Below are 58,883 nucleotides of genomic sequence, written 5' to 3'. Positions count from 1 at the left end.
CACAGCTGCATTACTGAGTACAGTTCTGGTCACCACATTACAGGAAGGATGTATTCATACAGCGAGGATGGAGATTGACGAGGATGTTGACACAAATGGAGAATTTTAACAATGAGGAAAGATTGGAGGGGCCGAGGTGGTTTTCTGTGGAACAGAGAACACTGAGGAGAGATTAACTGAGGTGTTTAACATTATGAGGGGCCTGGATAGAATGGATAAGAAGGATCTATTTCATGAATAGATCAATAACCAAGGGGTTTCGATTTAAAATAATTAGCAGAGGATTGGGAGTGGAAGGGGGTTAATGGATCTCTATGTCTATTCGGAACCCTGGATATGCGTTATCCCTTCTCAGTTCCCAAATAACAGATGTCAAGTCTGTGCTTTTTGGCAAAGTCCAGTTGAACTTTTATTTGTCAGCTGTGCCACTGGGAAACTTGTTTTTAATACAAAATTTAGAAAGAATCAACAACTAGCCCTGCAGCAAGTTAGTCAGATTAATTGTCTTTAGCGAATACAGAAGTTGAGTTTTCATTCAAATCATAATACACCAGATAAAATAACTGGGTAATTGCGATTAGCAAAGCGAGCAGCAAAGGTTTCAGAAATATAGATGGAGTGAGCAAGAAGAGAAACAGAACAGAGCAACAGAAGCACTTTTCCATTCCGGTAAGTGATTCTTAAGAGAATTGTTATCTCAAAGTCTGGCCTTCTTTTTACTGCTGATTGGCTTTAACTATTTCGAATTTTCTCAATTCAGCCAAAGTGTCTGTCCATCAATTTAAGAGATATAGGTTTTTGAATATGTTGGTGTAATTTTTCCATTCAATCACTTGCCAATTTTCCAAATTATCGACACCTGCATCTCAACATTACTTGGAAAAAACACAGCCTTCAGGGCATTATGACCTTTGACTGTCTATTACCATGGAAACGGGACTGCCTGTGCTGGAAAAGCAGCAGCATACAATGGGGTCTTTTAGCTATTTGGCGTCACTGACCTTGTTTGGCTCAACAATTTGCAAATGTTAAAATCTAGGTTGAATGAAAGAAAACTAAAGTGGATGTTCTGGATTAACCCTTAATGGGTTTCCAGCTTTGTTGCACTCAATTTATGCTTAATGTGTTCTCATTTAAACCTTTTACCTTTATCATCTATAGCTAACTAGAAAAGCCAATTTCTATCAGTCCTCCCTTTTGATTCTTCTAAAGATTAATAAGATGAATCAAAATAATGAATAGAAATTGAGGAAGAAATGTGACAAGATATAAGTAAGCGCGGGGAGGAACGCATTCACATTGTCTGTAATCGTTCACTTGTTTGTGAACAGCCTTCAACACTGGAGCGGGCAAAGCTTTGCAAGCGATACAAGCATTCTGGAAGCATTTTATTCAAAAAAATAATTATACAGTACAATTCAGTAATAATGGAAATTGATTATATGAATGGAGTAATATTTGGGTAATAATGCAATAATGCAGTCATAAAAGTTCAATAGTAGGAGCCTTGTTCAATGTCATGGGCTGGTAGTGCAGTTGGACCACTATGAACCACTTTGATTGTTGGGGCATTATGGGTAGCCATACATTGGCTAATGCATCTGATCGGCAAGATCACTACGTAAATGACAAGCACAAATATGAAAAATCAGAGAAATCCCTGAATGATGGAAATTCCTGTGCCACCCACCCATCCAGAGAACCATCCCCAAAGAGTGGTGTCAGAGGGTTGGTAAAGTTTCCTAACTTCTTCTTGCATATGTGCTGACAAGCTTTTGATTTCTTCTGAATTACTGGGATGTAGGCGCAACACTCTGCACCAATCAGGGCACAGGTTCCACCTTTTTCAGCTAGCAAATAGTCAAGTGCCATCCGATTCTGTAAAGCCACAGTTCGAATGGCGAGCACCTCGGCTGAAATGCTACTTCCAGCTCGGGCAGTGTCATTGGCTATTTTCTCTAAGTCTACGGCCAATTTAATGTATTCTCCGGTCAATACGACGACGCCATAGGCAGGGATGAGAGAAGAAAAGAATTTCTCAGTCCCTGTGATCTCGCATTTAGACCTCGTGATGATAGTGGTAGGTTGATATTTCTCAAACTGTGGGATGAGAGGTCCATGTTTTGAGTCTGCGTTTATAGCATCGGCTAGGGAAAGGGAATGATGGATGAGGGGGACAATGAATCATAAATAACACACTCCTCTCCAGCTCACCGGGAGCCAAGGGTATGCAGTATTACCGCAGATGGAACAGGTGCCATTATAGGTAGAATATTGGGCAACCGGTTGTGGGGACCAACGTTCTGTAAAGTTGTCCCATCGGTGTGATTAGGTAGCCCTTTAAAGTCGATGGGATTCCCTTCATGTCCATTGACCACTACCTTTCTTGTGTCATGACTGCGCTGTGTACTGGCACTCACATCCAAATAATATTCATTTACTGTATCCCGCATTCCATGCTCTATGATTATAGCCGATTAAACATATGGTCCCAGTGTGATTATGACCAGTTGGGAAGGTTACTTGGGCTGGTTTCTGTTACCGATCATAGACATGTTGATACCATCGCTTGAAAATGTTTAATGGGCGGCCTGCAGATCGCCATCTCTTAACCTCATCGTTTATCATTTCTTTGGTTCAGGTGTCTCCACATTGGGGAAGGGTATAGTCGCGATTTTGGAAAATGTACCATTCTGCCATTTGGGATAAAGTAAAAGGAACAGGCTGTCTTGGGATACCTGCTTGGGAATTGGTAGGGGTAGAAGAACACACCCAGCATTTAGAGATGTTAAAGTCTCTGGCATAGGTACAGGACATGTAAAGGAACGTGTTAACATTGAACTCCTGGGTAAGGTCTGCTGGGCCAAACATGTAACTGAAAATCAAAATTATGGCAAATATGTTTACAGATTCTGATTTTGGTACGCGCGCTTCACATGTGACACATGAAACCATGATTTATTTCCTTGGAGTTTCACGGCTGACTGGGTTGTGAGTAATATCTGGTCGGTGGCTTCCCTCCTTGGCTCCTAACTGTTCGCGCTGAATTTTTTTCACGTAAACGGATTCGCCGGGCACCAAGTCATGGCCCCCTCAGGAGGATTGCCCCACGCCGGCGACACCTGACAGCATTTGTTAAATTTTGACAATAACTAAGTAAAGCATCACTCATCAGATGAGAGTCTGCCTTTCTTAAGTCAATAGTTCCTGGCAGGGACATGGGTCTGCCAGTGATGATTAGGCCTGTGGTTCTGTTTGGGGTTGCTCTGATACTGCACAAAACGAGTGCCAAGGCTTGAATCCAACTCCTGCCTTCTTGGTTGTGTTTGGACAAACGTTCTTTTAAAGTCTGGTTCATGCGTTCCACTTGTCCTGATGATTCTGGATGATAAGGGCAGTGTAGATTCCAATCGATGTTCAGTAACCTGCACACCTCCTGGCAAACAGCACCTGTAAAGTGGGTTCCATTGTCTGAGTCAATCTAGCTGGTACTCCCCATCTGGGAATATAGCCTTTGCATAGGACTTTGGCTGTATGGGTGGCTGTAGCCCTCCTGGCTGGAGCAGCCTCTCCCCATCTAGAGAACTTATCCACTATTACAAGGACATTAGTGTATCTTTGACATGTAGGAAGGGTGATGTAATCGACCTGCATGTTCTGGAATGATCCTGCAGGGGCAGGAGCTTTTAGCTGAGGCATTGATGTTATAGGTCCCAAGTTCTTTTGACAGGTTACACAGCGGTTTGATACCAATTGTGCAGGTGTTTTGAATCCTTTGCCACACCAACTTTTCTGGAATTGAGCCACCATCTGTCCTTGGGCTAAATGTCCCCATGGATGGGTCTGTTGGGCCAGAAATGGCATCAGTGCCAGTGGTGCAAATGATTTATCAGTCTGAACTTGTCTCCAAATATCATCATCATACAACTGGATACCTGAGTCTAACCATGACTATTTCTCTTCTTGTGTAGAGTCATGTTGCATTTCACGTAGATCTTGTAATAAATTGGTCACTCCCAATTTGTAGATGTGTCTTGGTTCTGCTGAAGAATCCTACTGGGAGGCAGCTTCCTTTGCTACTCGGTCTGCAAGGGCGTTTCCTTGTGCTTCTATAGTGTTGTCTTGAATACGGACCTTACACTTTAGAATGGATACTTCTTTTGGCTATGACTTCTAGGAGGTCATCATTTCAGTGGTGGGGGTCTAGAACTCGCTGTCTGATAGGGTCATAGAAGCAGAAATCCCGATCACTTTAAAATAAATGTCTTGGATATCCAATTGAAGGACTGGGACATGCAGGACAATCGACTGAGATCTGTGAAATGGGATTAAGCTGAATAGCTCCCAGCCAGCACACACACAACGGGGCAAATGGCCTCCATCTGTACCAGAACTTTGAGGTTTTTACTCTGATAGTTGGAGTTTGTTTCTGATGATAATAACCTCGAAGTTTAACATTCCAGATAGTGGTGAAAAAAATCAGCTGTTTTAAACACGTTGTAGATTTTTGTCTTTCCCGCCTGAGTGTTTAACATCACCTGGCTGGAGCTCAGAAAGGACAATCTCACCTCCTAGAATCAGAGAATCTACAGTGCAGGAGGAGGCCATTCGGCCCATCAAGTCTGTGCCAGCCCTTGGAAAGCGCATCCTACTTAAGACCACACCTCCACCCTATCCCCAACTAACCTTTTTGGACACGAAGGGCAATTTATCCTGGCCAATCCACCTAACCTGCACATCTTTGGAGTGTGGGAGGAAAGCGGAGCACCCGGAAGAAACCCACGCAGACACGGGAGAACTTCCAGACTCCGCACAGACAGTGATCCAAGCCAGGAATCGAGCCCGGGTCCCTGGTGCTGTGAATCAGCAGTGCTAACCACTGTGCTACCGTGCCGTACTTGCATCCAAGCTCCCGGATTGTCTGTCTTCTCTCCGGGTAAGATTCTGTTTGTCTCTTGTATTTCACTGTGACAGGGCAGAGACCTGATTGAAGGGATTCCAACATGGAAGTTCTGGGAAAAATTGGCAAGGATTTGGGAGGTGGCAACATGTTCAAAGAGTTTGGAGAAGAGAGGGCGGTTGAAGATGGGGCAGTTATTTGTAAGGATGGCAGGGTCAAGGGTTTGTTTTATTGAGGAGGGGGTGATGATGGAAGATTTGAAGGACAGAGGGACAGTACCTGAAGGGAGAGAAATGTTGACAATATCCAGGGACACAGGGTAGTTTTCTTTATAAATGTTTTTTATTGGGGACACAGGGTAGTTGGCTATTCCCACTAGTTAGCTTCGTGGGAATAGGGTCGCTGGAGCAGGAGTTGGATCTCATGAACAAGATGAGCTCTGAGAGGGCATGAGGGGAGATGGGAGAGAAACTAGAGAAAGATGTGGGTTCAGGGCTCGGGAAAGAATGAAATTTAGTTTGGTCTGGTGGGTTCATGGAAGGGAGGGAAGCAGCTCAGGCAGCTGATCGGATTTACTCAATCTCAGTCACAAAGAAGCTCCACAAGCTCCTCACACTTCTTGTTGGAGGTGAGGATGGAAAAGACAGGGGAGAGCGAGATTACTTCAAAAGGAATTAACTTGTGTCAGAGATATGAAAAAGTTTCAGCACTCTGCGTATTTAACACAAATCGAATTTATTTGACTTTTAGCCAGAATATTACCCCTGTAAATGGGATGGAGTTTGTTATCGGCAGAAAGAGACCCAAATGAACATGGTTCAGTCCTGAATGTGAGTAACAGCAAAACCCAATCACTGTGGTTACTTGTGGCCCCGTTGGTGTCTCAGCAGGGCGGATGAAGTGGTGAATCCCTTCCCACACTCGGAGCAGGTGAATGGCCTCTCCCCAGTGTGAATTCGCTGGTGCTTCTGCAAGTCAGATGACTGAGTGAATCCCTTCCCACACATGGAGCAGGTGAATGGTCTCTCCCCAGTGTGAGTTCTCTGATGTACAGTGAGCTGAGATGATCGTCTGAACCCAGTCCCGCAGTGAGAGCACCTAAACGGTTTCTCGTCAGTGTGAACACGTTGATGGAACATCAGTTCCCCTGAACTTTTATAGCACTTCCCGCAGTCTGGACATTGGAACGGTCTCTCATCAGTGTGAACTCGCTGGTGACTCAGCAGGTGGGATGACTGAGTGAATCCCTTCCCACACTTGGTGCAGGTGAATAGACTCTTCCCAGTGTGAATTCGCTGATGTGCAGTGAGCTGAGATGATCGTCTAAACCCAGTCCCGCAGTGAGAGCACCTAAACGGTCTCTCGTCAGTGTGAACACGTTGATGGTACATCAGTTCCCCAGAACTTTTATAGCACTTCCCACAGTCTGGACATTGAAACGGTCTCTCATCAGTGTGAACTTGCTGGTGTTTCCGCAGGGCCGATGACTGAACGAATCCCTTCCCACACTTGGAGCAGGTGAATGGACTCTCCCCAGTGTGAATTCGCTGGTGACTCCGCAGGGCCGTGAACTGAATAAATCCCTTCCCACACTTGGAGCAGGTGAATGGCCTCTCTCCAGTGTGACTGCGTCGATGAATTTCCAGCTTGGATGGGGAAGTGAATCCTTTCCCACATTCCGCACATTTCCACGGTTTCTCCTCAGTGTGACTGCATATGTGGCTTGTGAGGCCTGAAGATTGACTGAATCCTTTTCCACACACACAACATGTGTACAGTTTCTCCCCACTGTGAACAATGCTTTTTCCTTCCATGTTCAAAATCCGCTAATATTCAGGATATGATAAATTGAGGACTGTGTCTGATCCTGATGTGATGCTTGGTTTGAGTTTCCGGACTTTGAATCCGCCCCTTTGAACACCCTGAGAAACTGATTTAAAACAGAAAATAGGGAGTGAGAGAGAACCCACAAAACACAAAGGCAGGTTGTGAAATTGAGCTGAATGAATCTGGTCATTTGTGGGGCCGACACTGGGAAAAAGTGACCATGAAAACTGCTGGATTGTCATAAAAACCCAACTGGCCTCTTTGGGAGGAGAGAGAAAGAGGTGAAGAGGGATTTTGTATATCTACAAAACATATTAAGAGAGTAGTTGGCAAAGCAAATTCGATTTTGAGCTTCATAAACAGTAATATTGATACTGAAGCTGTGCTTCTGGTGGCACAGTGATTGGCACTACTGCCTCACAGCGCCAGGGACCCGGGTTCAATTCCGACCTTGGTGACTGTGTGGAGTTTGCGCACTCCCAGTGTCTGCATCGGTTTCCACCAGGTGCTCAGGTTTCCTCCCACAGTCGAAAGAAAAGCAAATTAGTTGGATTGGCCTTGATAAATTGCCACTTAGTGTCCAGGGATATGCAGGTTCGGTGGGGCTATGGGGTTACAGGGACAGGGTAGGGGTCTGGGCCTCGGCAGGGTGCCCTTTCAGAGAATCAGTGCTGACTCGATGGACCGAATGGCCTCCTTCTGCACTGTAAGAATTCTAAGGGTCTAATTCTATTCTATGAATCTTTATGATGCTCTAGTCACCAGTCTTCAGGAAGAATGTGAAGGTTCTTGGAGAAGGTGCAGACGAGATTTACCAGAATGGTTCCAGCAAAGGAGGTTGAGGGGAGATTTGATTCAGGGACACAAGATTATGCCAGGTTTCGATCAGGTGGGCAAAGAAACGGTTTCCATTCACTGATCGTACAAGCAGTCGAGACACAGATTTAAATTTTGGGGTAAAACCTGAATTGAACAATATAAGATCCTGAGGTGTCTTGACAGGGTGGATGTGGAGTGGATGTTTCCTATTGAGGGAGAATCTGGAACAAGGGAGTCACTGTTGCAAAGTGAGGGGTCACCTATTTCAGATGGGGATAAGGATTGTTTTTTCTCTTGAGCGTTGCATGACAGGGGGCGGCATAGTGCTTAGCACTGCTGCCTCACAGCACCAGGGGCCCGGGTTCAATTCCCAGCCTGACTGTGTGGAGTTTGCACTTTCTCCCCGTGTCTGTGTGGGTTTCCTCTGGGTGCTCCGGTTTCCTCCCACAGTCCAAAGATGTGCAGGTTAGGTTGAATCGGTTAGGATTGTATTCGCTGGAGTTCAGAAGAATGAGAGGGGAATCTCATAGAAACCTATAAAAAGTGGGTGGCATGGTGTCGCAGTGGTTAGCACAGCTGCCTCATGTCACCGAGGTCCCGGGTTCTATCCCAGCACCAGGTCACTGTCTATGTCGAGTTTGTACAGTCTCCCTGTGTTTGCGTGGGTCTCACCCCCACAAATCCAAACATGTACAGGGTAGTTGGATTGGTCACGCTAAAATTGCCCTTAATTGCAAAAAAAAGAATTGGGCACTCTAAATTTATGTTAAAAAAACAGGACGAGACAGAGTAGATTCAGGAAGAATGTTCCCGATAGTGAGTGTGTCCAGAAATAGGGATCACGGGATAATTAGAGGATACGGGGTAGACCATTTAGGACAGAGATGAGAAATTTCTTCACCCAGAGAGTGGTGAGCCTATGGAATTCGTCGCCACAGGAACTAATTAAGGCCAAAACATTGCATGTTTTCAAGAAGTAGTTAGATACAGCACTTGGAGTGAAGGGGATCAAAGGATATGGGGGGGAAAGCGGGATTAGGCTATTGAGCCTAATCAGCTCTGACCAATGGATGGTGGAGCAGGCTCGAAGGGCCAAATGGTCTCCTCCTGCTCCTATTTTCTACGTTGCTCCGTATCTCTGCATGTAAATGGTCTAGGAGGTATGAGGAAGAATGTTTTTACACAGCCAGTGGCAATGACCTTAAACTTGCTGCCTATAACAGTGTTTGGAAATAGACACAATAAATGATTTTTTTAAAAATTGGATAAAAACCTGAGAGAAATAAACCTGTGAGGATACAGAGACAGAGCAGGAGAATGACTCTGACTGGATTGCTCCAGATAATAATAATATTTATTAGTGTCACAAGTAGGCTTACATTAACACTGCAATGAAATTACTGTGAAAATCCCCAGGTCGTCACACTCCGGTGCCTGTTCGGGTGCACTGAACGAGAATTCAGAATGTCCAATTCACCTAACAGCACGTCTTTCGGGACTTGTGGGAGGAAACCGCAGCACCTGGAGGAAACCCACGCAGACACGGGGAGAACGTGCAGATTCCGCAGACAGTGTCCCAAGCCGGGAATAGAACTGGGGTCCCTGGCGCTGTGAAGCAACTGTGCTAACCACCGTTCCGAACAGAGAGCTAGCATGGACTCAATGGACCGAATACCCTTCTCTGCCCTTTTTAAAATTTTAAATATTTTAAAATAAATTTAGAGTACTCAGTTCATTATTTCCAATTAAGGGACAATTTAGCGTGGTCAATCCACCTAACCTGCACATCTTTGGGTTGTGGGGGCGAAACCCCGCAAACACGGGGAGAATGTGCAAACTCCACATGGACAATGACCCAGAGCCGGGATCGAACCTGGGACCTCGGCGCTGTGAGGCAGCAGTGCTAACCACTGCACCACCGTGCTGCCAGCTGACTCTGACATTTCTGTCTAATCTCGCCTTGTAATCTAACCCTGGGGGGTTCAGATATCACTCAGGTAGATCTGTGCTACATTCGCTCCAAGGCCATCCTCTCCTTCCTCAGGTTTGTTGTCCAGAACTGAACACAGTTCTCCAGATTTGGTCTAACCAGGGTTTGTGAATCCCGGGGCTTTTCCAGTCACACGAGACCAGAAATCATCCCTCACAGACAGAACAGACAAACCTTTCACCTTCCACACCCAGATGCTACTGAAATTCAGGTTCTAATAAATCAAGTGACTCTGTCAGATTGCGATGTGATGTTTGGTTTGCGTTTCCCGTCTGTTACACCTCCACTTCCAGTATCCTGTAAATTTACAGAAACCTCACTGTCAATTCACAACATTCTCTCCTCGCCAACTTTGATTAAATGTATTCCTGGAGGTTTGATCACATGACCTGCCCACATCCTCCAGCCATTAATCGATCAACACATCCATCCTTGTGACACACTGCCTTCCTCGGCCAATTGGGAAGCAAAAGGGCTCATTACCTTACAGGACAGTGTTTGACTAGGGCAGCACGGTTCACAGTGGTTAGCACTGCTGTCTCACGGTGCCGAGGTCAGAGGTTCGATCCCGGTTCTGGGTCACTGTCCGTGTAGAGTTTGCACATTCTCCCCGTTTGTGTGGGTTTCGCCCCCACAACCCAAAGATGTGCAGGGTAGGTGGATTGGACACGCTAAATTGTCCTTTAATTGGAAAAAATGAATTGGGCACTCTAAATTTAATTTTAAAAAAGACAGTGATTTATCCCATTTTCAATATTTTCATATCCGCTTAAGAGAAATGTTCAAAAATATTTTTGATTTCCCAATGATTTTCCAGACACCCAGGTATGAATCTCACCAACGCAGGAGGTAAAATTTAAGTTCATTGAAAGTCTACTGAAGACCATGAAACAATTGTCGATTGTTGCAAAGACACATCTGGTTCACTCATGTCCTTCAGTGAAGGAAATCTTCGATCCTTACCTGGTTTGGCCAACATGTCTGATCCACAGTCAGCTGGTTGACCCTTAAAATGCCCTGAGATGCCCTCAGTTCAAGGGCAATTAGTGATGGGCAGTGAATGCTGGCCCAGCCAGTGACACCCACATCCCGTGAATGAATAGAAAAAAATAATGTCATCCTTACCTGGTCTGGCCAACACGATTCCAAACCACAGCAATGTGGTTGACTCTTTAAATGCCCTCCGAGATGGTCTAGAAAACCACTCAGTTCAAGGGAAATTAGGGATGGGCAATAAATGTTGGCCCAGCCAGTGATTCCCACAAATGATTAAAATAAAATCCCGGAGACTCCAGTCAGTCAATCCGGGAGAGTTGGTATCCGGTCCAGGCTCGCAGCGCATGCGCCCTGCGGCACCGTGTCCTCTGTAAAGATGGCGGCCGGTAACCCGGGCCTGTCACCGCTCAGCTCACTCTGTTCGGTGCTGTTTAAGACGGGACCGTTAACATTTTCCTCGGGAGTTGAAGCCTCCACGGGGTATTTATGAAGCCTCCCGGCTCACTCCGCAGCTTCTATCGCTCCCCGGCCACCCACCGGCTCCATTCCTGAAAGTCGCTCGATTGTTTCTTTCCCTCTCCTCGCACCGTCAGCGACAACCTGAACGGCGCATGCTCCAGGCACTGCTGGACTTTGCGCATGTGCGAGAAGCTTCTGTAATGTGGATGGAGCACATTCTCAGCTGCAACGCATGTTGGGTAATAAACTCGCCATTGAAATGGATATTTTTCATACAACTTATGCTTTGCGAACTGATTACCATTAGTAACATTGGGCCAAGGTAACAAATGTATGAAACCAATTAATACAGCACCTAAATAGTACGGGCCCTCCACCACAGTTCTGTCCTGGGTGTGATTGACAACAGTGACGACAGTGAGATGTGAACTCATTATATCCATATCATAAAGTGGATCTAGAAGGTCTGGGGAAGATACAGGAAAGTGTACCAGAATGATGCCTGAACGAGCAGGTTACACCCAGCAAGAAATGCAGAGGCTCGATGAGCCATATGGTCTCCACCCGCTCCCATTTCTTGTGTTATTCTGAACATCACTGTCAATCTTTCCATGCAGACACAACAGATGCAACAACCACCAGTTCATCGCCATCCTTCCCATATTCCAGGATTCCAAACACACTTTCCAGGTGACAGTGATTTACTTGTATTTCTTGCTATCCAGTATTGTGTATTCACTGCACACGATTTGGTCTCCCCCACACTGAGGAGATTAAATCTGGATTGGTGACTGTGGAACATCACCATTCAATCTACAAGCATAATCCTGAGCTCCTGATCATTTAATATTTTAATTCCCCGCCCCATTCCCACTCTGTCCTCGGCCTCCTGCACTGCTCCAATAAAGCTCAAAGGAAACTCGAGGAACAGAACCTCATCCCTGATCAGGCAATTTATGACTTTCCAGACACAACATTCATTTCAGTAATTTCAGATTATAATCATCACTCCGATATTTTTAGACAGTAGGTGCTGGTAACGGTTCTGCTGTTGCCATTTATACTCACCTGGACCTGTCTTTTATTTCTTCTCTTTTCCTGTTAGTTTATTTACTTATCTCATTGTCACCCTGACGAATGTAATATAAAGTAGTTAGTTCAAATATTAGTTAACAGTAATGTAGATGTGGGCCAGTCTAATAGTAGTAAGTTTGCAGACGACACAAAGGTTGGTGGAATTGCGGATAGCGATGAGGACTGTCTGAGGATACAGCAGGATTTAGATTGTCTGGAGACTTGGGCGGAGAGATGGCAGATGGAGTTTAATCCGGACAAATGTGAGGTAATGCATTTTGGAAGGGCTAATGCAGGTAGGGAATATACAGTGAATGGTAGAACCCTCAAGAGTATTGAAAGTCAAAGAGATCTAGGAGTACAGGTCCACAGGTCATTGAAAGGGGCAACACAGGTGGAGAAGGTAGTCAAGAAGGCATACGGCATGCTTGCCTTCATTGGCCGGGGCATTGAGTATAAGAATTGGCAAGTCATGTTGCAGCTGTATAGAACCTTAGTTAGGCCACACTTGGAGTATAGTGTTTAATTCTGGTCACCACACTACCAGAAGGATGTGGAGGCTTTAGAGAGGGTGCAGAAGAGATTTACCAGAATGTTGCCTGGTATGGAGGGCATAAGCTATGAGGAGCGATTGAATAAACTCGGTTTGTTCTCACTGGAACGAAGGAGGTTGAGGGGAGACCTGATAGAGGTATACAAAATTATGAGGGGCATAGACAGAGTGGATAGTCAGAGGCTTTTCCCCAGGGTGGAGGGGTCAATTACTAGGGGGCATAGGTTTAAGGTGAGAGGGGCAAGGTTTAGAGTAGATGTACGAGGCAAGTTTTTTACGCAGAGGGTAGTGGGTGCCTGGAACTCACTACCGGAGGAGGTAGTGGAAGCAGGGACGATAGGGACATTTAAGGGGCATCTTGACAAATATATGAAAAGGATGGGAATAGAAGGATACGGACCCAGGAAGTGTAGAAGATTGTAGTTTAGTCGGGCAGTATGGTCGGCACGGGCTTGGAGGGCCGAAGGGCCTGTTCCTGTGCTGTACATTTCTTTGTTCTTTGTTCTTTGTTCTAGTGAGTTCACAAAGGACAAAGGAATTCAGAAAGCATGGCAAGGAAGATGGGGAAAAGGATGCTGGGTAACAAGAGGCCCAGGGTTAAGGAATGCAAAGTGTGCCAATCAGGATGTATGGCCAGGTCAGGAGGGGTATAGGATGACCGATGGGAATCATGTATGTGAAACTTGATACCATTTGTATGTATTTGCAGAGATCTCTTCGTCTCCGACCTCAATCGTTTGAGGGGTCCAGGAGACAGCTTTTGTGTTCTGAGTCTCTGTGAAGCAAGTCAGCCTTGCAAGTTGGTTAAAATAAATAATACTATACCTACAAAATCCATCTAGAGTTTTATTGAGGCCAGACTGACGGGTAAAGAATTCAATATTGTCATTTGGTGCCGAAACCCGGAAATTGTCCAGACGGTCACCGACCAGCTGCGAAATCCGAATTAGACTGATGTTGAACAAGAAAAGTGGAACTGGGCCCACAATGTGTGTAGCTGTAAAATGACCACATTGAGTTTCCCCTCTTCTCATGGTCGGATTGGTCTGGTCACTTGCGGTTGGTACGGAAAGATCGTCTCGACGAAATCAAAGGTCAGTCTGGGGATTAGAAAATTAAACTGATGGGATATCATAATATTGATTCAGTTTTGGGTTAATTTTGGAATTGATGGGACATCGGATGATGGTTTAATTCGATGTGTGTGTGTTTTGAAATTGATGGGACATAGGATGATGGTTTAATTCCACGTGTGTGTGTTTTGGAATTGATTCAATTCCACGTGTGAGTGTTTTGGAAACTATAGTTGATTAAGCCAAAATTGTATCCTTGGACTGTAGTGGCGAGCAATGCAGTCTTGCGGATTAGTTCGAGATTATGGGGAATTGCTTGGATAACACAAGTGATCCAGGCAGTCCATTGCAAATATTATGTGATATTTATCCAGATAAAGCGAGAGATTTTAGGAAAATGTCAGCAACTTTAAGGAAGAAATTGGGTGAGGAATGGCCACCAGGGGGCGCTAAAGACCTGGCCGTCATTAAGAAAATTCAGGGTGAAATCTGGAAAAAGATCCAAAGTCTGAAAGCAAAAGAATTAATTGGATTATGGAGACAATATTGTCAAGAGGAGAGGGATAAGATCCTGTTATCAAGTTGGCAAGAACATGCCCTTAAAATGGGGATTCCAATTAGTGAAGGGGGGAACCAAAGAACTCTGGAGATTTTGAAAAAGGAGTGTGCATTCAAAAAACGTGCAAGTAAAGAGAGGGTGGACTCGAGTTTTAAAAAAATGGGCTACGTAGTTCAATGGCTGGCCTTGCATTGACAGACGCAGATGATGACCTAGAGAATTGGACCATGTCGAGTAGAGTCCCGACTGCACCAGTACCATTGTCTGCACTAATTCCAGAACCACCAGGGTATCATAATTTATATTCAGTCACTGCTCCCCAGATTCAAATCATGCCAGCCTCTCCAGCCCCTTCGGTTGATAGTTTGGGTCCTATTTCAGCACCTTCACCATCTGTTAGAGAAGGGGCGCTCTGTTCCACAAGCCCAGTTAGCTCTAGGACCCGATCTTGAACAATGAGAGAGGGGCCTGATCCTATCCAGAAACAATTACCCATACCACCTAGATCCCTTAAGACTGATATGGTAGGACAGAAAAGTATGAGAACAAAGAAAGAGGACGGGAATGGTTCTGAGGAGCCGGAGCTCCCCCTATCGGAAGGGAAGGACGTCAAAGTCTTTGAAGAGCCAGAGGAATCTGCTAAAGCACCCCCTAGTGAGACTCTGAGACAGTTGCCGATTAGGAAAATACCCAACCCTGATGCTGCAACAGCAGCAGCCCAACCCACGATAGACGTTTATTTCCCATGGAGACCCAGTGAGATGATGGCTATTCTGGCTGCAATCCCAGACAGGAAGAAATCTGCTGCTTTCGTGGACTATCTGAGAACTACCATCTCAGTTTATCAAGCTGATTCATGGGACCTCCGGGCCCTAGTCCAGCAGGTTTTAACCACAGCAGAGTACCGCAGTCATCTCAATCACTTGAATTATGCTAGCCACGCCGCACTTCAGCAAGCCCATGCTTTGGACGATGACAGATGGGCACAAATCCTGAATGCTTTGAATGTCACATTTCAAAAGCCCATAAACATTTCTGCTATCTTAGACCTCAAACCTAAAAAGACTGAAGAGCCAGAGGAATTTCTGGAATGTTTTAATGAAATCTACTGTGGGCAGTACAGACTTGCTGTACCAAAATGGTCAGAATTCCCCATAATATTGTGCTACGTTAATGCATTGCCTACCACCTTTCGTGGCTACTGCCGCGAAATGTAATAACATGAATTGGACAGAGAACGACCCTTCTCAAATGGCCAGGGCAGTCAGATTTTATTGGAAGGAGGGTGTAGGCCAGGAAGGAGGCTCAGTTACAAAGATTAAGACTGAGTATGTAATGAAAAAGGATGATCTGAGACCCCAACCAGCGGCAGGTACAGTGGCTTACCAGCTGAAACCCCAATATTGTGACCTTGGGTGGGTGGATCAACACGGGGGAGGATATCAAACCCACCCAAATGGACCCTCAGCTCCTCTTTATGGCCCACCGTATGCACCAACAGCTTTACAACTGCCCCTCACAGGGGCCATTGGTCTACTGGGAAAAGAGGACGGGGCAGATATAGAGGGAACAATACATGTTTTAATTGTGGCCGTGCAGGTCACTGGCACAGGAATGCCCTTTTAAAAAACGGGCAGCAGAAGGAGACTACCCGACCCAAAGGAAGGGGGTACCCACCAAGGGGAGGACAGATGAGGTACACCGACTTCTCCCAGGCAAACCCTTTCCCAACACAAGATTGATTAGCTAATTTAGTCATAAGGACTCTCCAATCGGAAAGGGAACCTATTATTTCTCTGCAGCTAGGAGATCAACACTACCCATTTGTAATCGACACTGGAGCAGCCATGCCTTCGGTGCAATCAGAACTTTGACTACCATTATCCGACCACACCCAGCATTTGTCGGTGTTCCAAGGACAGGTGTGTGAGTACCCTATTTTTGAACCTGTGACAGTCACTTATGAGAATAAGTCTACAGATTATCAGTTTGTGGTGACTACTGGATTGGACTGTAACTTTTTGGCCCGAGATTTACTGTGTACCTTCCAGCTACAGCTAGAGTGCGGAGACAAAGGGGTAACGGTTCAATCATGGAGGATGAGACAACAGTGCTATATTTCTATCACACCCCGGTGGTGGACGTTAGACATTGAACATTCACTGCACCACGTTATCCTGGCCTGTGACAGAACCGGACAAAACAGGGAGTTGGAGGACAAGTACCGGCCATTAATTGGGACCGAGTGGCCAGTCAAGATTACAGCCACAGTCACGGGAAAAGAAGGTACAGCCGATTTTGTTACAACACCACCACATTTATGGCCACAGTCAGCTTCTGTAAACCCTCATATTACACGCCAGGTCTACGACCAGTACCATGTCAAGGATCTGGGGCCTATGGTAAAGAGGGAAGTGGATCATTCCGATCCAACAGAGTACGCACTTCAAGTCATGCCAGATGGCACTTCCATAAAATATTTTGAGATCCCTGAAATGATTAACACTCGACTTCTGCATCACCTGGGATGTGACGTTTTGGAATATGTCAACCCACAGGTCTGGGCGGAATACCCATCACAAGTGGGACCGGCAAATGTTACACCCATTAAGGTAACGATTAAGGACCATGTAACACTGCCTTCCATTCGGCTGAAACCCCAAGCTGCCCCGTCTATAGACAAATTAATCCGAGAGCTGTTGCAACAGGGTATTCTGGTCCCTTGCCAATCATAATGTAACACCCCCATACTTGCAGTGCCCAAACCAGACCAGTACCGATTAGTACAGGATTAGTACAGGGCAGCACGGTAGCATAGGGGCAGCACGGTAGCATTGTGGATAGCTCAATTGCTTCACAGCTTCAGGGTCCCAGGTTCGATTCCGGCTTGGGTCACTGTCTGTGCTGAGTCTGCACATCCTCCCCTTGTGTGCGTGGGTTTCCTCCGGGTGCTCCGGTTTCCTCCCACAGTCCAAAGATGTGCAGGTTAGGTTGATTGGCCATGATAATTTGCCCTTAGTGTCCAAACTTGCCCTTACTGTTGGGTGGAGGTGTTGACCTTGGATAGGGTGCTCTTTCCAAGAGCTGGTGCAGACTCGATGGGCCGAATGGACTCCTTCTGCACTGTAAATTCTATGATAATCTATGATTAAGTTCAATCAATGCCATCGCACAGCAGTTACATGCGCTCGTCCCTAATCCTGCCCACATACTGGCTCAAATTCCAGCTCGAGCCCGGGTCTTCGCCATAGTTGACCTCCAGCACGCTTTCTTTGCTCTTCCACTCGCACCTGAATGACAATATTTGTTTGCCTTCACTTACAATGGGCAGCAGTATACCTGGACCTGACTGCCTCAGGGGTTCGTCAACTCACCTACGCTCTTCTCCAGATGTCTGCAGACCCAACTCCAGGCCTCAACATTGGAGCATGGTTCAATATGTAGTGCAGTATGTAGATGACATATTGGTAGCGAGTCCAGACGAGCCCAGTAACAGGGATGATGTGATCCAGTTATTAAACCACCGATCCTCGTTGGGTTATGTTGTTTCACAATCAAAGGTCCTGGTGGTTCAGACAAAGGTCAGGTTCTTCGGAGTTTTACTTACAGCCACGGAAATAAGTCTCGAACCCAGTAGGATTGAACCAATATGCCAATTCTCCGCCCCTACCACAGCCAAGGAGGTCCGTCATTGGCTGGGTATGATGAATTATTGTAGGCAGTGGATACCAAACTTCGCTGTCTATACAAAGCTGCTGACGCCTTACACTACTGAAGGGGGGAATTTTACTCTCACCACCGAGGCACTCTAAGCCTTCCGTTGCCTGAAGCAGGCCTTGTTACAAGTACCGGCCCTCGGTAGGCCCCTCTACGACTGACCGTTCCAGATATACTGTACTGTTCTGGAAGAGTGTTCAACAGCGGTACTCACCCAGCAACATGGAGGTAAGCACTGGCCTGTGGCATATTACTCTTCCAAATTTGATCCAATGGCGTTGGGCCACCCTGTTTGCACCCAGATCTTGGTAGCGATATACAATAGTTTGCAGGCTGCTGCCAATATAACTCTCCAACAGGATATTACGGTGTATAGCTCCCACTCGGTCATCGCACTACTGGGGCAGCTGCAGACTCAGCATCTTACCGCAGCTCGTCAGAATAGGTATGAAATATACCTTTTAAACAATCCACGTCTGACATTTAAACACTGTACCACTATCAATCCAGCCTATTTTCTTAGCGGTCCCCCTGACCATGAAGACGCACCTGGCCACGACTGTCTAGCCTTGATTCAGGAAACTACCACAATAAGGGACGATCGGAGTGATATTCCGTTAGAACAACCTGACATGATTATGTATGTTGATGGCAGTGCATTAGTAAGCCCCACTGGCCGGAGACTGTCCGGTTATGCAATCGTAGATCAGGGTGGTCTGATCCTAGAAGCGGCCGCTTTTCAGACCCCCTTATTCAGCCCAACATGCCACACTTTTTGCCCTTACCCGTGCATGTATACTTGGGGTAGATCGTCAGGTAAATATTTATACTGACCCCCGATACGCCTTTGGGGTAGTTCATGACTTCAGACAGCTCTGGAAGAATAGGGGATTCCTTACCTCAGCCGGCACGGAAATATCCCACCGGGGTTTAGTTAATGACCTACTGCAGGCTCTCCTTATGCCCATGCAGATTTCCGTCATTAAATGCGCTGCCCATACAAATGGCAAGACCCCAGTTGACGTTGGTAACGAACGAGCAGATTGTGCAGCGCGGACAGCCGCGCAAATTCAGCAAGTGATGGCGCCTAAAATGTTAAGTCAGACTAAGCGTTCTGCTATAAATAGGTCTGCTTCTGACAAGCCAATGCCAACCATCCAAGACATCATAAGGTTACAGGAGGACGCTCCTGAGAGTGATAAACAAATGTGGAAACGGTCAGGTTGTACATATGATTCTGCTTCCTCTTTATGGACCAAGCCTGCACATCAGACTTGTATGTCTGATGTACTGGCTTTATGGGTCATCGAATGTGTACACTTTGCAACTCATTGCGGGGCTCGGGGGACTAGTGATTTGTTGCTGGACACTTGGTGGCACCCTAAAATGCAGGGGCTGGCCCAGAGTATCAGTAATCAGTGTTTGATTTGTCAGCAATATGACACCGGCAAAGGTATCCCTTGTGGTATGGGGCAAACCCCGTTGCCCAGTGGTCCCTTTGAGACGCTCCAAATGGATTACATTGAGTTAGAAAGGTGTCAATGTTATAAATATGTTTTGGTCATTGTGGATGTGTTCAGCAGATGGGTCGAGGCGTATCAGACTGCCGATAATAAAGCTGCTACTGTGGTTAAAGTTCTGATGCGGGAAATCATTCCCCGGTACGGTATACCAGCTCAGTTAAGTTCTGATAATGGGCCTCATTTTATTGGACAGATTAACAAAGAGTTCTGCTCCCAATTGGGCGTACGCCAGCAGTTACACTGTGCTTATAGACCGCAGGCGGCCGGGTTGGTTGAGAGACACAATCAGACCCTCAAAACTAAATTGGCAAAATTAAGAGTAGACACGGGACTGACATGGCTTAAGTTGCTCCCCGTTGCCTTCTTCCAGCTGCGGGACCGGCCCGGCTCTCTCCTGCCGAGATTCTTTATGACAGGCCCCTTAGAACTCCCTGGAATCTGCATGTTCCCAGGCTGGTTCAGTTTCACCATATGACTGAAGAAATTACTACCTATGTTCTAGCCCTCACTAAGGTCCTCAAGGAACTCCATGGTCAGGTCCGCACGGCTCACCCGCCACCGCCCCCATTGCCTAGCTCGCTTTCAGTGCAGCCTGGTAGTTATGTCACGGTCAAAAATTGGACTAAGAAAGGGTCGGAGCCACGGTGGGAGGGGCCCTTCCAAGTTCTCCTTACCACCCCGACAGCAGTTAAAGTGGAGGGGCGGAGTGCTTGGGTCCACCTCCACCACTGTAAAAAGGTCGGTCACTAACCTGCCTCCCTTCCCCAGCGCTGTTTCACAGGTGTGGCGCATGATGGGGTGGCTACGCACCGCCTGTGTAATCTTCGGCCTCGCCTCTCTTGGGGTGACATCGGCGACGGACATGGAAAAGGGAAATATCATCTACATCTGTAACCCCAGCCAAACTACAAGGACATTTCACTTATGTAGAGGTGACATTCTTCGCTGACCCCATATACGAGGACATGGTATCGACTCATGGAAGGTCATCAGGCTAACGGACAATGCACGGCTCATGAAGCAATTGCACCAGTCCCGGCGATGGGAAGGGAACATTACATGGACATTGCCTTGTTTTTGGAGTACATGTAAATTTGATTTTGGATGTGTTAAGATTGGTGCCATAAACGTTAAGTCAGACCGTGAGGAGAGGGTAGGAAGAGGTTGTGAGAGAGAGAGGGGGACTAGAGAGAGGACGGGGCGTGTAAGGAGGGGAGTACAACTAGAACGTAGGTTATCAGGAGATATACTTAATTCATTTAGGACCCAGAATGAGGAAAACCTGGGTGGTATGAATCTCTTCTACCAGATCTACCACCGCTTGTATGGCCAGGGACGGGTTGTCTGCTACCCGAACCCCGCATCGGTGTCTAGGTTAGTTTCTGTTTCACCGCTTTAGGGCACTCCCCAAACGGTGGTTCATTGTCAGCGTTCCGAGCCCAAGCAAGTCACTATTCCTTACGATCCGGGTTCAACACCACTGGCTATTTGGCTTCCCCTTCCTCGGGATAATTCCCACTCACAGTATGATAGGCTACAATGGTGGAGGGCGTACATACCTAGCCACTTCACTCCCAATAGAGACTCCCGGCAGTATGAGAATTGTTTCAGCAGTGACGGGTACGGCCGTTTGCTGGTAGAGGTGGAAACGAATATAACACGTCTGTTCCCCATCTGTACGGACAGGAGGCGTCATATCACTCAGGTGTCTGGCCAATGCGTCTGTTACAACACCACCTGCATTCCATTGAACGCCGACCTCCAGCTCCTTTGTGGCTGGGCGAATGTCTCTCACATCACTGTTGGGACTCGGGCTTTCCGCATTGCTGGGAGGCCCAAATGGGCGTTCCAAAGCTGGATAAACTGGGCTACTGGGGGATCCCACAGCAACCGATATACTGATTGTGATGCAAGCCTGTACACGGAGCAAGGATATTACTTTTTTTAAAATGGCACAGCGACCAATGTTTTGTCACCCCCATTTCCCCGCCAAATTGCTATCGGGACTCTAGTCCCTACCACAGTCCCCTGCCCCTCGACATGGATACTGCACAATCAGTTGGCAGGCCGGGCAGTCTCAGCCGAATTCTGCGAGAACTGGAAAAAACCTCAGGTTCTCGCACCCAACCAGGGCCACTCAGCCGGATGGGGAATTCTGTGTGTGTCTGGACACTGGGAGGTGTGGGGGGGGTTCCTTGGCGGTCAGCGATAGGAATTATTTTATTTGTGGCCTTACAATCCTGGGAAATGAAACCTTGGGAGCCCTCGGGGCAATAACCAAGGAATTGTCTCAGCCGCGGTTGTTTGCAATGCAGAACCGGTATACTCTTGACTATCTTCTGGCCTGGGAGGGTGGGGTATGCGCCATAGTGCAGGGCAAGTGTATCATGGGAGTTCAAGACCTAACCGCTAACATCACTAAATTTATGGATCACATACGGGATCACCTGGACGGTATGCAGGACCCTGGCTCTTGGGGTAATTGGGGATTCGGGGGTTGGAAGACTGGTTGATAAATATGGCCATGTATTTAGCAGTGGCACTCGGCTGCATCTTTGTGGGCCTGGCCATCCTTAAATGCGTGATGGGTAGAATGCAGGGTGCACTGGAACGGACAGACACCCCTAGAATCTTGGCTGTTAGGATCCACGAGGTTGCAGCGGATAATGGGGTGCTGCAACAGGAATTGGAAATGCAGCGAGGAATCTTCTTAGATGAGGGGCCGTAGCTACGGATTGGATAGGTTATCATGAAATGATAAAAGGAGGGAATGATGAATGTGACATAAAGTAGTTAGTTCAAATATTAGTTACAGTAATGTAGATGTGGGTCAGTCTAATGGTAGTGGGTTCACAAAGGACAAAGGAATTCAGAAAGCATGGCAAGGAAGATGGGGAAAAGGATGCTGGGTAACAAGAGACCCAGGGTTAAGGAATGCGAAGTGAGCCAATCAGGATGTATGGCCAGGTCAGGAGGGGTATAGGATGACCTATGGGAATCGTGTATGTGAAACGTGATACCATTTGAATGTATTTGCAGAGATCTCTTTGTCTCCGACCTCATTAGTTTTCGAGGGGTCCAGGAGACAGCATTTCTGTTCGGAGTCTGTGTGAAGTGAGTCAGCCTTGCAAGTTGGTTAAAATAAATAATACTATACCTACAAAATCCATCTCGAGTTTTATTGAGGCCAGACTGACGGGTAAAAAATTCAATATTGTCATCCCAGTTTTGTCTTGCACCATTATCCACTTTGTCATTTAATCACTTCAGCCTTACATCCTCCCAAACTGCCCCCCTCTGAAATGGCCCAGCAAGCTACTCGGTTCAAGGGAAATTAGGGATGGGCAGCAAATGTCAGCTCAGCCAGCGACACCCACATCCCAAGGACACATAAAGGAAAGTTGGCAGTTAGAAAGGCAAATGCAGTGTTCGCATTCATTTCAAGAGAGCTACAATACAAGATGAATGGGGATGAGAAACATATCAGCCATGATCGTATGGCAGAGCAAACTCAAAAACACGATGGGCTGAATGACCTAATTCTGCTTCTCTATCTTTTTATTTTTTAAACGAGGGGATCTCATAGAAACATTTGTAAACAAAATTGTTGCAATCCATCCCAGACGTGGATACAAATCAATTGATACTTGGAGGAGACATCAATTGTGTTCTGGATCCTAAATGGACTGGTCCAAGCTGATTCAAGCACAACAAAAACATGAAAAAGGAATGAAACCAGACGGACCACCCGGCATCGACCCAGGCACCAGAAACGACAACGGCAAACCCAGCAAAAGATTTTTTTAAAACTGGTCCCATCAGCAGATTGTATAAGGATTACGGGACACAGATTTAAGATTGTGAAGAAGAACTACAGAGGACATAGGAGGTAGACATTTTATACAGTGAGTGACAATGATATGGAACTCAATGCTTACACACAAAGGTCGATAATCTCCAGATCCTGGTAACTCGAACAGTGGTGTTAGAATTTGATGTGAGGATTGGCTGTGAGTTTCCTGTCTGTGAATCCCTTTCTAAGCCCGTGAAAGAAGTTTACAAAGGCATCACGGTCAGTCCAGAAATGAAATTCTGGAAAGATAAACATTTCTCCTGGTTTGAGTTTGCTGGATGTAATTCCTCCCCTACTAATCCCCTGTAAAAGGAGTTTCTAAAATTAATCACTATCAGTCCAGAATAGAAATTCACAACATTCTCCCCTCCTGCTCCCGACTCCAGGATGACCGCTCATGCCCCCACCCTGACGTCAATCACCCGGGCATTGTGACGGTTACAGATGATGAAATCGGCCACAGGCTCAGGCTGACTCGCTGATTGTCCAATAATAAGAGTCACCGAGATCCTGAAGCACCGCATCTGATACGTCACCAAGGTGGCCCCACAGCTCCGCTAAACAAAGATGGCGGCCGTGGAACTGGGCCTGACACCAATTACAAGCGCCGCAGCTGCAAAACACGGGACTTGCAGGGTCTTATTCCGGACTTGTGACCAGCAGGGAGTGTTTCCGAAGCCTGAAACACTCAGGCTGTATGTTTCACTCCCTTCCCACCCCGACTCCCGGCTCCATTCTTCCCTCCGCCTCACCACTGGAATCAGCCGTTCCCATTCGCCCAGACTGCCGAGCAAAGTGACACTGCGCATGCTCGATACACCCAGCAATGCGTCTGCGCACTGGGTTCCTGTGGAGGGAATAGGGCACATTCACAGCCGCATGGAATGTTGGGTAATAGCCGCACCATTGACACCACAAACAAATACAAAATAACTTTGTTACCAATTGATAAAAATAATCAAACAAATTATTGTCAACGGGTATTCTGCTATTCTCCATTTCTCAGAATGATTAAATGCTGCTCTCCTGTGGCAGAATGCAGAATTTAAGGTTTTTTTCCCCCCAATGAGTCCTTCCTCTCTGCTCCCCAGAAGATGCAACTCTTGCTGGGCTCAATCCTAGAATCAATAATTCCTCTATCTTATCATAGATTATCATAGAATTTACAGTGCAGAAGGAGGCCATTCGGCCCATTGAGTCTGCACCGGCTCTTGGAAAGAGCACCCTACCCAAGGTTAACACCTCCACCCAACACTAAGGTCAATTTTGGACACTAAGGGCAATTTATCATGGCCAATCCACCTAACCTGCACATCTTTGGACTGTGGGAGGAAACCGGAGCACCCAGAGGAAACCCACGCACACACGGGGAGGATGTGCAGACTCCACACAGACAGTGACCCAAGCCGGTATCGAACCTGGGACCCTGGAGCTGTGAAGCAATTGTGCTATCCACAATGCTACCGTGCTGCCCCTCTTCTTCCCTCTTGCTCGTGATATTGAATGTTCAATGTTTTCTGGAATGATCCAGCACAGATGTCACTCGGCATACCATGTCTGTACTGACTGTACAAGAGCTGCCACTTTTCCTGCTTAAATTCCATTTGCCACTGTTCTCCCCATATGACCCACCCATCTGTATCATCCTGTAATTTAAGGCTTTTCTCCTCACTAGTTACCACACCAACAATTTTCTATCTGCAAACTTATTGATCATACCTCCACATATTTCAAGACCGCGACTTTATATATAATTACTATTGGTGATGGAGGATGCACCAGGATCTCCATCAGCACCTGAACCTGTGCTTCCTTCCTTCGAGTGGTTTAATAACTCTGGAGAAACAATGCTGAAAAAGCTGGTGTTCTGGTCAAGGCTAACAACTGGGGGCTGCCTTGCCTGTCTCTGAATTTACTCCACTCCTGTTCACTCCCCACTTCATAGAATTTACAGTGCAGAGGGAGGCCATTCGGCCCATCGAGTCTGCACCGGCTCTTGGAAAGAGCACCCTACCCAAGGTCAACACCTCCACCCTATCCCCATAACCCAGTAACCCCACCCAACACTAAGGGCAATTTTGGACACTAAGGGCAATTTATCATGGCCAATCTACCTAACCTGCACATCTTTGGACTGTGGGAGGAAACCGGAGCACCCGGAGGAAACCCACGCACACACAGGGAGGATGTGCAGACTCCGCACAGACAGTGACCCAAGCCGGAATCGAACCTGGGACCCTGGAGCTGTGAAGCAATTGTGCTATCCACAAGGCTACCGCGCTGCCCTTATGTAATAAGTATTGACTGTAATGACTGGGAAGAGATTAGAACATAGAACATGATACGGTGCCGACCACTTATCCTGATCTAAGATCAACCTCACCTACACCCCTTCAATTTACTGCTGTCCATATGGCTGTCCAAGAGTCGCTTAAAAGTCCCCAATGACTCTGACTCCACCACCTCTGCTGGCAGTGCATTCCACGCACCCACCAATCTCTGTGTAAAGAACTTACCTCTGACATCTCCCCGATATCTTCCTCCAATCACTTTAAAAGTATGTCCCTTCATGACAGCCATTTCCACCCTGGGGTAAAGTCTCTGGTTATCCATTCTATCCATGTCTCTCATCACCTTGTCCACCTCAATCAAATCACCTCTCTTCCTTCTTCACTCCAGTGAGAAAAGCCCTAGCTCCCTCAATCTTTCTTCATAAGACATGCCCTCCAGTGCAGGCAGCATCCTGATAAATCTCCTCTGTACCCTCTCCAAAGCATCCACATCCTTCCTATAATGAGGCGACCAGAACTGGACACAATATTCCAAGTGTGGTCTAACTAGGGTTTTATAAAGCTGCAGCAAAACCTCGCAGCTCTGAAACTCAATCCCCTTGTTAATGAAAGCCAACACAGCATATGCCTTCTTAACAACCCTATCAACCTGGGTGGCAACTTAAGGGATCTATGTCCGTGGACCCCAAGATCCCTCTAGTCCTCGACACTTCCAAGAATCCTGCCTTTGAACTCTGTATTCAGCATTCAAATTCGATCTTCCAAAATGAATCACTTCACATTTATCTAGGGTGAACTCCATCTGCCACTTCTCAGCCCAGCTCTGCATCCTGTCAATGTCCTGTTGTAACCTGCATCAGTCCTCAACACTATCTACAACTCCCCCAACCTTTGTGTCATCGGCAAATATACTAGCCCACCTTTCCACTTCTTCATCTAAGTCATTTATAACAAACACAAAGAACAGACGTCCCAGAACAGATCCCTGCAGGACACCGCTGGTCAACGGCCACCAGTCGGAATACTTTCCATCCACTACCACTCGCTGTCTTCTATTGGCCAACCAATTCTGTATCCAGACAGCCAAATTTCCCTGTATCCCACGTCCCCTAACTTTCTGAATGAGCCTACCATGGGGAACCTTCTCAAATGTCTTACTGAAATCCATTTACATCACATCCACTGCCTGACCTGTGTCAATGTGTCTCGTCACATCCTCAAAGAATTCAATGAGGCTTGTGAGGCATGACCTGCCCCTCACAAAGCCATGCTGACTATCTTTAATCAAACTAGGGTTTTCTAACTAATCATAAATCCTATCTCTCAGAATCCTTTCCAATAATTTGCTCACCACAGACGCAAGACTGATGGGTCTATAATTCCCAGGGATTTCCCTATTCCCTTTCTTGAACAGGGGAACAACATTCGCCTCCCTCCAAACATCTGGTACCAATCCAATGGAGAGCCAGGACGCAAAGATCACTGCCAACGGCGCAGCAATCTCCTCCCTCACTTCCCGTAGTAACCTTGGGTATATTCCGTCAGTCTCAGGGGACTTATCTATCCTGATGCTTTTCAAAGTTTCCAGCACATCCTCCTTCTTAATATCAACCTGTTTGAGTCTATTAACCTGGTTCACACTGCTCTCATGAGCAACAAGGTCCCTCTCTCTCGTGAATACTGAAGCAAAATATTCATTTTGGCCCTCCCCCATCTCCTCAGACTCTAGGCACAAGTTCCCTCCACTATCCCCGATGGGCCCTACTCTCATTCTGATCATCCTCTTACTTCTCACAGAAGTGTAGAACGCCTTAGGGTTCTCCCTGATCCTTCCTGCCAGGGCTTTTCCATGCCCCCTTCTAGCTCTCCTCAGTCCATTTTTGAGTTGCTTCCTGGCCAACTTGTAACCCTCTAGAGCTGTGCTGGATCCTTGCTTCCTCAACCTTACATAAACTTCCTTGTTCCTCTTGACTAGAAGCTCCACTTCTCTTGTCATGCAAGACTCCTTCACCTTACCATTCCTTCCTCATCTCAGTGGGACAAAACTATTCAGCACTCGCAGCAAGTGCTCCTTAAACAACCACCACATTACTGTTCTGCATTTGCCCAAGAACAATTGTTCCCACATTATGCTCCTCAGCTCCTGTCTCATAGCTGCCAATCAGTCACTATCATGACAACATGCCCATCAAACTGCATCATTAGGGCAGCATGGTAGCACAATAGTTAGCTCTGGTGCTTCAGAGCCCCAGGGTCCCGGGTTCAATTCCCACTTGGGTCACTGTCTGTGCGGAGTCTGCACATTCTCAACAAAATACTTGCTTGTTGGGTGAATTAGTCATTCTGAATTCACCTGAACAGGCGCTGGAGCGTGGCGACTAGAGGAGTTTCACAGTAACTTCATTGCAGTGATAATGTAAGCCTACATGTGACAATAAAAAAGATTACATTTGAATTCCAACGCCCCAACGAAGAGGCAGAAAGTGGCCGAGAGGGACCTCTGCCAAAGATCTGCGGGTCGAGAAACACCTTCTCCAATCACAGAAGGACTACAAGAGAAACACATGACTCTGAGTAGATGTCATCCTCGAAATGTACAAGAAGTATGTGTTCCATCTGAACTGGAGGGGCACCAATATCCTGGCTGGGAGGTTTGCTCGAGTCACTTGGGAGGATTTAAACTAGTATGGTAGAGGGGTGGGAACTGGAGCGCTAGCGCAGAAGGTGTAATAACTGAAGGGGAATTGGAGAACAAAAATAAGAGAACAATATCACCCTGTCTGCTCAAACGCAGTGGTTTGAAGTGTATTTGTTCCTACGCCAGAAGTATAGCCGGGCGGCAGACGAACTTAGAGTACTTATTGGTACTTGGAATTACGATGTTGTGGCTATCACAGAAACATGTTTAAAGGAAGGGCCGGATTGGCAGCTGCACGTTGGAGGATATAGATGCTTCAGGAGTGATAGAGAAGGATGTAAAAGGGGTGGGGGAGTAGCATTACTGGTTAAGGAGAATATTGTTATATGATGGGGGGAAATATACCGTAAATGACAAAACTCCTGGGAATAACGAAAGTCAGAGAGATGTGTGTGTTCATGTGCACTGATCTTTGAAGCTGGCAGCACAAATGGACAAGGTACTTAAGAAAGCATACGGAATGCTTGCCTTCGTTGGATGGGGCATCAAGTATAAAAACTGGCAAGTCATGCTACAGTTGTATCGAACTTTGTTAAGGCAACACTTGGAATATTGTCCACATTTCTGGTCGCCACAGTACAAGAAAGACGTGGAGGCTTTGGCGAGGGTGCAGAGGAGGTTTACCAGGATGTTGCCTAGTCTGGAGGGTGTTAGCGATGTGGAGAGGCTGAATAGACTCGGACTGTTTTCGTTAGAAAGAAGGAGGTTGAGGGGTGACCTGAAAGAGGTCGACAAGATTGTGAGGGGCACGGATAGAGTGGATGGGCAGGCACTCTTTCCCAGGGTGGAGGGGTCAGTCACCAAGGGGCATAGGTTTAAGGTCCCTGGTGCAAAGTTAGTGGAGATGTGCAAGGCAGCTTTTTTTACGCAGAGGGTGGTGAGTGCCTGGAACGCATTGCCAGGGGAGGTTGTGGAAGCAGATACATTAACGGCATTCAAAAGGCATCTTGACAAACACATGGATAGGATGGATATAGAGGGATACGGCACAAGGAAGGTATCATGACCAGTACAGGCTTGGAGGGCCGAATGGCCTGTTCCTGTGCTGTATTGTTCTTTTTTCAAAGACCCTGTTCAATGTGGGAGAAACAGTTCATGTGTTCGGAATGTGGATGACGTTTTAGCCGATGGTCTGACCTTTCGAATGATATGTAGTCACGCTGGAAGAAACCTTGGAAATCTGGGGACTGTGGAACAGATTTAATCAGACCTGGAGATTAATCGACCTGTTCACAATGAGGAGTGACCCTTAATGTTCTCCGTGTGTGGGAAGGGACTCACTCAGTTCACCAGCCTCACTTCTTCATGGTCAATCTGTACTGGACTGTTACCAAGTGCAATGTATCTTTCCTGAGGTTTGGTGCCCAGTACGGAACACAGTTCATTCAGCAAATGAGGAAAAGACAACAGGAATTTCTCTAATCTGATTTACAAGGACACATTCTTGGTACCCAGCAGTTTCGTTTCTTCAGTAATTTCCTCATTTTCCCTAAACTACCCTGCCTGTTAATTCTATTATTTCTGATAATTCCATTACTGTAGATATAAGCATCACACATTAGAATTCAATCTGTTCTATTATTCACTCTGGTTTAAGTTTATGTTGAGGTTAATAACAGACAAACTCTGTCCTCTCCCCGTTCCGACTAGAGTTTCCAATGAGTCGATTCTGTGGAATGGAATGTCTTATCAGTGTTTCCACGGCGACCTGTCTGCAGTGAAGCGCCTGCTTGAGTTTCTAACTCAGACTAAACTTTTTTCTTCCATAACACACATTATATCAGACATTGGATGTCAATGTATTTCAGCCATGTTATGTTAATATCTCCCAAACCCTAAAAGGATTCAGATACACAAACTTTTAAATGTGGGAGGACAAGTTGATAAAGTATTTAAAAAACACATGGGATCCAAGGTTTTATAATTCTGGGTGTGGAGCACAAAAGGACAGAGGTCATGTAAACCTGGACAAATCATTGGTTAGGCTGTAGTTGGAATATCAGATCAGGGTTTGGGGATCTTATACCAGGAAGGATGTCAAGGCCATGGAGAGGGTGTAGAAGAGATTCACCGAGATGATCCCAGGGAAGAGAGGCTTTAGTTACCAGGAGATATTAGAGAAACTGGGGCTCTTTTCATTCGAACAAAGGCTGACTGGAGATCAGAGGGAGGGGGGTTCATTCCAGCCTTGGGTGACTGTGTAGATTTTGCAATTTCTCCCCATATCTGTGTGGGTTTCTTCCGGGTGCTCCGGTTTCCTCCCACAGTCCAAAGATGCACAGGGTAGGTGGATTGCCCATTCTAAAAGATTTCTCCTGAGTGTCCAGTGGTTAGGTGGGGTTACGGGGATAGGGTGGAGGAGTGGTGCTCTACATTGGCCCATCAAACGCTCACATGATAGGTTTTGCACAAGGTTGGATACAACAATGTAAATGTATCAGTGGTTAGCACTTCTGTCTCAGGGTGCCGAGGTGCCAGGTTCGATCCCAGCTCTGGGTCACTGTCTGTGTAGAGTTTGCACATTCTCCCCGTGTTTGCATGGGTTTCTCCCCCACAACCTAAAGATGTACAGGGTAGGTGGATTGGCCACACTAAATTGAATGGGGTACTCTAAATTTTTTTAAAAAGCAATTCTACTAGTTCTATCCTTAAAATTCAATTTTCCCTTCATAAATCCATGCTGACTCATAGAATTTACAGTGCAGAAGGAGACCATTCAGCCCATCGAGTCTGCACCAGCTCTTGGAAAGAGCACCCTGCCCAAGCCCAGACCTCCACCCTATCCCCATCACCCAGTAACCCCACCCAACACTAAGGGCAGTTTTGGACACTGAGGACAATTTAGCATGGCCAATCCACCTAACCCGCACATCTTTGGACTGTGGGAGGAAACTGGAGCACCCGGAGGAAACTGACGCACACACGGAGAGAACGTGCAGACTCCGCACAGACAGTGACCCAAGCTGGGAATCGAACCTGGGACCTTAGAGCTGTGAAGCAATTGTGCTAACCACAATGCTAATGTGCTGCCCTCAGACTCTGTCCGATCCTGCCACTGTTTTCTAAGAGCTCAGTTATAAAACCTTGATCATGGATTCAAGAAATTTTCCCACTTCCTGCATCAGGCTTATTGGTCTATAATTCCCTGTTTCCTCTCTACCTCCCTTTTTTAAATAGTGGAATTACATAATCCACCCTCCAATCTGCAGGAACTGTTCCAGAGTCTATAGAATCCTGGAAGATGACCACCAATGCATCCACTATTTCTAGAGCCACTCATTTAAGTACTTTGGGATGCAGATTATCAGGCCCTGGGGATTTATCAGCCTTCACTTCCATCGATTTCCCCAACACCATTTCTCTACTAATATTGATCTCCTTCAGTTCCTCCCTCTCAGTTCTCACAAATAATTTTGGCTAATCCAGCTTTTTATAAGATATGAGCTTGTTTCCCTGATTTCTTGATTACATACCTGAGAAGACACACTGAAACTGGTAAAAGTAGCTCATTAGTATTTACTTGAATAAGCACGCCGCACGTCTCTCAATGATATTCCTTATCCTAAGCAGAGCCGCTAATTCTAAAATACTAGGAAATAACTGGGGGCCGGTTGAGCTCAGTTGGCCAGACAGTTGGTTTGTGATGCAGAATAAAGTCAACAGCGCAAGTTGAATTCCTGAACCGGCTGAGGTTATTCATGAAGGCCCCGCCTTTGCAATCTGACCCCTCGCCTGAGGTGTGGTGATCCTCAGGTTAAATCACCACCAGTCAGCTCTCCCCCTCAAAGCGGAAAGCAGGCTCTGGTCATCTGGGGCTATGGCGACTTTAATTTACCAGCAAATAAGACAAAACATTAAAGTGACAGATCGCGCTTGGATTTGAAGATTCTCCAGCTCTCCCTTTGCCTGTATCCATCTTGTGGATCGTTCTAATTCAGTATTATTTCTTCCAAGCCTCCAATTGTCCAAACTCAATTCCTTTTTACTTAAATTTTACTCCTGTTGACCATAACCAGTGTTTCTTGTTCTGTCCTGATTGGAGTATGAGTCCATGCCTTGATGATTTAAAAATGTTTTCTCCTTTTACGGTCACATTTAAAAAATAAATTATGGAATGTGTGTGTCATTGGCTAGGCCAGCATTTATTGCTCATCTCTAGAAGCCCTGGAGAAGGTGGTGGTGAGCTGCCGTCTTCATCTGCTGCAGTCCCTTAGGTGTGGGTACACCCACTGTGCTGTTATGGAGGGAGTTCAAGGATTTTGACCCAGTGACAGTAATATATATTTTCAAATATATATATTTCCAAATAGGAATGGTTAGTGATTTGGAGGGAACTTCCAGGTGGTGGTGTTCCCAGGTATCTGCTGCCATTCTGCTTCTAGATGGTAGTATTCCTGAGTTTGGAAGGTGCTGCCCAAGGAGCCGAGGTGAGTTACTGCAGTGCATCTTGGAGACGGTACACACAGCTGCCATTTTTCATACGTGGTGAAGGGAGTGAATGTTTGTGGATAGGGTACCAATCAAGTACTTTGTCCTTCTTGAGTGTTGTTGGGTCTGCACCCATCCAGACAAGTGGGGAGTATTCCATTACATTCCTGATGTGTGTTGCAGATGGTGCACAGGTTTTATGGAGTCAGGTGGTGAGTTACTCACCGCAGGATCCCTAGTCTTTGATCTGCTCGTGTAGCCACAATATTTATGGCTAGTTCAGTTTGGTTTCTGGTCAATGGTAACCCCGAGGATGTTGACAGTGAGGGATTCAATGATGGTAATGCTATTGAATGTCATGGGGCAATGGTTCGATCCTCTCTTGTTGGAGATGATCATAGTTTGGCATTTGTGCGGCACAAATGCAACTTACCACTTGTCTGTATAAACCTAGATATTATCTCGCTGCATTTGGCCATGGACGCTTCAGTAACTGAGGAGACGCAAATGGTGAACATTGTGCAGTCATCAGCGAGCATCCCACCTTTTGACCTTATCATGGGACTCCGGTCATTGATGAAGCATCAGCTGAAACTAGTTTGGCCTCAGACACAGTTTGAACATGTCTGGGATTCATTCTTCAGTGAATTTCACAAAGCATTTCTGAATTAGTCCTTTTACATCTGACAAATCACATCTGCACACTCACACCGATATGCTTGCATGAGGCTACAAGGGCTCCATCCAATGCAGACAATTCAGAGACTTTCAGGTGATCTCATATTAAAACCTAGAATTATTCAAGTCTCATTGCAATCAACCAAACCACCAGTGTTTATAAACAGTTCACTCAATTGTTTTAGTTTGAACAAGACTTAACGATTAGGAAGGACAGGAATTTCAGATGGTAAATTGAAATAAATTTATTTAAAATAAAGATACACAGCAATACAGAAGGAAAAGAGTAAACTGATTGATACAGAAGGAAAAGGGTAAACTGATCGATACAGAAGGAAAAGGGCAAACTGATCGATACAGAAGGAAAAGGGTAAACTAATCGACACAGAAGGAAAAGGGTAAACTGATCGACACAGAAGGAAAAGGGTAAACTGATCGACATAGAAGGAAAAGGGTAAACTGATCGATACAGAAGGAAAAGGGTAAACTGATCGATACAGAAGGAAAAGGGTAAACTGATCGACACAGAAGGAAAAGGGTAAACTGATCGACACAGAAGGAAAAGGGTAAACTGATCGATACAGAAGGAAAAGGGTAAACTGATCGATACAGAAGGAAAAGGGTAAACTGGTCGATACAGAAGGAAAAGGGTAAACTGATCGATACAGAAGGAAAAGGGTAAACTGATCGATACAGAAGGAAAAGGGTAAACTGATCGATACAGAAGGAAAAGGGTAAACTGATCGATACAGAAGGAAAAGGGTAAACTGATCGATACAGAAGGAAAAGGGTAAACTGATCGACACAGAAGGAAAAGGGTAAACTGATCGACACAGAAGGAAAAGGGTAAACTGATCGATACAGAAGGAAAAGGGTAAACTGATCGATACAGAAGGAAAAGGGTAAACTGATCGACACAGAAGGAAAAGGGTAAACTGATCGACACAGAAGGAAAAGGGTAAACTGATTGATACAGAAGGAAAAGGGTAAACTGATCGATACAGAAGGAAAAGGGCAAACTGATCGATACAGAAGGAAAAGGGTAAACTGATCGATACAGAAGGAAAAGAGGAAACTGATCGACACAAAACAGACTTTTACCATTTCTCTTGGTTGATCAGGCTGTAAAAACATAATCCCTCTTGTACCCCTTCTTTGACAATTCTGATGGGAATCTTGCTTTGGGGATTCCAGTACTTGGCTGGCAACAGACCTTCTCCTCGGGTTTGAAGTACCTAAGTAGATCCTCCCTCAGTTTGAATAAACTGATTAGAACTCAATGGTTGGTCAATTTCATACCTGAATCGGTTTGATTGGGTTTTAACCATTTGGGTAAATGTCGCAGATCGGGATACAATGGGAATGTTTAATGTATCCCTCCCATCATTGTGTGACCTTCCAGTTACAAATAAGGTTACCAAGGGTATGAAGACTCGTTGCTAACCATCATATCAGATCATACATTCCTTCTCACAGAAGCTGTAATATAGAATTTAAAACAGGCTTACACAGTTTTAGGTACAACCAAGTCTTTTAACACAACCACTTCCAGATTATTAAATCTTCAATTAAAATCAACTGAGGCACACTAAATTAATAATTTGTTTCTGATGAGTGAATAATTAATACACATCATTGATTAATACAATCGATCAATTGCTGAACACAAAATGCCCTTTTCATTTAAATGTTACGTTTCACAATGGCTTCCTTGATCTTATTAGCTTACTTCAGTAAATATAAAATGTAGCTCACCTGAAAATGAATCATTTCTACTGAAACGAACTGCCTCGTCCCACTTATATGTGTCTGTAAATATCTTTGCTCATCTCCCCTGAATGCTTCAATGTCTTAGGCAGTGGCCAGTTTATCAAATGCAATTCTCTTTGAAAGTTCATCCACAAGGATACAAACATCTCCAAGAGAGCCATCAATTTATTAGTCTCATCTACACTTTCCTTTCATTAAAATGTACATCAATACCACCTCGATATATTCCACTGAACTACACCCACAGTGAGGTATTCCAATTCCCATTCAGGGGGGTTATTTTTCCTTAACTTTATTCCTGTGCTCAATCACTTCCTCTTATACAATTTTACACATGCCATTAGATATCTCATTCATGAGGCTTAGAGAAACGTTACTGTCCAATACTTCTACTATCTTTAAAACAGGAAGCAGACATTCCAATTTGATTCGAGGTATCAACAGTTTATATGTTTCTTATTTTCAAAATTAGTTCAAATTCAATTTGCCGTATTGTGGGGCTGGCGGGTTTTCTTAATCTTCAATTTATTTCCCCAAATGAAACTTTCTTTTCCGATTCCCGGGAACCACCCAGACCGTTTGTCATCAGGTTTTGTTCTGAATATTTGATAATCCCCCTCAGCTTCAGGTAAATCTCCCTTTCGAAGTTTGAAATAGAAAAGCTATAATTTTACTTTATCAATTTTGGCAACAATTATGCAGACTCTGATTTTAAATGGTATTTTTACATCAGAATCAGAAGTCCTGGCAATTGGTTTGGAGGCAAGTTCCATCTCAAGCTCTTTCTCTCAGAAAGTAACAAATGGCCTGAATGGTTAAGGCCAAAGTCTCTGAAAGGCAAAGCCTTGAGTTCAAATTGTCACCATGTTGTGATACTTGATGCCAGTTCTTGAATTCAGAAATAAAAACCTTCTTGATCTCTTGCTGTAGCATCAGCACAAACCCTGGGAACCAGCATCGCCTGTCAAATCCATTTGGCTTTGTCCGAGAGCCCAATGGGTTAATGTTTTCAGGAGAACAACCAAAGATGTGAGAACGGAAATAATCTTGAGTTAATGATGAGGTGTTATTGTTCAGTGGTGGCATTCGCATCTCGGAGTCAGGAGGATGTGGGTTCAACTTCACCTCCAGAAACATGACCATAAAATCCAGCTGGTATTCCGATGCTGTACTGAGGGAATACAGCACTGTACTGAGGGAATACAGCACTGTACTGAGGGAATAGAGCACTGTACTGAGGGAATACAGCACTGTACTGAGGGAATACAGCACTGTACTGAGGGAATATTGCACTGTACTGAGGGAATATTGCACTGTACTGAGGGAATATTGCACTGTACTGAGGGAATACTGCAGTGACTTTCAGAGGAAACCTTCCAATATAACCCCATCTGCTCTTGCAGCTGGTCGTAAAAGTTCTGCTGATAATATTTCAAAGGAGGAAGTTCTCTCAGGTTGACTGCTCAATATAAAGCCCGCGGTGATGAGCACTGAGCAGATAATCTGGTCATAATCATAGTTCGGTTTTGAACTCACTTTCTTGCTTTACAGATGCTGCCTGGCCTGCTGAGTATTTCCAGCATCTTATTTGTGTTTGTTGGAGCCTGTTGTACACAATCTGGCTGCTGCATTTCCTACAGGAAAATCCCAAAGCCTTTTATTCATATATAAAGGAGCAAGAGGGTAACTAGAGAAAGGGTTGGCCCACTCAAAGGACAAAGGAGGAAAGTTGTGTGTGGAGTCAGAGAAAATGGGTGAGATTCTTAACGAGTGCTTTGCATCGATATTCACCGAGGAGAGGGACATGGCGGATGTTGAGGTTAGGGATAGATATTTGATTACTCTAAGTCAAGTCGGCATAAGGCGGATGTGTTGGGTATTCCTAAAGGCATTAAGGTGGACAAGTCCACAGGTCCGGATGGGATATATCCCAGGTTACTGAGGGAAGTGAGAGAGGAACTAACTGGGGCCTTGACAGATATCTTTGCAGCATCCTCGAACACAGGTGAGGTACCGGAGGGCTGGAGATTTGCTAATGTTGTCCCCTTGTTTAAGAAGGGTAGCAGGGATAATCTAGGTAATTATAGACCTGTGAGCCTGACGTCAGTGGTAGGGAAGCTGTTGGAGGAGATACGGAGGAATAGGATCTCTTCCCATTTGGAAGAAAATGGGCTTATCAGTGATAGGCAACATGGTTGTGCAGGGAAGGTCATGTCTTAGCAGCTTAATAGAATTCTTTGAGGAAGTGACAAAGTTGATTGATGAGGGAAGGGCTGTAGGTGTCATATACATGGACTTCAGTAAGGCGTTTGATAAGGTTCCCCGTGGTAGGCTGATGGAGAAAGTGAAGTCTCATGGGGTACTAGCTAGATGGATAAAGAACTGGCTGGGCAACAGGAGACAGAGTAGTAGTGGAAGGGAGTTTCTGAAAATGGAGAACTGTGCTCAGTGGTGTTCCACAGGGATCCGTGCTGGGACCACTGTTGTTTGTGATATACATAAATGATCTGGAGGAAGGTATAGGTGGTCTGATTAGCAAGTTTGCAGATGACACTAAGATTGGTGGAGTAGCAGATAGTGAAGGGGACTGTCAGAGAATACAGCAGAATATAGATAGATTGGAGAGTTGGGCGGAGAAAAGGCAGATGGGAGGTCAATCCGGGCAAATGCGAGGTGATGCATTTTGGAAGATCCAATTCAAGAGCGAACTGTACGGTAAATGAAAAAGCCCTGGGGAAAATTGATGTACAGAGAGATCTGGCTGTTCAGGTCCATTGTACCTGGAATGTGGCTGCGCAGGTCGATAGAGTGGTCAAGAAGGCATACAGCATGCTTTCCTTCATCGGAAGGGGTATGGAGTACAAAAGTTGGCAGGTCATGTTACAGTACAAGACTTTGGTTCGGGCACATTTGGAATACTGCGTACAGTTCTGATCGCCACATTACCAAAAGGATGTGGATGCTTTGGAGAAGGTGCAGAGGAGGTTCACCAGGATGTTGCCTGGTATGGAGGGCGCTAGCTGTGAAGAGAGGTTGAGTAGATTAGGATTATTTTCATTAGAAAGACGGAGGTTGCGGGGGGACCTCGTTGAGGTCTACAAAATCATGAGAGGTATAGACAGGGTGGATAGCAAGAAGCTTTTTCCCCCCCAGAGGGGGGACTCAATTACTAGGGGTCACGAGTTCAAGGTGAGAGGGGAAAGGTTTAAGGGAGATATGCATGGAAAGTTCTTTACGCAGAGGGTGGTGGGTGCCTGGAACGCATTGCCGGCAGAGGTGGTAGAGGTGGCCACGATAGCGTCATTTAAGATGGGCAGTGAGTAGAGGGATACAGATCCTTAGAAAATAGGCGACAGTTTTAGATAGAGGATCTAGATCGGCGCAGGCTTGGAGGGCCGAAGGGCCTGTTCCTGTGCTGTAATTTTTCTTTGTTCTTACATTACGACAGTGACTACACTTCAAAAGAACGTCATTGCCTGTAAAGCACTTTGGGACAGCCTGAAGTTGTGAAAGGCGCTTTATAAATACAAATCTTCCATTAACAAAGGAGAAAAGACCCAACAATGGAATAGTCGGCAAGAGGACAGCAATCAGTCTCCTCTTATCTTAGACAAATCAAAGACAATTCAGGTCCATTCTATTAATTCCATTAACTGGGCTGGAGTTTAACATCAAAGGAAATAAATCTGAACTGTCAGAATAACATGGTTCATTCCTGGGTGTAGGAATCCAATCCCTGTAATCACATGTGAACTCTCTGGTGACTCAGACGAGCGGATGGCTGAGTGAATCCTCTGCCACACACGGGGCAGGTGAACGGCTTCTCCCCGGAATGGATTCGCTGGTGAATCGTCAAATCTCTTCTGCTTTTAAAGCTCTTTTCACAGTCAGAACATTGAAATGGTCTCTCATCAGTGTGAACAAGTTTATGTGACCGAAGCTGCGATTTCAAAGCAAATCCCTTCCCACATTCAGCGCAGGTAAAGGGTTTCTCCCCTGTGTGAATTCGCTGGTGATCCCGAAGACTAATTGCACGACTGAAACTCTTCTCACACTCCATGCAGGTGAATGCTTTCTCGTCAGTGTGAACACGCTGGTGTTCAAGAAGGGTCGCCGATTTAATAAATCCCTTCCCACACACTGAGCAGACGAACGGCCTCTCACCAGTGTGGACACGTTTGTGTAGAGTGAGGTGGGAAGAACAAGTGAATCTCTGCCCGCATTCAGAGCAGTGGAATGGTCTCTCTCCAGTGTGAACCCGTAGATGCTCAGTGAGGTTGGATAAAGACCGGAAGCTCTTCCCACAATGAGAGCAATCGTAGGGTTTCTCTCCGGTGTGAATTCGCTGGTGTGTCGTTAGGCAGAATGACTGAGTGAATTCCTTTCCACAGGTGGAGCAGGTGAATAACTTCTCTCCAGTGTGACTGCGTTTATGAATTTCCAGCTGTGATGGGTATCTGAAACACTTCCCACAGTCTACACATTTCCACTGTTTCACCATGGTGCCACTAGATTGGATAATCAGTTAAAGCCTTGTGGACACAGAGAATAATTGTACAGTGTCTCCTCACTGTGAATGATGTGGTGTTTTTTTCAGGCTGTGTAATAGTTAAAGCTCTCTCCACTGTCAGTTCACTGGAACTCTCTCACTCGGGTGTGTGTTGTGTGGGTCTCGGTGCTTTTCCAGTCACACTGATGTTTCAGATCCTTTCCCACATTCAAAGGCTGGTGATGTTCAACTCATGATGAATGTGTCAAATCCTCTCCTTCCAATCCCCTGTAAAAGGAGTTGACTGTGTCAGTATCACTGTCTGCCCAGGATAGAAATTCAGAACAAATAATTCTAATTTCCCCAAATATGTTGCCCAATCAAAGTAAAAGAAGGCAAAATCACAACAAAAACATGGAAAACTTTTTCACTAAACCAGAATGTTGTTTTCCGTGTCTCAGAAGCACTCTGCACCCTGAGGTACCAACAGCTGTGGAAGGTATGAAGTGTACTGGTGGACACCTCATGTTTCCGTTCCAGGGCTACCTAAACATGGAAAAGACCACGGAAGAGAGGCCAGCAGTCAGAGGAAGCCCTACATTCTGCCCCATAGAGCTCACCCATCTGGATTTACAAATTGGTGTTTTCAACAGATCCAGGAGCAGACCCTCTGCTCCGTCTAGCACAGACCCCTCTGAGCAGCAAAGCTAGGAATGTGGAGTTAACGTATCACAAAGCATTTAGGAGCAGCCTCTTCCGGTAACGATACAGGGGCTGTAACATCCACATTAGCATCTCCACCGTGCAGGCCATTCAGCCCATCGAGTCTGCCCCGACCCTCTGAAAGAGCTCCTTCTCTCGGCCCACTCCCCCACCCTATCTGCAGAACCCCACCAAACCTGCACATCTTTGGACTGTGGGAAGAAACCCAAGCAGACGCGGGAGAAAGTGAAAACTTCACAAAGACTGCCATCCAAGCTCGGATTCGAACATGTGAGACAGCAGTGCTAACCACGGTGCTTACCGTGCTGCCAATTATCGATTTAAGCTCTTAAAAACCTGTCGCCATTAGGACTCGCCGGGGCATTAGGACAGTTGGAAAAGAGACCCCTGAAAGTCCTGCCCATTCTCTTACGTCACCCTGACGCCAGCGCATGCGCTCTTATCCTCGCTGAACCAAGATGGCGGCCGTTCATCCGGACCTGATCAGAGGCACCGGACCCGAAGCCACAAACTCGGTACCGCAGGGTCTTATTTCGGCCTGCGGCATTCACTCGGGATTGAGAAACTCTCCCCGTTCAGAGCTGGCTCCATGGATCCCACTGGGGTTCCATATCTTTACCAGTTTACTGCAGCCCATCTGCGCCACCGCTTCCCGGTTCCTTCCGACTTGGAACAATAGGATCACCCAGAATGCCTCGCGGCTGGCTGGCCCTGGAGCATGCGCACTCAGCGCCTGGGCAATGAGCAAATTGGATTGAGCGGTTACTGGGCCGCGGAGGATTGTGGGGACTGTGGCTACCATTCATCAGCTGTTTTATTGCAGGCTGACCGCAGATCAGACCTGAACCTATAATATTGCTGTTTTATTTTAGGGCCCAATCAACTAAATAGAAGAACTAAATTAATTTAGAGATAAATTAAAGGGGGCCGTTCCTACAAAGAACAAACGGAGCATGGCCCAAAAAGAACAAAGAGGAACAGAAACTTAAAACATCAAATCAAAACGTGAAAACTGACTGGGGTCGATAAAGCAGTCCAAGCCCTTTGGTGTCCATTGAGCACAGAAGGCCTCGTTTCTGTTCATTTCTCTCCAAAGATGCGGTCTAATCTGATTAGTATGTCCAACATTTGCTCTTTATATTTTGATATTCCAACATCTGCAGTGTTTCTGCTTTTTAAAATTTCATTCATTTGATGTTGGCGTCGTTGGCTAGGCCAGTATTTATTGCCCATCCATAACTGACCTTGAGCAGGTGGTGGCGAGCTGCCTTGGTGAACTGCTGCAGTCCATATGGTGTAGGTACAGCCGTAGTGCTATTAGGGAGAGAGTTCCAGGATTTTGACTCAGCGACAGTGAAGGAACAGCGATATATTTCTAATTTAGGATGGTGAGTGGCTTGGAGAGGAATTTCCAGGAGAGGGGATTTCGTTGTGTCTGTTGCCGTTATCCTTTGTGGATGTGGGTTTGGAAAGTGCTGCATAAGCCTTGGTGAATTTCTGCAATGCATCTTGTTGATGGTACACACTGCTGCCATTGTGCTGGAGGGAGTAGATGTTTGTGGATTAGGTGCCAAGCAAATGGACTGCTTTGTTCTGGATAGTGTCAAGCTTCTTGAGTGTTGTTGGAGCTGTACTCACACAGGCAAGTGGAGAGTATTCCATTACACTCCTGACTCGTGTCTTGTAGATGTTGGGCATGTACTTGCCACATAATTCCTAGCTTCTAACCTGCTTTTGTAGCTATGCTATTTATATGGCTAGTCCAATTCAGGTTCTGGTCAATGGCAGCCCCAAGATGTTGATCGTGTTTTATTTTGTTTTGTTACAGATGTTGCTCTGAGAACTGAGTCTAAAAACACAGACCGATTAAAGGCTGTGTTTAAAGTCAGCAAATCTATTTCTGTTGAGACTTTTTATGTCTACAATATTTTGAAAATTTATTATTGGGAAATGGGCATCGCTAGCATAACCAGCAACTCACCAAGCCTCTTCTGAAAGCACCTTCCAAACCCCCTAACTTACAAGAATATGGACAGCAGGAGCACGGGAACATTACAACCTGCAATTACCCTTCCAAGCCACACACCATTCTGACTTGGAGGTATTTTGTTGTGCCTTCACTGTCTCTGGGCTGAATTCCTTTCCTAGCAGCACTATAGGTACACCAACAATACTTAGATTGCAGCGATTAATGAAGGAAGCTCACCCCCAACTTTGGAAGGACAATTAGGGATGGACAACAAATGATCACATCCCATGAAAGAATTGAAACAATCGACTGACAATCAGCAGTTTCCCTTGATGGTGATGTTTAGTCAATTGCTGCAATCGGAGTGGTGAAGGTGCTCTCACAATGGTATGAGCTAACGAGTTACAGGATTATCACCCGGCAACAATGAATTAATGCCGATGTAAGTCCAAGTCAGGTTGGTTTCTGTTTTCCTCTGGTTCACCGTCTCCCAGATTAAACTCCGAGCTTTCATCAATCCTATCAATCTGTTGAAGACTTTGGCTGGTTGGTGAAATTCACCTGATGTTGGTGTCAGTTGCCTTTCGGAGGATTTCCCAGTTTTCTGAAATTCCACTGTGGTTCTGGTGTTAATGTCATGATCGGAGTTTCAATTCCAGTGCTGATGAGGGAGGACCTGTGCTGACAGAACTACAGAATCGTTACAGTTCAAGGGGAGCCCATTCGACTCATCGAGTCTGTGCTGACTCTCTGAAAGAACATTCTACCTAGCCCCACTCCCTTGCCTTATCCCCGTAACCTTGCATATTCTTTCTTTTCAGATAGAAATTCAATTCACTTTGAATACTTTGATCAAACTTGCCATGTTACAATCTTTTATTTATCTTCAAAATAAGAATTGGAGGTGTCCAAAAAATACAACTTTATTGCTAATTATTCACCTTGATTCTCTTAAATAAAAATAAATCAAAACTCAGATCAAATAATACAGCAAAACATAAAGAGAGTTTAACGAAAACATTCAAAAATCAATAGATGGTTCAGAATTTATTAAGAGCATAGATTCAGAACAAAAACTTTAATCATGAATCCTTATTTTTAAAGAAATTCTTATCAATGGTCGAACCCCTTATTTACACTCATTGGTTCTAATTCTCAGCTGAGTGAGGCTCTCTGATTTATTCAAACAACTATCTGTCACAAAACATGATTTGTTATCCGGGCATTGGTCAGTACTTAAGATTCATTAATGTCTATCAACTTAATTAAATGTCTATATGTGCCCGTCACGTGTACCAATTCTACAAAGATAAGGTGTTCTGCATTAACCTTGCTTGTTTCTAAGACTCTTGTACATTCTTCTCCTGTTGCTAAGACTACAATACTTTCTTATTACTAAATGTATTGTGGAACAATGGTCTCTACGTTACAAAGGCTTTTATGCACATTTTCTTGAAAGAATGTGAGCTTTGTACAGCAATTCTCATATTTTTATCTGAACCCATGTTTCAGGGTGGCATGGTAGCACAGTGGTTAGCAATGTTGCTTCACTGCGGCAGTAACCAGGTGCAATTCCCGGCTTGGGTCACTGTCTGTGCGAAGTCTGCATGTTCGCCCCATGTCTAAGTGGGTTTCCTCTGGGTGCTCCGGTTTCCTCCCACAAGTCCCAAAAGGCGTGCTGTTAGGTGAATTGGACATTCTGAATTCTCCCTCCGTGTACCCGAACAGGCACCGGAGTGTGGCGACTCGGGATTTGGCTTTTTGGACATTCCATTTTCTGTCTAAGTACTGAATTTAAAAATTATACTGCATCAATTCTTAAAGGTTCCAACTAAATAAATCAGTGAATCAATAAATCTGTAATCTATCATTTCTCCCCTTTTGATTATTCAAAATAAAAATCGAATAGACCAATTACAATAGTACAAAGTAAAGCAAAGAAACAAGTGCCATAAAAATGAACACATTTGCAGTATTTGATGAGAAATTAATAGTAAGCACCCTTCATTTCTGACTCGGCGTTTTTGACATTCTTTTACAGATACACTTGATTATCACAAATACAAGATATATCGCAAAAAAACCTACAAAGAACATAACCAGGCTTTGTACCACTGAAACTCCTAAGAATCCCAACCACTCCACATCCCAACTCGAAGAGTGCTGGACTCGGGTTTTTTGAGATTTTCAACCTCACTTTTAATGTATTTTGCCAAATTAATGATCTCTTTGAAGTGATCTGGAATCTAAGTACAACATTCCGATCCGATCAGGGCACATGTCCACCTTTCTTGGTGAGAATATAATCCAGAGCTATTCGAATTTGCAAGGCCACAGGTCGGATAGCTCGCATTTCAGAGGAAATCCTGAACAAGGCTGTTGAGGTGTCATTTGCTACCTTTTCTATGATGACTGCCAGTTTATTAACTTTTTGGCTGTCTTTGCAGCACCATTTTTAAAAAAAACAAAGCGAAAAACTTGTTGTGCAGTAATGGCACGTTTACTTCTTTGATCTGATAGTTTGCATCAGTAATTGTTCATCCTTGACGTCTCACATCACTGTCTTAAGGCCATATGTTCTTTCTTCCTTGTCAATTTTGAGCGTGATGCTAAGACCGGGTCATGGGATAAGCTTTTGATCCAAAATTGACTATAAAATCATGTTGAGTTGCCATACACAGATTATGTGTTAACTAAACTAAAATAAATGTAATTTCAACTTGTGAGTGATGTATAATACGGTTCCAGTTGTCGCAGGGTGAGATCTTACTATTCCACCCCTTATCTCATTATTGTTCTTGGTCACTTCTTTCTTTAGCCTTGAGTGGGGTGATCTGTGCAGGGAGAAAATTCACTTTGTTTTTCTTTTCTAATCTGATTTTTTTCTTTTCATAACTTGTGATAAATTCCATCTTATTCCACAATCTATTGTAACTTGAATGTGATCTCTGAATAATTGGATTGATACCCCTTTCTCTCGGACACTCTCCATTTGCAAATCATCTCACTCAAATATCATTCAAAATAACATCATGCATGGACTTAAAATATTCTCCAGCTCTCCAAATTGTCTGTATCCACCTTATGGATATTCCTCATCGGGTTTACTTGCTAGCAGCCCCTTACTTGTTCTTATCCAAATAATTTGCCCTGTCACTTCAATTGTGCTCGTTTCGACAGGTAACAGTGTGTTTGATTCTATCCCAATTATTTTAAGTCAGTTTCTCTATGGAATGTGTGTCAGTGCCTTGATCACTTAATGATGGTGTTTCTCTCTGTTGGCCCCATTTACCATTTCCGGCCATGTCAAGTAGTGTGCCTGCATGGGGCCTGCTCTTCAATGCATAATGGCAAGCCTGCCTATTAGTTTCTTCACACGTAACTCATCTGCACACGTACGCAGTGCCCCCAATGTCATAACCACACATTCTTGAACCTTTTGTGATCTTATCAAAAGATCTCAAAGTTGTTGCTCATCTCTCCACGTATGATCCAGATGCCTTGGGTGGTGGCCAGAGTATCAAATTTTTGTTCTCTTAAATAAAAGCATAGACAAGGACACAAGCATTACCAAGAGAAAATTTATCAATGTATTAGCCTCCTCTGAACTTTCCCCTTCATATTAAGGCCAGATTGAAATATTCCATTGAATTGCACCCAATATTCCAATTCCCATTTCCTGGTTTGATTTCCTGTCTCATTCGTCTACCCTCAATTACTTAATCCTACCCCAACCATGAGCCCTGGAGTTATCTAGCAGTCCAATGATATACCTTCATGTTTAAAACAGAAATCAACATTTCCATTTGGTTCCAGACAGTAACATTGTGATTGTTTGTTCTTTGTCTTAAATTACCCATTTGATTTACAGTAACTTGCTCAATTACATTGTCTTTTCACATCACAGAAGTGTTTCAAATTCGAACAACAATGTTGTTGGCTTTCAGATTTGTATTAATGTCCAGTTCATCTCTTCTTTGTCTGAAGTTATAGGATCTCTTCTTCAAAATAGGCTTTGTCCTTATCCATGGACACCAGCTAAACTGGATGTTTTTTTTTTTACATCATCGTTGTTCTTGTTACCCATCAAATAGATTTCATTTTTAATTTCATCCCACCTTGTTCACCTATCGCCCATCCTGTTCTTGGCTCTTCATTCACTCTGCCGTATCCCGTCGTCACATTGGCCTCCTCTAATCGTTCTTCCCCAACCCTACTCACTCCCTCAACTCCAATCTGCCTCAATGTTCATATATCCAACTTGGTTGTTCCTCTTGTCCTGAACTACTGTAAGCCGCCCATTTGAGTAATAGACACTCCCCTGGAGCCCTTCTAGCATCTGAGATCATTTTCAATCTTCCCATGTTCAGAATATCCTCTATCCAGCAGCAACTGCTGATTGCCTGTTGGAGTAACAGACTTCAGATCATTTAGAATCTCCATATTGTTGGGTTGGTACGGCAAAGTAATAATTCCCATTATTATGGCCATGTATGTGGAAGGGAGCAAGTAAAATCTGGCAAACCTAATGCTGACGCTGTTGCTCAGACTTGTCTAAGACTGGTGAATGCAACCTCGCGCTTCTCCATCAATTCTGTGTTACAACTTCTCACTGAATGCCCACCCACCCTTTGACTGGATTTTAAATCAGGTCGACTATTGCTGCAAAATTGAAAGTCTTACAAAGGGGGCGGCACGGTGTTTAACACTTCCACCTCACAGTGCCAGAGAGTGGTGGGTCTGTGGAATTCATTGCCACAGAGGGCGGTGGAGGCCGGGACGTTGAGTGTCTTTAAGACAGAAGTTGATAATTCCTCGAGAAATCAAGAATTTAAGGGCTATGGAGAGAGAGCGGGTAAATGGAGTTGAAATCAGCCATGATTGAATGGTGGAGTGGACTCGATGGGCCGAATGGCCTTACTTCCGCTCCTATGTCTTCTGGACCCGGGCTCTACTCTAGCCGTGGGGAGCTTGCACTTTTTCCCTGTGCCTGTGTAGGTTTCCTCCCACAGCCCAAACACGTGCAGGGTAGGTGTGTTGGTCACGGTCCAAGGATGTGTAGGTTAGGTAGGTATATGGGGATAGAGGGGGCCTGGGGAGGGCACTCCCACAGAGGGTCAGTGCAGACTGATAGGCAAATGGCCTCTTTCCGCACTACTGTGATTCTACGATGCAATGATTCTATCAAATAAATTCGCAAATTCCTGAAGCTGCTGCAAATCTTGTTCCACTTGCAGTTACCTGGAAAGTAAAACACAAAAGATCCATTCTGCTTGGGGCAAAATGGGTTAATTAATCGGAACATATCTGACAATTCAAACTTAAAATTTATAATTCCCAATTTGTGTAAAAATATAAATACATCTTCAGCTGTTAACAGGCATGGATTAATTCTCTGCTCCTTTGAAAATTTTCAACTGGACACCATTACGTCACCGCCTCTCTTTGTTTTGACCGAGTAAGAAACATGGGACCCCCTTTTCTTTAATATTCTCTATTGTACACACTTTTTATTTCTCTCGATCTCAGAATTTTTTCTGTCATTCTTCTTGCATCAGGAATAATTATTTTTTGAACCCGACAAGAAGTTTTAACACATAATCTATCCAACACAGGATTTGCCATAATCATTTTAGATATCCCAAATGCCATAATCATTTTAGATATCCCAAATTCCAATAAATCATGATAAACTAAAATCATTTTAGATATCCCAAATTCCAATAAATCATAATAAACTAAAATTATCTCACTCTTACATGTGTGAATTTGTATCTGGATTAATATTCCCACATGTTGATCACAAATATCCTGGAAGCATGCCTCTGGCCAGAAAAAACATGACTCCAGGTTTTGTAAGCTGTTTGCTCAGCGATTGCAATTTTGACAGAAAAACATCAACACTTGAAACAGACACACATGAATATCATTCACACATAAGCAGGTTCCGGTAGCGGCCATGACCTGCTAGGTCGCACGAACGGCAGCTCCCGCCGGGATAGGTTTTTCGGGCTGCTAAAAGGAGCGGCGGCGGTACTTGACGGGAGGGACCGGCGCAGGAACGGACGTGGGAGAGGCTCTCCTCGGTGGTGCATGGAGGGAACCAGGAGCGGAGCCGGCAGACGCGCGAACCCGGGGAAGAAGGTCGAGAAGGACAAAATGGCGGCCGGAGAAGATCGGGAGGTGTGGGCCCAGTGGGCCAGAGAACAGCAGGAGCTCCTTAAAAACTGCTTTATGGAGCTGAAAACTGAGATGCTGGCCTTCATGGAAAGAATTGTGGTGACCCAGAAGGCGCAGGAGAAGGAGATCAAGGAGGTGAAGAGGAAGGTGGCGGAGAACGAGGACGAGATCCTGGGCCTGGCGGTGAAGGTGGAGGCGCACAAAGCTCTCCATAAGAGATGGCAGGAGAGGCTGGATGACCTTGAGTGTAGGTCTCGGAGCCATAATCTGCAGATCCTGGGCCTTCCCGAAGGAGTGGAGGGGGCGGACGCGAGCACGTACATGGCCACAATGTTGGGGACGTTGATGGGCGCGGGGGCCTTCCCGTGGCCCTTGGAGCTGGATGGGGCGCACGGGGCTCTCGCCAGAAAGCCGCGGGTAAACGAGCCACCAAGGACGATGGTGATACGGTTCCAGCGCTTGGCAAACCGGGAGCGAGTCCTGCAGTGGGCGAAGAAAGAGCGGAGCAGTAAGTGGGAGATCGGCGAGATCCGAATTTACCAGGATCTGGGAGCTGAGCTGGCGAGGAGACGTGCAGGTTTCAACCGGGCGAAGGCGGTCCTCCATGGTAAAGGGGTGAAGTTTGGGCTCCTGCACCCGGCGAGACTGTGGGTAACATACCAGGACAAGCACCACTATTTTGATACGCCGGACGAGGCGTGGTCATTGATCAGGCAGGAGAAGCTGGACCTGAACTAAGGGACACTTGTATGAGGGTGAAATGTGCGGGTGGGGAGGGACTGAGGGGAGGACGGCGGGTAAAGCATAAGTTTATGGGCTTGTCTGCCCTAGTTTGGTTGGTGGTTTTGTTGTTTCTTTTCCAGGTGTTTTGTTCTCCAGGTGTTCGGTGCTAGGGGGTGGGAAATGCCCGGGACGGGTTGTCCGGCGCACGGGGAGGTCCCAGAGGGCACTTGCCCCTCTACCCCTGTGGGGACAGGGGGGGAGGGGGGGGCCCAAAGGAGGCAACAAGTTAAAAGTTGGTATATAGAGGTGGGAGCGGCCGGGGTCAACATGGGTGAGATGACTGACGGAAGCACAATGGCGGGGAAACCAGAGCTAAGTGGATGCTTGGGGGGGGGGGGGTGCAGGGGGTTTTGGGGGTGGGGAGGTGCAGGGGGTTTTGGGGGCGGGGGGGTGCAGGGGGTTTTGGGGGTGGGGGGGTGCAGGGGGTTTTGGAGGTGGGGGGTGCAGGGGGTTTTGGGGGTGGAGGGGGGGGGGGGGGAGGGGTGCTGCTTTGCTGACTGAAGGGGAGCCAGGTGAGGTGAATGGATGGAGAGTCAGGCGGGGTGGCCGCCGGGTGGAGAGCTGGAGGAGGGAGGCGGGGGCACGCGGTTGGCCGAAAAAGGGAGATGGCTAGTCGGCGGGATCCCCCCCCCCAACCCCCCAACCAGGCTGATCACGTGGAACGTGAGGGGCCTGAATGGGCCGGTCAAGCGGTCCCGCGTGTTCTCGCATTTGATGGGGTTGAAGGCGGACGTGGCCATGTTGCAAGAGACCCACTTAAAGTTCGCTGACTAGACGAGGCTGAGGAAAGGGTGGGTGGGACAGGTGTTTCACTCGGGGTTAGACGCCAAGACCAGAGGAGTGGCCATTTTGGTCAGTAAACGGGTGGCATTTGAGGCGGGGAGCATCGTGGCTGACAAGGGGGGCAGATATATAATGGTGAGTGGCAAGCTGCAGGGGACCCGGGAGGTATTAGTGAATGTATATGCCCCGAACTGGGACGATGTGGACTGCGTGTTGGGTAGGATCCTGGACTTGGAGATAAGTCACCTGATAATGGGAGGGGACTTTAATACGGTCTTGGATCCGAGCTTGGATTGTTCCAAGTCCAGGTCGGGAAAGAGGCCGGCGGCGGTCAGGGCCTTGTGGGAGTTCATGGGCCAGATTGGGGCGGGGGGGGGGGGGGGGGGGGGGACACACCCCTGGAGGTTTACGCGGCCAAGGACGAAGGAGTTTTCCTTTTTCTCCCATGTCCATGAAGTCTATTCATGAAAAGGCTTCTTTGTGTTGAGTAGGGCGCTGATCCTGAGGGTGGAGGGGGTAGAATACTCGGGCATTGCGGTCTCGGACCATGCCCCGCACTGGGTGGACCTGCGACTGGGGGCAGAACGGTGTCAGCACCCTCTCTGGCGACTGGATGTGAGGCTGCTGGCGGACGAAGAGGTGTGCGGGCGGATGAGGAGTATTGAGAATTAGGTGGGAGCGAATGACACAGGAGAGGTGATGGTGACAGTAGTTTGGGAGGCTCTGAAGGCGGTCGTTAAGGGAGAGTTAATCTCCATTAGGTCCCATAGAGAGGAGAGGGAGAGACTGGTGGGAGAGATACTCAGGGTAGACAGGAGGTAAGCGGAGGCCCAAGAGGGGGTGCTGTTGAAAGAGCGCCGGAAATTACAGGCGGAGTTTGACTTGCTGACCACGGGGAAGGTGGAGGCGCAGCTGAGGAAAGCGAAGGGGGCAGTTTATGAGTATGGGGGGAAGGCGAGCAGGATGCTGGCGCACCAGCTTGCAGGAGGGCGGCAGCCAGAGAGATTGGGGAAGTGCGGGATAGGGAAGGCAACATGGTGCTGAGCCCAGAGAGGGTTAATGAAGTCTTCAGGGAGTTCTACGGGAAGTTATACGAGTCGGAACCCCCCGGGGAGGGGGAAGGGATGAGGCAGTTCATGGACCGGTTGAGGTTCCCAAGGGTGGAATCCGAGCGGGTGGAGAGACTGGGGGCTCCGATTGAGTTGGAAGAGGTAGTCAGGGGGCTGGCAGGCATGCAGACGGGCAAGGCCCCGGGCCCGGACGGTTTACCTGTGGAATTTTATAAGAAGTTCTCGGAGCTGCTGAGCCTGCTCCTGATGAGAACCTTCAATGAGGCAAAGGAGAAAGGGACCCCTCCCTCCTACAATGCCGCAGGCATTGATCTCGCTCATCCTGAAGAAGAAGGATCCGCTTCAGTGTGGGTCCTACAGGCCGATATCGCTCCTGAATGTAGATGCCAAGCTGTTGGCAAAAATTCTGGCCACCAGAATAGAGGACTGTGTCCCGGGAATGATTGGGGAGGGCCAGACGGGAGGCTCCTGAATATCTTCATGATGCCCTCGGAGGTGGAGGCGATGGACGCGGAGAAGGCCTTTGACAGGGTGGAGTGGGAGTATCTGTGGGAGGCGCTAGGCAGGTTTGGATTCGGGGAGGGATTTATAGGGTGGGTCAAGCTGCTGTACCAGGCCCCTGTAGCGAGTGTGTCCACAAACCGGCTAAGGTCGGAATATTTCAGGTTGCACCGGGGGATGAGACAGGGGTGACCCCTGTCCCCGTTGCTGTTTGCCCTGGCAATTGAGCTGTTGGCCCTTGCGCTCAGGACTTCGAGGGATCGGAGGGAAAACCGGGTCTCCCTCTACGCGGATGACCTGCTGTTGTATATTTCGGACCTGTTAGAGGGGATGGGGGAGGTCATGCGGATCCTGGGGGACTTTGGGAGGTTCTCCGGGTATAAGTTGAACGTGGCAAAGAGTGAGCTGTTCGTGGTCCACGGTAGGGGCCAGGAGGAGAGACCGAGGGAGTTCCCGCTCAGAATAGTGGAGAGGAGCTTTCGATACTTGGGGATACAAGTGGCCAGGAACTGGGATGCCCTGCACAGGCTCAACTTATCACGGCACTTGTCACGGCTCCGCCGACGTTCTCGCCGGCGCGATACACCAAGCCCGGTGGTGACGGCGGCACTGAGGATCTGGGGGCAGTGGAGGAGACACAGGGGAGAGGAGGGGGACTCTGTGTGGACCCCGATACGGAATAACCACAGATTTGCTCCGGGTAGAGTGGATGGGGGGTACCAAGGCTGGTATAGGGTAGTTATTAGGAGGATGGGGAACCTGTTTGTAGACGGGACTTTCCCTGGCATGCAGGCGCTGGAGGAGAGATTCGGCCTGCCCCCGGGGAATGTGTTCAGGTACCGCCAGGTTCGGGACTTTCTTAGAAAACAGGTGGGGACATTTCCGCTGCTGCCCCCACGTAGGATCCAAGATAGGGTGGTGCCTGGCGTCTGGGTAGGGGAGGGGAATGTGTCGGACAGATATCAGGAGCTGCAGGAGGTAGAGGAAGCCTCAGTGGGGGAGTTGAAGGATAAGTGGGATGAGGAGCTGGATGAGGGCCTGTGGGCCGATGCCCTGGGCAGGGTGAACTCCTCCTCATCATGTGCCAGGCTCGGCTTCATCCAATTTAAGGTGGTGCATCGGGCACATATAACGGCGGCAAGACTGAGTAGATTTTTGGGGTGGGGGACAGGTGGCCGAGATGTGCGGGGAGTCTGGCGAATCATGCCCATATGTTTTGGACATGCCCGGCGCTTAAAGGATTCTGGCAAGGGTGATGTCTAGGGTTTTGGACGCTCGGGTGAAGGCATTGTTAGTCAAGGACAGTATTACGGTGGCAGAATGGACGTTTGATGAGGACTCGTCTACTGTGGTAGTATGGGCTGAGGTTAGAAACAGGAAAGGAGAGGTCACCCTGTTAGGGGTTTTCTATAGGCCTCCGAAAATTTCCAGAGATGTAGAGGAAAGGATTGCAAAGATGATTCTCGATAGGAGCGAAAGCAACAGGGTAGTTGTTATGGGGGACTTTAACTTTCCAAATATTGACTGGAAACGCTATAGTTCGAGTACTTCAGATGGGTCCGTTTTAGTCCAATGTGTGCAGGAGGGGTTCCTGACACAGTATGTAGATAGGCCAACAAGAGGCGAGGCCATATTGGATTTGGTACTGGGCAATGAACCAGAACAGGTGTTAGATTTGGAGGGAGGTGAGCACTTTGGTGATAGTGACGACAATTCGATTATGTTTACTTTAGTGATGGAAAGGGATAGGTATATACCACAGGGCAAGAGTTATATCTGGGGGAAAGGCAATTATGATGTGATGAGGCATGACGTAGGATGCAAGGGATGGGGAGGAAAACTGCAGGGGGTAGGCACAATGGAAATGTGGAGCTTGTTCAAGGAACAGCTACTGCGTGTCCTTGATAAGTATGTACCTGCCAGGCAGGGAGGAAGTGGTCGAGCAAGGGAAACGTGGTTTACTAAAGCAGTCGAAACACTTGTCAAGAGGAAGAAGGAGGCTTATGTAAAGATGAGACATGAAGGTTCAGTTAGGGCGCTCAAGAGTTACAAGTTAGCTAGGAAGGACCTAAAGAGAGAGCTAAGAAGAGCCAGGAGGGGACATGAGAAGTCTTTGGCAGATAGGATCAAGTATAACCCTAAAGCTTTCTATAGATATGTCAGGAATAAATGAATGACTAGGGTAAGAGTAGGGCCAGTCAAGGACAGTAGTGGGAAGTTGTGCTTGGAGTCCGAGGAGATAGGAGAGGTGCTAAATGAATATTTTTCATCAGTATTCACACAGGACAATGTTGACGAGGAGCATACTGAGATTCAGGCTACTAGACTAGAAGGGCTTGAGGTTCATAAGGAGGAGGTGTTAGCAATTCTGGAAAGTGTGAAAATAGATAAGTCCCTGGGCCGGATTGGATTTATCCTAGGATTCTCTGAGAAGCTAGGGAGGAGATTGCTGAGCCTTTGGCTTTGATCTTTAAGTCATCTTTGTCTACAGGAATAGTGCCAGAAGACTGGAGGATAGCGAATGTTGTCCCCTTGTTCAAAAAGGGGAGTAGAGACAACCCCGGTAACTATAGACCAGTGAGACTTACTTCTGTTCTGGGCAAAATCTTGGAAAGGTTTATTAGAGATAGGATGTATAATCATCTGGAAAGGAATAATTTGATTAGAGATAGTCAACAGGGTTTTGTGAAGGGTAGGTTGTGCCTCACAAACCTTATTGAGTTCTTTGAGAAGGTGACCAAACAGGTGGATGGGGGTAAAGCAGTTGATGTGGTGTATATGGATTTCAGTAAAGCGTTTGATAAAGTTCCCCACGGTAGGCTACTGCAGAAAATACGGAGGCATGGGATTCAGGGTGATTTAGCAGGTTGGATCAGAAATTGGCTAGCTGGAAGAAGACAAAGGGTGGTGGTTGATGGGAAATGTTCAGACTGGAGTCCAGTTACTAGTGGTGTACCACAAGGAACTGTTTTGGGGCTACTGCTGTTTGTCATTTTTAGAAATGACCTGGAGGAGGGCGTAGAAGGATGGGTGAGTAAATTTGCAGATGACACTAAATTCGGTGGAGTTGTGGACAGTGCGGACGGATGTTACAAGTTACAGAGGGACATAGATAAGCTGCAGCGCTGGGCTGAGAGGTGGCAAATGGAGTTTAATGCAGAAAAGTGAGAGGTGATTCATTTTGGAAGGAATAACAGGAAGACAGAGTACTGGGCGAATGGTAAGATCCTTGGCAGTGTGGGTGAGCAGAGAGATCTCGGTGTCCATGTACATAGATCCCTGAAAGTTGCCACCCAGGTTGAGAGGGTTGTTAAGAAGGCGTACGGTGTGTTAGCTTTTATTGGTAGAGGGATTGAGTTTCGGAGCCATGAGGTCATGTTGCAGCTGTACAAAACTCTGGTGCAGCCGCATTTGGAGTATTGCGTGCAATTCTGGTCGCCGCATTATAGGAAGGATGTGGAAGCATTGGAAAGGGTGCAGAGATTTACCAGAATGTTGCCTGGTATGGAGGGAAGATCTTCTGAGGAAAGGCTGAGGGACTTGAGGCTGTTTTCGTTAGAGAGAAGAAGGTTAAGAGGTGATTTAATTGAGGTATACAAGATGATCAGAGGATTGGATAGGGTGGACAGTGAGAGCCTTTTTCATCAGATGGTGATGTCTAGCACGAGGGGGCATAGCTTTAAATTGAGGGGAGATAGATATAAGACAGATGTCAGAGGTAGGTTCTTTACTCAGAGAGTAGTAAGGAATGCCCTGCCTGCAACAGTAGTGGAGTCGCCAACACTAAGGGCATTCAAATGGTCATTGGATAGACATATGGACGATAAGGGAATAGTGTAGAAGAGCTTTAGAGTGGTTTCACAGGTCGGCACAATATCGAGGATCGAAGGGCCTGTACTGCGCTGTAATGTTCTGTGTTCTACAGTAGCTCAGAATTTGAGGATTTCACAACAATTCCTCAAAAAACATAATTCCTAAGAATTCAGCAACATCATTGAAAATGGCGAACAAAACACCAATACATTTAATACCAAATGTGATGGCCTCATTTAATTCTTTGAATTCAATTACTGGTCACAGTCACATAGTTTCACCACCATCAGGTGCACCAACCTGTACCACAGATATGACCCGACTGGCAGCCCCGGTCCAGGCACAAACATGGGGCTCGATTCTCCCAACGGGAGTCTAAGTGCCGACGCCGGAGTGAAAACCGGAGTGGACTCGCCAACACTAAGGGCATTCAAATGGTCATTGGATAGACATATGGACGATAAGGGAATAGTGTAGATGGGCTTTAGAGTGGTTTCACAGGTCGGCGCAACATTGAGGGCCGAAGGGGCTGTACTGCGCTGTAATGTTCTATGTTCTAAATAGGTTTGTTAAGAACCCCAACCCAAGCACTCACTTGGGTCATATAAATTTCAGAGCCCTGATAATAATGAAAGGAATGACACACAAGTATCCCACACAGACGTACAATCATCTGATGCATCACGAACAAAATTCAAATGGAGATCCACTATACAGAATAAAACAACCAATACGGTGACACAACACCCCAATATAAGTCAGAAAAATAAAAACTGGTCACTTTTCCAGACAAAATCTACACTCAGAATAGGAGATTCCAACCTTTCAAAATAATAATTGCACCAATCCAAAAATTCAATTTGACTGTTTTCCAGGAGCCAAATAGATTCACATCACTGCCATCTTAAATAAATTGCAACATCATCTGAATGTGGAGATGGCAATATTCTCAATCGGAATAAATAATCGTACGCAAAAACCTTTTACTGCAATTTAACAACTTCAAAGATTAAAAACAGCCAATCATAATTCCCAAATATAAAGGTCCAACTTTGGGACACTGAACTAAATTATGAAGAAAGTCTTTCACAACAACAGAAGGAAACAATTCTGACTTAAACCAATATATCAAACAACAGACTTTTATTCCGGCAAACAGACCTATTTTTCCAAGTGGAACCGGATAACATACACTGGACAAATGACACGGCTACATCTATTATAAACAATTGGATGAACTATTTAATATGAGAGACATGGAAACCCTAGAAAAGGAGCCGTTAAAATTAGCTAAGACAATAGTCAACATCTCGACTACCTTTAAACTCACTCCCATTCAGGAAAGGGTTTTAAATAGGGGCTTGAGATTTATCCCAGTGCAAAAGCAAGATAATAAACAGATCCAAATGGAGCTCGATAAATTTCACAGAAAAATCAAACTCTCGAGTTTCTTTGAGTATAAGACATCAAACAAGGAACCGTTCACACCCCAATCAAATTGGCTTCCACCCGAAAAGAAAATTGATCCAAAAATACTGAACTTTATCCAAACGATCGATTTAGACACTGGTAAGATTAAACAAATACGGGACAAACAAACTCTCACACGAGCAGAAAGACAGGCAATCAGACAATTCAAATCAAATTTGAATATCATAATAAAATCATCGGCAAAAGGCAACAATATTGTTCTAATGGATCAACAACAATATCATTTTGAGACTTACCGATAATTGAACAATAACGAATATTACACAAAATTACCGGAACCTACATATCGCCAAACATGGCTTTAAGGGTAAAGTAGTAGCATGGATAGAGGATTGGTTAATTAATAGAAAGCAAAGAGTGGGGATTAATGGGTGTTTCTCTGGTTGGCAATCAGTAGCTAGTGGTGTCCCTCAGGGATCAGTGTTGGGCCCGCAATTGTTCACAATTTATATAGTTGATTTGGAGTTGGGGACCAAGGGCAATGTGTCCAAGTTTGCAGACGACACGAAGATGAGTGGTAAAGCAAAAAGTGCAGAGGATACTGGAAATCTGCAGAGGGATTTGGATAGGTTAAGTGAATGGGCTAGGGTCTGGCAAATGGAATACAATGTTGACAAATGTGAGGTTATCCATTTTGGTAGGAATAACAGCAAAAGGGATTATTATTTAAATGATAAAGTATTAAAACATGCTGCTGTGCAAAGAGACCTGGGTGTGCTAGTGCATGAGTTGCAAAATGTTGGTTTACACGTGCAACAGGTGATTAAGAAGGCAAATGGAATTTTGTCCTTCATTGCTAGAGGGATGGAGTTTAAGACTAGGGAGGTTATGCTGCAATTGTGTAAGGTGTTAGTGAGGCCACACCTGGAGTAGTGTGTTCAGTTTTGGTCTCCTTACCAGAGAAAGGACATACTGGCACTGGAGCGTGTGCAGAGGAGATTCACTAGGTTAATCCCAGAGCTGAAGGGGTTGGATTATGAGGAGAGGTTGAGTAGACTGGGACTGTATTCGTTGGAATTTAGAAGGATGAGGGGGGATCTTATAGAAACATATAAAATTATGAAGGGAATAGATAGGATAGATGCGGGTAGGTTGTTTCCAATGGCAGGTGAAAGCAGAACTAGAGGGCATAGCCTCAAAATAAGGGGAAGTAGATTTAGGACTGAGTTTAGGAGGAACTTCTTCACCCAAAGGGTTGTGAATCTATGGAATTCCTTGCCCAGTGAAGCAGTAGAGGCTCCTTCATTAAATGTTTTTAAGATAAAGATAGCTAGTTTTTTGAAGAATAAAGGGATTAAGGGTTATGGTGTTCGGGCCGGAAAGTGGAGCTGAGTCCACAAAAGATCAGCCATGATCTCATTGAATGGCGGAGCAGGCTCGAGGGGCCAGATGGCCTACTCCTGCTCCTAGTTCTTATGTTCTTATTTATGAAAAACAACAATACCTCCTCCACAATAGTCCTCAATACCAGGACCCCACAAGGCTGCGTACTTAGCCCCCTACTCTACTCCCTGTACATACATGACTGCGTAGCAAAACTTGGTTCAACTCCATCTACACGTTTGCTGACAATACAACCATAGTGGGTCGGATCTCGAATAACGAAGAGTCAGAATACAGGTGGGAGACAGAGAACCTAGTGGAGTGGTGTCGTGACAACAATCTCTCCCTCAATGCCAGCAGAGCTAAAGAGCTGGTCACTGACTTCAGGAAGCAAAGTACTGTACAGACCTCTGACTGCATCAATAGAGCTGAGGTGGAGATGGTTAACAGCTTCAAATTCGGAGGAGTGTACATTACCAAAAATCTGTCCTGGTCCACCCACGTCGACGCTACCACCAAGAAAGCACAACAGCGTCTATACTTCCTCAGG

General features: G+C 46.0%; 1 protein-coding gene and 1 long non-coding RNA gene across 3 annotated transcripts; both read right to left on the bottom strand.

Annotated features, from left to right (window-relative positions):
- Positions 1 to 384: 384 nt before the first annotated feature.
- LOC140419178 (uncharacterized) lies at positions 385 to 11,150 on the bottom strand. 2 transcript variants are annotated; one of them, XM_072502947.1, is made up of 2 exons: positions 10,662 to 11,150; positions 385 to 6,830 (listed from the first exon to the last, which is right to left on the bottom strand). In XM_072502947.1, exon 2 carries the CDS (start codon positions 6,712 to 6,714, stop codon positions 5,761 to 5,763), a length of 954 nt encoding a protein of 317 aa, XP_072359048.1. In that variant the 5' UTR covers positions 6,715 to 6,830; positions 10,662 to 11,150; the 3' UTR covers positions 385 to 5,760. The 2 variants fall into 2 exon arrangements, with proteins under 2 accessions (XP_072359048.1, XP_072359049.1); XM_072502948.1 differs by lacking the exon at positions 10,662 to 11,150 and adding an exon at positions 10,500 to 10,649.
- A 22,517-nt stretch (positions 11,151 to 33,667) lies between these two features.
- On the bottom strand, positions 33,668 to 41,201 carry LOC140419172 (uncharacterized). Its single transcript, XR_011945578.1, has 2 exons — positions 40,722 to 41,201; positions 33,668 to 39,985 (listed from the first exon to the last, which is right to left on the bottom strand). It is a non-coding gene; the product is annotated as an uncharacterized lncRNA (long non-coding RNA).
- Positions 41,202 to 58,883: the final 17,682 nt, after the last annotated feature.

This window comes from Scyliorhinus torazame, chromosome 5, assembly GCF_047496885.1.
Source record: "Scyliorhinus torazame isolate Kashiwa2021f chromosome 5, sScyTor2.1, whole genome shotgun sequence".
Taxonomy (NCBI): Eukaryota; Metazoa; Chordata; class Chondrichthyes; order Carcharhiniformes; family Scyliorhinidae; genus Scyliorhinus; species Scyliorhinus torazame.
Note: the sequence above shows the minus strand (reverse complement) of the source record. Positions and strands in the feature narration are given on the sequence as shown.

Coding starts and splice junctions, on each gene's coding strand:
- LOC140419178 (XM_072502947.1), bottom strand. CDS start 6,714: ATGGAAGGAAAAAGCATTGTTCACAGTGGGGAGAAACTGTACACATGT.